This window comes from Lactuca virosa, chromosome 1 (assembly GCF_052849685.1).
Source record: "Lactuca virosa cultivar CGN04683 chromosome 1, Lactuca_virosa_CGN04683_v6, whole genome shotgun sequence".
In the NCBI taxonomy this organism is placed as follows: domain Eukaryota; kingdom Viridiplantae; phylum Streptophyta; class Magnoliopsida; order Asterales; family Asteraceae; genus Lactuca; species Lactuca virosa.
Genome location: NC_136426.1, coordinates 239,862,777 through 239,934,865, shown reverse-complemented (window position 1 = coordinate 239,934,865; position 72,089 = coordinate 239,862,777). Strand labels below are relative to the sequence as shown.

General features: G+C 36.7%; 2 protein-coding genes across 2 annotated transcripts; both read right to left on the bottom strand.

Annotated features, from left to right (window-relative positions):
- Positions 1 to 46,840: 46,840 nt before the first annotated feature.
- Positions 46,841 to 47,182, bottom strand: LOC145128446 (uncharacterized). The gene has a single exon (XM_079063240.1). The coding sequence runs from the start codon at positions 47,180 to 47,182 to the stop codon at positions 46,841 to 46,843; it is 342 nt and encodes a 113-aa protein (XP_078919366.1).
- A 12,655-nt stretch (positions 47,183 to 59,837) lies between these two features.
- Positions 59,838 to 61,633, bottom strand: LOC145165551 (CBL-interacting serine/threonine-protein kinase 12-like). The gene has a single exon (XM_079084299.1). The coding sequence runs from the start codon at positions 61,333 to 61,335 to the stop codon at positions 59,899 to 59,901; it is 1,437 nt and encodes a 478-aa protein (XP_078940425.1). The 5' UTR covers positions 61,336 to 61,633; the 3' UTR covers positions 59,838 to 59,898.
- Positions 61,634 to 72,089: the final 10,456 nt, after the last annotated feature.

Here is a 72,089-nt window from a genome sequence, read left to right as displayed (position 1 = left end):
TATCCTTCATACGGGTAGTGATCATGGAGGAGATTATTTCATACCACTCTTGACGAGCACTCTGATGGTACCTTTCCATCAGATCCTGATGCATCTCAAAAGGGTAATAGTCCTCATAGGACTTTTGGAGTTCAGCTGTCATGGTGGCCATCATGATGCATGCCACCTTGGTGGCATCTCTTTCATGTGCCTGATACACAACGACCTCCTCAGGAGTAGCAGTGGACTCATCAAGCTCCTTTAGCTCCTTATCGAGGACATAATCCTTGTCCTCGTAACGAGTAACCATCCTGATGTTCCGGATCCAATCCATGAAGTTGGAACCATCAAAGATGACCCTCCCACAAAGGTTCATGAGGGAAAGGAGCCAGTAGGGTTAGAGCCCGAAGCTTTGTTGTTGGAAGACATCTGAAAAGAAGAAAACAAGTTTAGATTAGGTATATGTCGAATCCTTAATAATACACCCAAATGTAATATTAAGGCTAGGATCCAACACAATATATTATAACTTAGAAGAGGGATGCCGTAATCTAAGCTATAACATATTTGAAGGTAGGTGAATGACGATTCACCAATTTCCACCATGAAAACGAAATGAATTATTAGGTTTAATTGGTTTTTGAAATTCCTAGATTCTTTTGAGATTCATTGAACTTTTCAATGGCATGTTTCAATCTCGATTGTGCCCTTCAAGTTTTGTGACTGGGATGCCGAGGATCACAAAACAAGGTGTGAATAACCATGCAAATTCACTTGGTACCCTTAATATTATCACCTAATCAATGTGCCGGTTAACCACACATGCTCCACCGATCTATGATAAACATTAAGTCACCCTTCGTGATCCTTACTAGTCCAAGTTAGTGTGTCGGTTAACCACACACGCTCCACCAACGACTTTGTAAGGTACAAAGTGTGAATTTCATGGGTTAGCACCATATTCACATTTTCCTAAAGTAACTAAGATTGGGAATTTATAAAAGGTTTAGTTACTTTATAATATTCATCATACCTTTAATGAGAATTTATAAGTCCTTGTCCTACCCGTTCGGCTAACGACCCTCCACCAGTCAAGCAAGCGGTGGGTGAGAGTGGACACCCATTAAGTTGCCATTTTATAGGCAACAACCTTATACCCACCTTATAGACTGGCTTCGTGAATGAGGCGTACTAGCGGTAAGACGGCTTTGAACTTATACATATATATAATAATTAACCATTAATGTTATAAATAGTATAAGGGTTGAATTTTAACTTTTAAAACTCTAAGGGTTTGGAATTAAAGTATATTAAAATGTGTGTAACTTTACAAATTCCAAAACTTGAGGACAAGTTTTGAAATTTTTCAAAACTTTTCATTTCATAAGTTATGAATTAAAGGTTCATAAAAATGAAGACTCTTCATTTCCATGTAACTTATGTGTTTTAAGTGTGTGTTTAAAAGAACTGACCTTTGGATATCCATAACTTGAGGAAAAATTATGGACTCCATTAAAACACATAAATGATCAAGAATTAATCCTAAACAATTCAGCAAATAATTCCTATCATCTTCTAAATTCATAAGAACATGAACATGATCATCAAAGTTTCAAGAATTATATGAACACATACAAAGCATGAAATTTTGATATAAGCTATTGTAAATGGATTAGAACAACCATTACACCAACTAAAACAAGTTTTAAAACACCAAAACAGTTTAGGGTAATGTTTCTACTCCATTTCCAGCAGCAAAAGTCGAAAATCTGCATTCTGAGGCTCCTACTCGCCGAGTGCACGAACCTACTCGCCGAGTAGGATGAGTTTACACATGAACTCGGCGAGTCCCCCCATGGACTCGGCGAGTTCATCAGGCAGACAGCAAAAATTCGACTTTTTTCACTATTTTGCATCAAGTATCAAACAAACAAGCCTAGGCTCTGATACCACTGTTGGGTTTTGAGCATTCTAACACTTCCTAAGTGTACATGCAACCCTATTAAACCTTGGATCTATGTTTGTCTAAGATACATGCAAAATATTATTTTCCAAGGTTTATAACCTATCTAGCATGGCATGGGGTACTTTTAACCATAAAGGAACTAGATGAATTACATACCTTTTGTTGATTGTTGATTCCTTGGAGTTTGAGAGCCAAGCACCAATAATGTGAATGCCTCAAATGGAAATCACAAATCACCACAAACTTGGAAAATATATGAGAGAGTATGCTAACTCTTGATTTTGGCCACCACACTTACACACACATTAGTGTCTTTTTCATGCAACATAAGCTTGTTTATATAGTGTACATGGTTAGGGTGAAACCCTAATAACCCATGTCTTTTCCTCTTCCAAGGATCCATGGGTAAAAGCTCCATGGATCATCCATGGACTTCCATATAAGCTTAGCCCATTCCAAATGAGTGTTAGCCCACACCATATAAATATAATAGCCCATGATTTAATTAGTCTTCCTTTTAATCACTAAATTAATTCATAATTAATTCCAGATTAAAACTAATTAAGTAACATGACTTTATATTAATATATTATAACTTATAATATATTAATAAATCGTAAGTATACAACTCTCATAAAATTATCCACAGCTAGTTCGGGTGAAGTGCAACCCAAATGGACCATGTCGGGTCGGGTCAAGTATATACCAAATAAGTTATGGACTTAGACACCTTATCCAACAGACTCCCACTTGGATAAGTCTAATAACTGTATTTGCCTATATTACTTCAGGAACCAACCGGCAATCGTAGCTCTCGAAAACTCTTGTGAACTATGAAGCGCCATTTTAGATAAGTGATCATATAATCCTCTGCTCTCATGATATCAGCCGGACAAATACATGGAACAATGTATTACTTATTGTCTAGCAGTTGTTTCTCGATTTCCGATTTGTTTGACAAAGAACTTAACTGAACACATCAATTTAGTTCTGACCGGGCCCGGTACATGGGTCAACACAAAATCATCGAGGGGCCCACATATCGCTTCTATTTCTAGAAGGAACAGATAAACTTCGACTCATATGCTTGTTCTACTACTTATTGAATTGCACACAAAGGCACGTTTTATAACATCAAGTTACTGATGCGTTTACGTGCAATCAATGCACAACCAACTCATAGGTAACAACTCATATCTCTAGGTTTGAAGACTTATATGATATTACCGTCTCACGATCACTCGAGATAAATTCCATGAAGTGATACAAGTGAGCGTGGGTTTATTCCAATACTCATAACGTATGAGTACTCATGAACGTTGTAGCAACCATTGCTATGGCTAAACACCTTTAGTCATCTACAATCCCAATTCATGACAATCTTGATTCATACCTACTTCCGACGTATGACCGATTGTGGAGGTTTGAATAAATTAATTATTCTGGAAGTCAAAACATGCAAAACTGAAACAATAGTAAATAATTGACAATGATAGTAACACTTTACTCATAAATAAATCACACATTTTATTCATCATCAAACGTCGATTACATTTTACAAGTTTCAGAAAAAGGCTATCTAATCTGTAAAACTAATATCGTCCTACTACTCTCAAGTCATCACTCCCACCAAGGGTAAGGATCCAATCCTTAGTCCTCCGCAGGTACTTGAGAATATTCTTTACCGCAGTCCAATGAGCCTTGCCAGGGTTCCCCTGATATCTGCTGACCATGCTCAAAGCGAAGGCCACATCAGGACGGGTACAAGTCATAGCATACATGATCGAACCAACAGCGGAAGCATAAGGTAATCGACTCATCTCAGCTATCTCATCTGCTGTACTCGGGCTCTGAGCCTTGCTCAGTTTGGCATTGCTTTGGATCGGTAATTCTCCTTTCTTGGAATTCTGCATGTTGAACCTTTTCAACACCTTATCCAAGTAGATACTCTGACTAAGTCCAATTAGTCTTTTACTCCTTTATCTTAATATCCTTATCCCTAGGATATAGGTAGCTTCTCCAAGGTCCTTCATAGCAAAGCACTTCCCAAGCCAGGACTTAACCTCCTACAAGGTTGGGATGTCATTTCCTATGAGTAGTATGTCATCCACATACAGTACCAAAAAACTAACTATACTCCCACTAGCTCTGACATACACGCAGGACTCATCTTCACTTCTTGAGAAACCAAACTCTTTGACCTTCTCATCGAAACAAAGATTCCAACTTCGAGATGCTTGTTTCAATCCATAAATGGATTTCTCAAGCTTGCACACTCTATTGGGGTACTCTGCACTTACAAAACCTTCTGGCTGATTCATGTAAACATCCTCAGCCAACTTTCCGTTAAGGAAAGCGGTTTTGACATCCATTTGCCATATTTCATAATCATGAAATGCAGCAATGGCTAGCATAACCCTAATAGACTTAATCTTTGCTACTGGTGAAAAGGTTTCATCATAATCAATACCCTGAGTCTGAGTAAACCCCTTCGCAACCAGTCGAGCCTTATAAGTGTGCACCTTCCCATCCATGTCGGTCTTCTTCTTGAAGATCCATTTGCACCCGACTGTCTCACGGCCTGATACATTGTCAACCAAGTTCCAAACTTGATTGTCATACATGGACTGTATCTCGCTGTCCATAGCCTCCTTCCATTTAGCAGACTCTGGGCCTACCATGGCTTCCTTAACACTGTTAGGTTCATCCAGATTTACCAGTGTACTGTCACTGATAAATGTATCACCTTCCGTAGTAATATGAACTCCATAATAAAACTCAGGTGTGTTCCTAACCCTTGTGGAACGCCTCAGAAGTATAGACTCGTCAGCTAGATCAACAGGAACTTCCTCCTCAGGTTGATTGCTAATGTCTGAGGTTCCTTCACCAATTGAGTCTTGAATTTCTTAAAGGTCAATTTGCCTCCCACTGTCTCCTTGGCTTATAAATTCTCTCTCTCGAAAGACCCCTCTCCTAGCCACAAAGACCACATTCTTATTGGGTCTGTAGAAGAGGTAACCAAAGGATTTTTGTGGGTAGCCGATGAAAATACACATTTCACTTCGAGGTTCGAGCTTGTCATGAGTCTCGCGCCTCACGAAAGCCTCGCAACCCCAAATCTTGATATGGTCCAAATTGGGAACTTTCCCAGTCCACATTTCATGAGGTGTTTTGGCAACCTTCTTTGTAGGGACTAGATTAAGGATGTGGGAGGCAGTCTCTAAGGCATACCCCCAAAAAGAGATTGGTAGAGAAGCTCGACTCATCATAGAGCGAACCATGTCCAACAAAGTTCGATTACGCCTCTCAGCTACACCATTCAGATGTGGTGTCGTGGGAGGTGTCATTTGTGAGACAATCCCACACTCCTTAAGATAGTCGAGGAACTCAGTACTAAGAAACTCACCACCTCTATCGGATCGAAGCATCTTAATGTTCCTGCCCAATTGATTTTCTACTTCCTGTTTAAACTCTTTAAACTTTTCAAAAGTTTCTGACTTATGTTTGATTAAGTAGACATAACCATATCTACTAAAATCATCAATAAAAGTCACATAATAGCGATTAGCATCCCTTGTGGCGGTTTTGAATGGTCCACATACATCAGTATGTATAAGGTCCAACAAACCCTCACCCCTTGCACATGTACCAGTGAAGGGTGATTTTTTCATTTTTCCAAGTAGACAAGACTCACAACTATCATCCGACTTGAGGTCGAACGACTCCAAGACTCCATCCTTTTGGAGCTGGCCTATGCGTTTCCTGCTTACATGTCCAAGACGACAATGCCAAAAAGATGCTTTATCCAAGCTAGTAGAAGAATCAATACATAATACATTATTTCCTAAATTATCTACAACCGATACAGCTTCATACACACCATAACAAGGTAATGCTTTAAAATAAAGAACATTATTAAAGAAAGCATTAATACTACCAACTTCATTATCAAAAGAAAAGGTAAAACCTTGTTTGTACAAAGCGTGAAAAGAAATAATATTCCTCGCCATTTCAGACGAGTACATACATTTATTCAAATCTAACTTTAACCCACTATCTTGCAACAAAGTATAAACTCCAATCTTAGTAACAGGTGTAACCTTCTTGTTCCCCATGATTAAGTTTATCTTTTCGTGCTCCACATCCTCACTTCTTCTTAGGCCCTACAAGTCACAACAGATGTGAATACCACAACCTGTATCAAGAACCCAAGAATTAGAATATGGTGAGTTATTAGACAATATAGTGTAAATACCTGCATGGGATGGTTTCACTTTCCCATCCTTGACATCCTGCAAGTACTTTGGGCAGTTTCGCTTCCAGTGCCCCTTATTTTGACAGTAGAAGCATTCAGCATCCTTAGGGATGGCAGAAGGAGTGATAGAACCACCTTTGGTTCAAGATGAGGATCCTTCAAGGGAGTAGCAACCGACTTATTTTTAAGACCACTTTCGGCAGTCTTCAGAAGTCCTTGAAGCTTACTGAGTGTGACTTCCTCCTTGTTCATGTGGTATGTCATACGAAATTGATCATAACACGAGGCCAAGGAGTGCAAAATGATATCAATTACCAACTCCTCAAGGAAGTTCACATTTAGTTTCATTAGACGGTCCACATACCTTTGCATTTTCTGCATATGTGGCTCGTGATTGGTTCGCTATCCTTCATACGGGTAGTGATCATGGAGGAGATTATTTCATACCGCTCTTGACGAGCACTCAAAAGGGTAATAGTCCTCATAGGACTTTTGGAGTTCAGCTGTCATGGTGGCCATCATGATGCATGCCACCTTGGTGGCATCTCTTTCATGTGCCTGATACTCAGCGACCTCCTGAGGAGTTGCAGTGGACTCATCAAGCTCCTTTAGCTCCTTATCGAGGACATATTCCTTGTCCTCGTAACGAGTGACCATCCTGATGTTCCGGATCCAATCCATGAAGTTGGAACCATCAAAGATGACCCTCCCACAAAGGTTCATGAGGGAAAAAGAGAAAGTAGGGTTAGAGCCCGAAGCATTGTTGTTGGAAGACATCTGAAAAGAATAAAACAAGTTTAGATTAGATATATCGAATCCTTAATAATACACCCAAATGTAATATTAAGGCTAGGATCCAACACAATATATTATAACTTAGAAGAGGGATGTCGTAATCTAAGCTATAACATATTTGAAGGTAGGTGAATGACGATTCACCAATTTCCACCATGAAAACGAAATGAATTATTAGGTTTAGTTGGTTTTGAAATTCCTAGATTCTCTTGAGATTCATTGAACTTTTCAATGGCATGTTTCAATCTCGAATGTGCCCTTCAAGTTTTGTGACTGGGATGCCGAGGATCACAAAACAAGGTGTGAATAACCATGCAAATTCACTTGGTACCCTTAATATTATCACCTAATCAATGTGTCGGTTAACCACACACGCTCCACCGATCTATGATAAACATTAAGTCACCCTTCGTGATCCTTACTAGTCCAAGTTAGTGTGCCGGTTAACCACACACGCTCCACCAACGACTTGGTAAGGTACAAAGCGCGAATTTCATGGGTTAGCACCATATTCACATTTTCCTAAAGTAACTAAGATTGGGAATTTATAAAAGGTTTAGTTACTTTATAATATTCATTATACTTTTAATGAGAATTTAAAGTCATTGTCCTACCCGTTCGGCTAACGACCCTCCACCGATCAAGGAAGCGGTGGGTGAGAATGGACACCCATTAAGTTGCCATTTTATAGGCAACAACCTTATACCCCCCTTATAGACCGGTTTCATGAATGAGGCCTACTAACGGTAAAACGACTTAATCTTATACATATATATAACAATTAACCATTAATGTTATAAATAGTATAAGGGTTGAATTTTAACTTTTAAAACTCTAAGGGTTTGGAATTAAAGTATATTTACAAATTCCAAAACTTGAGGACAAGTTTTGAAACTATTCAAAACTTTTCATTTCATAACTTATGAATTAAAGGTTCATAAAAATGAAGACTCTTCATTTTCATGTAACTTATGTGTTTTAAGTGTGCATAAATGAAAGTGACCTTTGGAAATCCATAACTTGAGGACAAATTATGGACTCCATTAAAACACATAAATGATCAAGAATTATCAATAAACAATTCAGCAAATAATTCCTATGATCTAACAATAATTCATAAGAACATGAATATCAAATCAAAAATTCCAAGAACATATGAACGCATATAATCATGCAATTTTGATATAAGCCATTGTAAATGGATTAGCATAAACATTACACCATCTAAAACAGGTTTTAAAACACCAAAACAGTTTAGGGTAATGTTTCTAGTCCATTTCCAGCAGCAAAAGTCGAAAATCTGTTGTCAGTTCATTCTACTCGTCGAGTGCACGAACCTACTCGACGAGTAGGAGGAATTTTCACTTGGACTCGTCGATTCCCCCCATGGACTCGGCGAGTCCACTGTTCAGACAGCAAACAATTTCGATTTTTAACACAATTCTGCATCAAGTATCAACAAACAAGCCTAGGCTCTGATACCACTGTTGGATTTTGAGCAAACTAACACTCCTAAGGTGTTCATGCAACCCTAGAAACTTTGGATCTATGTTTGTCTAAAATACATGCAAAATAATTTCCAAGTTTCATAACCTATCTAGCATACATGGGGTACTTTTAAACATAAAAGATACTAGAAGAATTACATACCTTTGTTAGTGAGTTGATTCCTTGAGAGTTTAAGAGCCAAGCATCAATAATGTGAATGCCTCAAATGGAAATCACAAATCACCACAAACTTGGAAAACTTATGAGAGAGCACTCTAATACTCTAGAAATCGGCCACACCTTATGCACATACACATAGTGTCTTTTCAAGCACCATAAGCCTCTTTATATAGTGTAGATGATTAGGGTTATGAACCATGCAAACCCTAATAACCCATGTCTTTTCCTATTCCAAGGATCCATGGGTTAAAAGCTCCATGGATCATCCATGGACTCCCATTTAAGCTTAGCCCATTTCCCAATGAGTGTTAGCCCACACTATATAAGTACAATAACCCATTATTTAATTAGTCACCTTATGATCACTAAATTAATTCATAATTAATTTAAGATCAATACTAATTAAATAATACAATTTCATATTAATATATTATAACTTATAATATATTAGTAGGCCGCAAATATACTCTTCTCATAATGTTATCCATATAAATAGTTCGGGTGAAGTGCAACCCAAATGGGCCATGCCGGGTCGGGTCAAGTATATACCAAATAAGTTATGGACTTAGACACCTTATCCAACAGTAGTATGGACTTGATTAATCTTCCTTGATATCTTACAAATAAAAAGAGTAAGTGAGTTTTCAAAGGAGAAAACATACATGAATGAAAATCTTTCCAAATTTAAGCCTACATCTCAAAGTTTGAATCTTCTTTCTTATAAGTTAATTGCATAGTATGATTTAATTATAAATCAAGATGACTCTTGTGTTTTTCTACAAAGCTAGTGGGAGCGCAGTAACATTCATAGTCTTATATGTAGTCGACATACTAATTCTTGGAATAGAGATCTATAGAGATAGATTATGGCAACTTAAAATATTAAGTAAAATTGCGTTAATTGTCAAGGATCTTAAAGAGCTTAAGATAAACGACTCTGAGATAGTTATCTTGTCAAATACCACATGACATGAATTTGATCACTCCTCAAAATCTCAGTATAATGTTTTGAACAAGATAATATGATTGTATTACATATGCTGTTGCAATAGGATTAATCATATATGTCATGATTATGCATGAAAGCAAGATAATTCGTATGCTTAAGGCATATTGAATAATACCAGTATAATCCAAGAATAAGTCATGGTGTGACTTAAAGGAATATTCTAAAGTACTTACGAGAACAAAAGAAATATTCCAAATCTGCGAAGTATTTGAAAGGAAGCTATGTTTAAGCTGTTACACATATGCTAAACTTACAAATAAATTGAGGCGTTTCTCAATCGAGTGTGTCCTCATTATGAATGAAGAGAAATTACATGGATAGTAGTTCAAGTGTATATTTTAACTACAATTACACATGAGAGTTAGACAACATTGTTTTTTGGAAAACCACATACTAAGATGCTTAATGTATTGTTCATTATGACTACGAGTAATCCCATTACGCTAGTATTGGTATCTAAGTTATTTTTAAGCATCTAATATATTCTTAATAGTTTTCTCTATATATGAGTTATATATATATATATATATATATATATATATATATATATATATATATATATATATATATATATATATATTACTAAAAATGTTTGTATTCACAAGGTTTATACAAATCAAGTTTGTCGAATCTAATTAACAAATCTCATTCATTAGTTAAAGCATGAAAGTCAAGCTGGTGCTATAGGGCCTTGTTCGTATAAGTAGATGTATTTGACTGAAATTTAGTATTTTGCATATCAGAACAGTACAAGCAACATATTTTGTAATGCGTTGATATCTTGGATATAGCCTTTCGTTAAATAATTGGTGTGTTCTATATTAGCAAGTTTAATCCTTGAATAACTAGGTTACTCTAAATGTCCATTGTCGTCCATAGTTATGGGATCACTTATGAGGTAAGATTAATATTAGTGGATTGGTTGATTTTTATGGAGATGAAAATTGCAAGAGTTGTTATCAACTTCATAGGTACTTGATTAGGAGAATAAGTATTGGACCTGACCCGTATCAAAATCATTTTATAGATCATAGTCATGAGTGATGTTTTGATCATGGTTGTATCTTTGTATTCCTAGATCTAAGATACATATTTGGGACTTGAACTATAGGAATTGTTGTGCTTTGACATGGTTTAACGTTGTTCTATAAAAGGCAGTCATAAGGGTCATTGTTGGGTATGACATGAACTACATGATGGGCGTATGCAGTCAAGATGTGATTTGTTCCTCTTATTCATTGAGAGTTAGACATCTAAGGCCTTACCACATGATATTTATTGTGATGCATATCTCATGTTCAACATGATGTCTGAGACAAAGGAATAACTTATACCACACCTTTAGTAACAATTGCAGCTTAGAACTCCTGGAGTTGGTTGATGATAATATGCCATCCTTCATATGTTGTTAGGAGCAGTAGCCCGTTGCTCGACGCCAACTATTTTCTATGTCAGTCTATAATGAATCTTGTGCAAATAGGATATTGTTGGACCTATATGCTTAAGAATCATTATTGAGTTATATTGCAAATAAGATATGATCCTATAGGGTCACACCTTTATCAAGTTGCTACTTATTGAATATTTATTAATTATTTGATTATTAATATATAAATTCAACTCTTGTACTTAATTGGAGAATTATTATTGTTTTATGAAGATAATAATAAAATATACAACAAACTAGTTATCATATCATATGGTATGATAAAACGAGTCATGTACAAAGTTTTGGACACTTTGGTTAACCATGATTAAGTTAGTAAGTTAGTATACCATGGTTCAATAAACTAGGAAACTCTTTTGTCTAACTCTAGGCCTCATGGACGAAAGTTTAAGAGAAGGATGGAGGTTACTTGTCAACTTCCATAATTTGTCTCCATGCTTTGTCTCCTTTGCTTTATGCTTTTAGAATACTTTATAGTATGATAGGGATTGGCTTTACTTACAATGGGATATATAAAAATGCTTCTTGCATGAGAGTTACTAGTTTTTTGGTCGTCATTTTCTCCACACAAAAGTCGTAGCTTTTGGCTTGCTTTCTTCCTATAATCTTTTGAAGTCAAGTGTGAATAATTGGTGCTCACTTTGTGTCTTCCTTTAGTGCTTATTTTTATAAGTACTTAAAGGCTTAGAGAACAAAGTTTTACAAGAGGAAACTAGCATTTCTTGGTTCCTTAATCTTGATGGTGGATACTCGTAGAGAATATCATTTTCTTTGATCTTTCTATGTTCATCAACACTCCAAAACCAAGTAGGTTCAAAGGCTCCAAAGGCTGCCATTCTAAAAAACTCTATTGTTGTTTTTAATATAATTCCAACCTCTATAAATGGATCCTAGATGGTTTGGTTTTATATAAACTCATAAATAAACTTGTTATTTTTAAAGCTTTCGTTGCTGGTTTTTATAAGAAACTAACTTATAGTTTGTATCAAAACCCATCAATACATTCTAACATGTACCAGCAAGGTTTAAGGAATTTATGAAACCTTATCGTGTCCCTCCAACCCATAAGTCATCGTTTGACCATTTCCTTACTTAGGTATTCCACATTGCCTAAGTATATCCTTTCGTGCTTAAGCACGCCACTATTATTTCCTTTTTTTCTAATCCCATTAGTAAGTCATTACCAAGACTTAGCTTCCGATATATCTTTTCATCTTGCCCTTTTCATCGTTAACTTGGCCTGAACGACTCCCAAAACACAATTTTCATGGTTAAATATTCTTTGCCCTTCTAGCATTAATGGCTAATCACGGTATCAAACCATTTCCATTTCGATACTTAGGGTCTATCTCTAATAAAGGAACCACTCCCAAGTCTAGAAAATAGTGTAAAGAATAAAATCAGTCCATCAAGGCATTATTTGCATATGGATTTTGACTTCGTAAAGAGAAGGTGTTATCCTAGTAGATTCCTCTAGCCCTATTATGAAGCATAATAGTCCAGACTATACTATATGAAAACTACTTTTGATATTTTTTCCAGATTATATGCAATGTATATATGTGGTACAAAAAGTTTGAGGATTTATTTAAACTATTTGCTATTTATTTCTAATCTCCTAAGATTAAACATCCATAAATCTTAAAATCGGACTCCACCATTTGAAAATCACTTTTGATATTTTTCCCAGTTTATATACATTTTATAACAGTTGTCTAAAATATTGATAATTTTTATTAAATGTTTACTATTTTTCCATGAATTTATGAATATTAAAGTGGTTAAATATGGGAAAAATAGTCATACATATCTAAAATTCATAAAACATTTTCTGGAAATCTTTGACTGCAATTGGAACACAAATAAAAAGCTTTGTGATTTTTAATTACTATTTGCTATTTAATTAGATTTTCTTGGTGTAAAACACAATTAATTTACAAAAACCAGGTTTTATTGATCTAAAGTAACATTTAATAATTTTCCCAGCTTAGGGATACTTTGAAACAATTACACAAAAATTCTATGAATTTTTCATAATCATTTAGTATTTTTCCATGATTTTTTGATTATTCAAGGAATTAAAATGGTGAAAAATAGTTAGACAAATAAAAATTCAAGAAAAATGATCTTAAGGTCTTTGACTTAAGTTAAAATTGAAATAAAAAGTTTAGGAAATTTTATAACTAATTTTATTTAGTTTTGAATATTTAATCATTTGAAACACCTTCCAAAATGTTATAGTTACACTACAATTGACATTGCCAAAAATGGGATTTTTCACTTGAATTTGTTATATAATAAATTGATTCATAGAAATCCAAATTTCACAGAATTTTTTTTTTGTAACTTATCAATATTAAAATTTTGACACAATATTGGCATAATTCTTTTGTAGTAGTAAGCATACTAGTATTAGATTTCGATTAAAGATTCATTAGTGTGTAACATCGTTGTAGGAATCGATAGTGGTACGAGTGGAGCGTAGTTCAAGGCACCATTTGCATTATCTCAAAGCATTGAGAGTATTCACATCTCCCCCTATTTTCGGTTTTTTAAATGTTTTGGGGTGGAAAAACATGTCATAACTATTTATGTTTCATGTATCTATATTGAATTGTATCAAACTTCATTGCTATATTTTGTAATATTTTGCTATGTTTTTGTATGCAACTTCAAACATGAGGCCTTATCGTCTTAAGTCCCTTACACTTTACTCCAACCATTAACTCTCTGAGCCAATGGTCATTATAAATAGCGCTATTAGGAATTAACAACTCCTCACTCGCCCGATTGCTTGAGTGTATTTTACCATGTTCATCTATGGAACGATAAGCATAGATCTTGATAGGGCATCAGTCATAGGCTTGGTTGTGAACTTATTGTTGATTGTTACACGCATACAAAGATTATTACATACATACAAACTTATTTACTCATTACAACAATGAAACTTGTTTACTCATTTTAGCAACGAAACTTGTTTACTCGTTTTGGCAACGTACTTTATTTCTCATGATGACAATGAACTTTGTTTATGCAAACTTATTTACTCATTTTAGCAATGTACTTTTATTTATGTAAACTTTTATCAAAAATTTGATTACGATTCATGAAACCAATATTTTTGTAAACTTGTGAACTCACCAACTATTTTTATAGTTGAAGCTCGTTTTACATGCTTTTTAAGGAATCATCTAGTAAGAGGCACCTAAAGACACGTCACTTTTAGGACCATTCTGATGTGTTGTCTTTCAAATACATTGTAATTCTTTTAAAAAGTTGCTCAAACTCATTTTAAATTGTAATGCTTTTAATTCTATGGTTGGTGTTGTCTTTTAACTTTTGTTATGAGACTCTTTGTACTGTCACATCATGTGTTTCCACTTTAGCGGGGTGTGACAACTAATCTACCAAAAATGCTTAAAAATAAGATTCACAAACTTCTACGATCCAATAAATGAAAGATCGAGTATGCTCAAGAATCATATTAAAGTAATATTGCTAATTAAGATATGATACTAAAAGGATCACACTAACAACAACTTGATAGAATTGATTATTTATTAGAAATTGATTTTAATAAATATTCATTAAACTTATAATTAAATTGGAAATTGTTTATTTATAGGAAATAATAATTTTCATTAGCAAGTAACATTATATATAATTCATATGGTATGAATTAATAAGTCATGCACGACATTTTGGACTAGATAAATTCTTTTGTCTTTTACCAAAAAGTTAAAGTTTATATTTTATAAACTTAGTTTATAAAATATAAAAGGGTTTTGTCTTCTTTTGACTTTATAATAATCCAAACTTGGCTAGACAAAAGAGATTATGGGCTCTTCATTTGTTTAATGAAAAGAAGACTCCTCTAAACAAGGCAAGCATGGACAATATGATTAAAATAAGGAGTGATGGTCTTTTGATTAATTTGCTCAAAAGAAAGGCATAGATTGAAGCATGGGGAACACATAGGCTTTAGGGGCATGGGTTCTTAAAGTGTTAAGAACTTATCGACCAAATATTTTCTATATAAAGTGAGGCTTTAATATCTCTTTCACTGCTCATGCAAAAAAATCATAACTATGTATGTACGTGTGTTTCTCTCTAGTTTTAGTTAAAGACTTGAAGATCACACTTTTGATTATGCTCTCTTTATGTTCTTATTTTGATAAGAACATAAAGCTTAAGATTCTTAAGTGTTTTATACAAAAGAACTAGCATTCTACATCAAGTTGATTCATTGTTGGTGTCTACATTCTTCATCAACTTCAAAGCCTCCAAAGAGGATCCAAAGAACTACAAAGGTTGTGATTTTCTCCATCTTCTTCTTTGGTGCTTGTTTTCTTTCCAAACTTGTTAGAAGAAGATCCTTGGTAAGTTATAAACTTGTTTTATGTTATTCAAATTATCAAGTCTTCCATTGCCTAAATATTATTTTTTAAAACTAGTTTTTGAATAAAAATTCAACATATGGTATCAGAGCCACCTTGCAAGTTTAGTTAGATTTTTTGATTTTAGGAAATCTTAGTTTTTAGAGAATATGGATAACTTGATTTTGTATAAAAACAAGTTCATACATATTTTCTATGACAACTTTATAATTATTATTTTATGTTACAAAAGTTTTCATGCATCATTTGTCATTTAAAGTTGTCTTAAAAAAATCAAGGTTGTTTAATGTGTATGTTGATATGTATGATGTGCAAAAACTTGCCAATGACCATTGTGTTTATTGGTTTGTTGTGTTGGTTGTTTTTATTATAAAAATGGTTGTAATAATTTATTTATTCATATGGTATGTAATAAATTAAATATGTTAGTTTTCTTGGTTTATTTTTGTAAATAATAGATTAGTTGTTAGAAATAATTTATTTGTACAAAAATGTAACAATAAATGAAGTTGGAGCCATTTTTTGAAGATAAGAAGGCAATTTTCGAGTATTTGAGGTGTATAGGGACAAAGACAACCTTTTCAGTAATCTGTTGCAAAAGTTGTTTTTGTTGACAGCTTCCCTTGGAGCCGTTGAACCTAATGCAACCTTTTATGCAACCTTTTTCTGAAAAGTGTTGCATATTGCTGAAATATTGCTTTAAAGAAGTTATTTCTATCTTTTTCAAGCAAGGGGTGTTTTCTCAAGTGGGAGCTTCTACAACAACATTACAAGAAGATGTGTTTGGTCTCTTAATATGTCCCTTTAGGAATGGACTTGGCATTTTTTGTGTTGGCTCACAAAGAATGTCACTAGTTGGTTTTCTTTATGCACATATAATTTTATGCATGTTTGTGTTGTTTATTTTATGCAATTATTATGTGTGATTGATAAATTAGTTTTTTCACATGCTAAATTTTTTTTGGATAAAATAAACATCACATGGAGTTTGGTTTTAAAAATTTATAATGTGGACATAAGATATAACAAGTTATTGTTTTAAAAATAAAATCTGGTTTTATAAAAATGTTAATAACGTTAAATTTTGAAATACTCAAATATAAGTTTTAAAATGGTGATTTTTATAACTTATGCAAACTCCAAATATATGAGTAATAAAAGAAATTTTAAAGATACAAAAGGTTCAATTGCATTCTAACTTAATACTGGATATTAAAATTGAATTGCATTAAATTATATAAAAACTAGCTTTTATATAGAACCTATAAAAGTGATGTTGTTTTAAAAATTGGTACCATGGTTTATTATATGCATTTAATAACCATGATATCATATGTTTTTAAAACTAGAATTATAAAACATATAAAAGACCCTTTTGCAAACCTCAAATCTATGCAATCAAACTTGAAGAACACTCGCACATCTATTGTATGTACTAGTGGGATAAAGGATACCTAACAGCTTAGTGTTATCTTTTGATGGACGGGGTGTATACGTGATTTATATAACCAAGTTATAGGCCGAAAACATAAGTTTTTCAAATTAGAAGATTTGATCGTAAATCTTTTGTGATAAAGGATACCTAAGCAAGAGAATTCTGAGGCATAGATGGGATCTAACATGTCTAATTAAATTTGTTATTAGTGATCCCATAAATCTAGGAATTATATAGTAAGATATAATTAATAATCGATATCTACCGGGTTGAATTCAAATAGATGGGATAAAGGATACCTAACCATTTATTTGCTTTGCAACTTGGATCGTAGACTTTGATAATTAATGTTTTTGGAAACCAAAAGGATATTAATTATTAAAGAGTTTAAATATTAAAAATACTAAATGAATTTTGGTAAAATGTTGTAGTTAAATAATTCATTCTCATTACCATGAAATTGTCATTTTCTTTAATGACTTAATGAAACAATAACATTCAATAGATACAACTTCAATGAATGGGTTCATGTCTTAAGAGAAAATCTCGTGAGAGATATGAAATTGTATACACTTAAAGGTACTAGTCCTAAACTATTTGTTTTGAGCAATAACCATGAACATGATACAAAGGCATCACTGTGATGCTAAAGATGTTTCTAACATCAAACTAGGAATAGTTCAAGGCCCAAAAGAGTTACCTTGTGTGATCTAGGAAGCCTAAGTTTTATGGACTGAACACCTTTAAGCCCAAGAAATCCAATAAGGGCCACATAGATGGATCTTGTTTCTTTTGTGGAAAAACTGGACATTGGAAGAGGAACTGCTCCTCTTATCTGGAAAGAAAGTCTGGGAGAGACTAGTACTTCAGGAATCTACTAGATAGAACTATACTTTTCATATAAAACTTAAGTACTTGGTACTTAAAGGTTAATCTAATATGTGTAAATGGCTCATGGATATCTACAAAAGAGTAACCAACTGAGCACAATCAAGTTGGAACTACACTCGCGGAGTCTATTTTATTATGCTTGGAACATAATGTACTTGTAATATAAAACAATGTTTGTTTTGGAACAATGTATGTTTTAATTTAGCTTGCCTAAATATATGTCTTAGTTAATTTACGAATGATTGACTATTTACTTAAATCGTTTTTCGTAACGATCACCATCATGTTCGGAAATGATTAAAATTCTTTTTATGAGATTAGATCTCCTAATAAGAATTATAAAGTGAATATCAATATTTTATAAATAACAAGTTCTATATGCAAAAACTTTTGACTTAAACTTGTTTCAAATCAAACTCATCTTTGACATTGTTATCTTTATTATATAAATGGCATTCACATATTCCAACTTCAAGAAAGGGGTCCTCGAAGGCAATTAATGTAGTTTATTTGACATATGTAAATCTTATTTATAGATAAAAGATTGCTAATAATATTTCCACTAAGTAGAAGAGAAAATAATTATTAAAAAACTATACACTATAGTGTATGACTTCCTTTCTAGTGAATGTATAAGATTTATCATAAGATACCAAATCAACTTTATTAACAACTATAGTAGTTATAAATTATATTTTATATGGTTAAACATAATTGTGAAATCTTTTTTGAAGGTTTCAAATATAAATTTAAGATACAAACCGGTAAAGACTATCTAAATCCTTAATGATAAGAAATGATGAATTAAATAAATCTTACTTAGAATGATTTACTTTCTAATCGGTAGAAATGTTCTCCTTTCATTTAATTGGGATAACCCTTAGAACACTATCAATTATACCTTGAGTACAAACACCAACTAACTAGTAGATATGAAATATTCTTCATAAGATTTTATATGGATGGGCTTTATCCCTATCTTATTAAATGTTTTATGGATTTAAAGTCTATGTTGGACTAAAGCTTTTCAACCAAAAATCTACTAGATACATATTTGTATAATAATTTAAATTTGGCTTGGATTATTATATGCAAACCCACCACGAATAAGTTTTTCATATCACTGATAGTTGAGTTAGCAGAAAGCAAGCTTCTAATGACAAAGTAAGTACGAGGTACATGGAACTTGAAGTAGCTCAAGAACCATTACCTGATGTAGTAATAGTTCGCACTAGTTTTAACAAGGGATTGTTAAACTTGAATAATAGCTATTCACAAACACAAATTGTTCTCTTTAGTGGTAGAAATCATCTACGACTTGAGAAATGTGGAATCTCTAATTGATGAGCTTTTCTTGATGGTTTCTAGAAAATCCATCAAATACCAAGATGCTATGTCAGATCTCAAATCTGATTAATGACTTAGAGTCATGAACATGAGATGTAATTCAAGTATGATAATTAAGTATGGTCTTGATTGAACTTTCTCTTTATAGAAAGGCTAGAAGTAGAAAGTGATTCTTCTAGAAAGAATATGTTACATGGGTGACGTACACATTTAAAGCAAGACTTGTTATAAAAGGATTTTCTCATACTCATGTCATTGACTATAGTCCTTATCATACACATGACATTGATTATGATCAAACCTTTTTCACAAGTAGATATGATTGGATCAACAAGGATATTGTTTACTATAGATTCATATTCTCAATATGAAATATAGCAAATAGATTTCAAGAAAGACCGTTGTTAACACGCTGTCGCGCGCGTATTAAACAAGTAATTTATCACTGCTGGTTGCACTAAAAATATAGCACAGGTAATCATGGTCGAATCCTCAGGGATACAGCCTAATGGTCAATGCCTTTTTGCATCAGGAACATCTAGTCAAAATAGAAATATAAATAGGGGTATTTTGAATTAAACTAAAAACTAAAATTGCACTGATATTAAATTAAATGAAAATCAATATTAAAAACGATTTCAGCTATGTTCCGACTTTCCTAATCATGCAACAGATCTGATTATTTGAGATACGTTCTATCTAAGCCGGTGCTTAGAAAAACTAACAAGCTCTAGTATAATCTCTTTTACCTAAACTAGTTAATCAAAACAAGCTCTTCAATTAACCCTAATATTTTACTATTCAATTAAACAAGCTCTTAATTAAATCAGAAAAATTGCATTAGTTCTATGTAAAATTCCCAAAAATATCCAATACTTCTCACAAGCTCAGAAGCATAAAGGTATGGTTTTTACAGTTTATACCAGAGTTAAATCCCAAAACAGAACCAATCTGATACTTGTTACTTTTTACCAGTTGACAAGAACAATTATGGATTCTATTAACTGATTAAGTGGAATGATAAAACCCTAGCTAGATGATCAGACTAACAAGAATTTAAAACCAAACATTTATTAAGCTCAAAACTGAAAAATCTAGATAGAAACACAAAACAAAAATCATATATGAAAACTAATCACATCAGAAGTACTAGTCTATGCAGAACTGAAAACTAAAGTTTATCCAGACATGGCCAAAAACAAAATCAAACTAAACAAAAGCAACATTTACAGATTAATCTAGATAAACTAAACGGATGAGATGATCCGCAGTCTTCAAATCTTCAAAAGTCGCTGAAAGAATTCGAAAATTCTCATTTGAAGTGGTTTTCTTCGTCTGAAATCGTCCAACCCTTACAACTGATTATGAGGGTTGTATTTATACTCAAGGTGGAAGCTTCCGGAACAAGAATATGCAAACACGCGATCACATGTTTTGAGGTTGTGATCGCAGGTTTTGAAGATAATGTGTCTCGGGCCTTTTTAATGAAGTTGGATGCTTTTTCAAAACTTTTTGGCAAAGTTATGATCGCGTATAGGGAAGTTGCGATCACATGTTTATAGATTGCTATCTCAATTTTTGAGTTTTCACTTCCAGATGAATTTTTGGCACTAAGATACCTAGAAGACAAGTCGCGAGCAAAGTTGCGATCGCATAAAGGCTCCATGAGATCACATAGACAAGAGTTGTGATCGCATGTTTTTCCTAAGATGTCCGAAATTTATTCTATTTTTCATAACAATTTGAATCGTGTCAATCAGAGCTACGGTTCATGAGATGTGGTCAAAATACTAACAAACGGTCAAAGCTGCCAGCAACATCCTTTAACTTTAGATTGCAGATTCTATCTTTGTGTGATCAATTCGATCGTATGTTTCTTGACCAAAACATCTTCCAATCATTCCATATAATCCTTCGCAAGTTCCAAGCTCCATTTTAAGCTCCAAACACGCATCCAACTGCTCCCAAAGCACTGCTCCACTCGAACTTTCAGAAATTTACCTAAAAACATGAGCAGTACGGGAATTCTAAAGAAAGACATGAGTTGAACATTATTTAAATAAATGACATGCAAATGTACAAAATATGATGCTAAAATGATAATAAAAACTACCCAAAAATATGCACAAAATGACATCTAACAACCGCTCTTCTTAATAGACATCTACTAGAAGATATCTATATAGATTATCCTGGAGGTTTTTCTTAATCCATTTTATCCTAACAAAATGTGTAAAGCTTGAGATCCATTTGTGGATATAAAGCAAACATATCAATGTTGCAATCATTATTTTAATATGAAACCACAAGGTATGATTTTATATCAAAATGAATAGAACATCTATGTTTACTAAGAACTAGTGGGGCCATAGTGCAATTTCTAATCTTGTATAAATGAGACATACTTAATCATTAGAACTTACATTTTGACCATGCCAAGGGTTTTCACCTTAACTCAGAATGTATTTCTAAAATGAAAGACTTAGGAAGGACAAGATACATTCTTGGAATGTAAAATCTACAGAGGTAGATAAAATAAATGTTAAAAGTTTTATATCATTTTGCATATACTGACAATATCTTGAAAGAGATCAAGATAGAAGATTCATTTGGAGGAACCTTTACATTGTCACATGGCACTAATTTTGAGCCATCCTCTAAAGGACCTAGCTCATAGGTTTAAACTAGTTGAAATTATTTATATCTGATTTGCTTGGAAAATGAATCCATCATTTATGTCATATTATGCATAAGACCTGGTGTATGATCATGCTATGAGAATATCATAATATACCAATTGAATACATGGTTAAGTCACCAGATGACTATAGAAACATTCTAAGAGTACTTTGGAAGAACTAAGAGAATGTATATGACATATATTTTAGAACAAAATCTTCATGTAAAGAGTTACATAAGATTCTGATTCTAAACAAATGTGTATAATTATGAGTTATAATTGGATTATGACTTCATTGAGGGATGAAGAATAAGTTTAGTTAGAATAAAGACTAAGCAAAACAAAATGACACAATATACTACAAAATAAGAATACATTACTTTAGAAGTTAAAATTTAATATGATTAGATGAATGAGTTCATTGGAAAACTATGTTGATCTCTGCCATTCAAGGATCACATAGAAATCTTTGTGAATTCAAGAGTATACTTAATCGAGCTAAGAGACTCTATATCACAAAAGAACACCAATCATATACTCCAAGATACTTAACTATACCTAGAGTAAATTCAAATATGGAGATGATAGTATTCGTAAAATTCACACATATTAAGTTTAGTCGAACCCATTAATAAAGTCCTTCTTTTAAGCTAAGTATGAATGGTCACACTTCAACTATAAGAATTTATTGTTCTAGAAATGGGATTTTGATTTGGATTTAGTATTTGGATATTGGAACATTATAACAACAACTATTATATAATGTTTTGATATACTGGGATATGATTATAACATCAATACTTGTTGTGTTGTATATTTCACTAGATTAAGGTAGGCAATGGGTTGTAACCAAGTTTCATAGGTACTTGTCAGAGAACTGGTATTGAACTGACCCACATCAAGATCATCTCATGGATCGCTATCATGAATGATACTTGATTAAAAGGTACTATCTTTCTATCCTTAACACTTGAGATACATAGTGGCACTTAAATGTAGGGAGTGTTGTGCTTAGATATGGTCAAATGTTGGTCCTTAACCGGACAGTTATAAAACCCATTTCAGGTATGGTATGAACTATGCAAGAGGCTTATGTAGTCAGGATGGGATTTGTTCTTCTTATGTGTTGAGAGTTAGACATCCAAGGCGCATTACCAAAGGTTGAACACCTAATGAGATTGACCGCAATCTGCATCTCATGTTTCACATGATGTCTGTGACAAAGGGGCAACTGATAAACTTACCATATACACCAATTATAGCTTGGCGCCTTTTGGGAATTAGGCATTGATAGAATGGTACAAAATCGTATGTTGATGGGGGCAGTGAAATGTTGCTAGATATTCACAACTGTCTATGTCATTCTAATATGGACCTTGCGCAAGTGGGAGATTGAAAGATCGACTATCCTCAAGAATCATATTAAAGTGATATTGTTGATTAACATATGATACTAAAGGGTTACACTAACAACAACTTGATGTAATTGATTATTATTAGAAATTGATTTTAATAAATATTCAATAAACTCTTATAACTAAATTGGAATTTATTTATTTCTAGGAAATAATAATTTTAATTAGCAAGTAACATTATATATAATTCATATGTTATGAATTAATAAGTCATGCATAGCATTTTGGACTAGATAACTTCTTTTATCCTTTACCAAAAAGTTAAAGTTTATATTTTTGAAACTTGGTTTATAAAATATAAAAGGATTTTGTCTTCTTTTGACTTTATAATAATCAAAATTTGGCTAGACAAAAGAGAGTATGTGCTCTTCATTTGTTAATGAAAAGAACACTCCTCTAAAAAAGACAAGCATGAACAATATGATTAAAATAAGGAGTGATGGTCATTTGATTAATTTATTCAAAAGAAAAGCATGGCTTGAAGCATGGGGAACACATAGGCTTTAGGGGCATGGGTTCTTAAAGTGTTAAGAACTTGTTGATGTGTTTTATGCAAAACAAACAAACTTAAACTCTTAAGTGTGCATGCAACCCTAATAAAGATGTATATTATCACTATTGAATCTATAAGTATGAACATCAAAAGGAAACCCTAAGAACACTAGGTTATTTTCGAAAATACCAAATTAGGGTTAAGTATTACATACCTTGATTGTTGTTGTAGCAAATAACAAAGAACACCTTCTTGTTGATCTCTTGGAAGCAAGAACCACAATTGTCGTGCCTCTAATGGGATCACACCCAAGATAGCAAGAGGATAAATATAGAGAGAGAGGAGAAGGGATAGCCAAATTTGTACAAGGCTTCTTGAGGGAAGGAGTGCACAAAAAGGTGAACGGATAGGTCCTTTATATAGCTAAGGTAGCTTGGTGCCAAAGCTAGGGTTTAAGGGAGAAACCCTAATTCCCATAGCTTGGTGACCAAGCAGCCCATTCCCCTCATTCAAGGGGCTTGGACGAAAACTCTTGGGCTTGCCCAAGTGATTTTCGTCCACCTCATCCAATGAGGTACTTGGGCCTTCTTACTTCAACTTTCAATAAATAACCAAACAGTCCCTGCACCTTTAATTAATCCAATTAATCCCAAAATTAATTCCAATTAATTTCTGACTAATTATTAATTAAACAATATGATTACTAATTAATATATTATTTTCATAATATATTAATAAATCATATATTTCAATTTACTACTCAAATAACAAATCAACCTCTCTTTCTCTAAAATCATCATGTTCAGTTGCTAGGCTTCAGGGTAACCCAAAAGGACTGTGTTGCTATCAATTCAAGTTTATACCAATTACATTTATGGTCTTAGACACCTAATCCAACAGTCTCTTACTTGGATAAGTCTAATAACTATAATTGTTAGTATAACTTCTAAACTGATTAGCAAAATGAAGCTTCCAAAAGCCGTTGTCGAACTTTGACCCAGTCAGTTACGTGTCCTAAGATAAGCGATCATATAATCTTCCGGTTTGCAAGATATCATTCGGATATAAGACATGGAACATAATCAATCTCATTATCCAAGACTTTGTTTCCTGATTTCTAATTTGTAATGACATAGAACTTCTAATCGAACACATCAATTTAGTCCTGGGCGAGCCCAACACTATAAGTCAACACCAAATCACCGAGGGGCCTAAAGATATCGCTTTTCACGTTAGGGAAAAAGGAACGAATAAAATTTGACTTATATTCTTGCACCATTTGCTCATCAGATCATGGACAACAATATGTTTTATTACATCAAGTTACCGATGTGTTTACGTATCATCAATGGACAACTGACTTGTAAACCACAACTCATATATCTTCTTTTTAAGATTATAAGATATTATCGTCCCAGAATTACTCGTGATGAATTCCATGAACTAATTCTTTGAGCGTGGGCTAATCCAATACTTAAATCTCTATTTCAAAGTACTCATGAACATTATAGCAATTCCAATGCTATGTATAAAACTATTTAGACAATCTACAATCTAATTCATGACAGTCTTAATTCACTACTTACTTCCAAAAGTACGATTGACTGTGGACTTTTGAATAATCGAATTATTCGGGAAGTAAAACATGCAAATTGAAACACAATAATTAATAATTGACAAAAGGTTGTAGACAAACTCATAAATAATTCTCTATTATTTAATCACCAAAATTCAACTACATTTACTTTGTTACAAGTTTCAAACTAACTATCTAACTACTAAAACCAATATCATCTCTCAGAACAATGCTCCTAGCATGTTGAACGTGTTTGACCCTACTCAAACCCTTTGTGAGGGGATCTGCATGATTCTCTTCTAATGATACCCTCTTCACTACGAGGTGACCTTCTTCTACTCTATGTCTGATGAAATGGTATTTTCTGTCAATATGTCTTGATCTCCCATGATCTCTTGGTTCCTTTATCAAGACAACTGCTCCTTCGTTATCACATAAAATTTTCATTGTCTCCTTAATGGCTGGAACAACTCCAAGGTCTCTGATGAAGTTCTTCAACCAAATTGCCTTCTTTGATGCTTTGCTCACTGTTATGTACTCTGATTCACAGGTTGAATAAGTCAATGTCTTTTGTTTGGAACATTTCCAGGTTACCTCTCCTCCATTTAAGGTAAACACCCAGCCAGATTGACAACGGAAGTTGTCTCTGTCTATTTGAAAGTTGGCGTCACTATACCCAGTTACTCTCAATGTATCACTACCACCAAGTACTAGGACCAAGTCCCTAGTCCTTCGCAGATACTTGAAAATATTTTTAACTGCTATCCAATAACCTTTACCTGGATTTCCCTGATAACGAGTGACCATGCTCAAAGAAAAAGCCCCATCAGGGCGAGTACATGTCATAGCATTCATGATAGATCCAACGGCGGAAGCATTTGGAACTCTACTTATTTTCTGCTATCTCTGCATCGGTTCTCGGGCTCTGAGTCTTACTCAGTTTTGTATTACTCTATATAGGCAGCTCTCCTTTCATGGAATTTTCCATACTAAAACGTTTTAGTACCTTTTCCAAGTATGTACTTTATCCTGTCTCTTAAAATTCTTAACCCTAGAATATAAGCGATCTCTCCCAGATCCTTCATAGTGAAACACTTTCCAAGCAAAGACTTAACCTCTTGCAAAGTTGGAATGTTGTTTCCTATAAGAAGTATGTCATCAACATACAATACTAGGAAGGTTACTATACTCCCACTAGATTTTACATATACACAGGACTCATCTTTACTTCTTGAGAAGCCATATTCCTTGACCTTCTCGTCAAAGCAATGATTCCATCTACGAGATGCTTGTTTTAATCCATAGCTTGATTTCTTAATCTTACACGCTCTATTGGGAAACTTTGCATGAACAAAACCCTCTGGTTGACTCATGTAAACATCTTTAGCCAACTTTCCATTAAGGAAAGCGGTTTTGACATCCATCTTCCAAATTTCATAGTCACGAAATGCAGCTATGGCGAGCATTATTCTAATAGATTTTCTTTTAGCCAGTAGTGAGAACGTCTCATCATAGTCAACCCCTGGGGTTAGAGTAAAGTCGGTCTTCTTCTTGAAGATCCATTTGCACCCAACTGTCTTATGACCTGCTATATTATCAACCAATTTCTAAACTTGGTTGTCATACATGGACTTGATCTTGCTGTCCATTGCCTCTTGCCATTTGGCTGCCTCAGGGCCTACCATTGCTTCCTTGTTGTTAGTCGGTTCATCCAAATTTACCAGTGTACTGTCACTGATAAACATGTCACCATCTGTAGTAATATGGAAACCATATAGCTCAAGCTGCATTCTAACTTTAGTGGAACGCCTAAGAGGTAATGACACGTCAACTGGTTCAACTGGAATTTCTTCCTCTCGTTAAACCCCAGCATCTTCAGAGGTTCCTTCATCATTCGATTCTTGAATCTTTTCAAGATCAATGGTACTCCTGTTTTCCTCTTTGCATATGAGTTCTCTCTCTCTCTCTCTCTCTCTCTTTCTCTCTTTCTCTCTCTCAAGACTCCCCTTCGTGCTACAAAGATCACGTTCTCACTAGGTCTGTAGAACAAATATCCAAAGGAAATCTGTGGATAGTTGATGAAAATACATCTCTCACTTCGAGGTTCAATTTTGCCATGAGTCTCTCAGCTAACGAAAGCTTCACAGCCCCAAACCTTGATATGTGATAACGACAGAACCTTCCCTGTCCACATCTCGTGAGGTATTTTGGCAACCTTTTTAGTTGGGAAAAGATTAAGAATGTAGGCGCCAGTCTCTATGCCATACCCCCAGAACAAAATTGGAAGAGAAGCTCGACTCATCATGGAACGAACCATGTCCAACAAGGTTTAATTGTGCCTGTCAGGCACACCATTAAGTTGTGGTGTCCTACGAAGTGTCAATTATGAAACTATTCCACATTCCTTGAGATAGTCATGGAACTCGATACTAAGATACTCTCTGCTTCTATCTGATCAGAACATCTTTATCTTCCTGTCCAATTGATTCTCAACTTCATGTTTAAACTCTTTGACCTTTTCAAAGGTTTCGGACTTATGCTTGATTAAGTAAATATAACCATATCTGCTATAATCATCAGTAAAAGTCACATAGAATCGATTAGCATCCCTTATGGTGGATCTGAAGGGCCCACACACATATGTGTGTATAAGTTCCAACAAACATTCACCTCTTTCATAAGATCCATTGAAATGTGACTTTTTCATCTTACCCAAAAGACAAGATTCGAATTCATCATCTGACCTTAGGTCAAATGATTCCAACACTCCATTCTTTTGGAGTCGGGCGATACGTTTCTTGTTCATGTGTCCAAGACGAAAATGCCACAAGCACTCTTTGTCTATACCATTATATGAATCAATTTGAAATACACTATTACATATATTGTCTACACGCATCACAGTTTCATACACACCATCACAAGGTAAAGCTTAAAAATAAAAAAATACCATTTTTATAAGCAGAAATAGAACCATTTTCATCATTAAAAGAATATCTAAAACCTTTTTTAAACAATGCATGAAAGGAAACAATGTTTCGTGTCATTTCTGACGTGTAGCAACTATTCAATAAATCTAAACCAACTCCATTACTAAGCACTAGACTATAAACTCTAATCTTGGTGACAAGTGAAGATCGCCTATTCCCCATGATCAAGTTTATTCTACCATGCCCCATATCCTCACTTCTTCTTAGCCTCTGCAAATCAGAACAAATGTGAATACAACATCCTGTATCAAGGACCCAAGAACAAGAAGATGATGAGTTATTAGATAAGATAGTGTGTATACCTACAGAAGTCGACATCACTTTTCCATCTTTAATGTCTTGCAGATATTTTAGGCAGCTTCATTTCCAATTCCCATTGTCATTGCAATAGAAGCAAGTGGCCTCATTAGGATCAAAGACAGGGGGATCATCAGAACTGGATTTTCCTTTGGGTATATTGCTTGATGACCCAGCTTGAGACTTTCCCTTCAAGTTTTGCTTAGGAGGACCTTTCCTCTTTTTCCCTTTTCCTTTGACCAATGGCCAGAACGGGAGCACTAGCAGGAGTGGAGGCAACACTTTTTCTCTTCATCCCTGCTTCAGTTGTTTGTAGGAGGTTATGCAGTTGAGACAATGTGGTCTCATTGTTGTTCAAATGATAAGTTAATATGAACTGATCATAACAACTTGGCAAGGAGTTCAAGACTATGTCGATAGCCAACTCCTCATCAAAATTCACATTCAGCTTGACAAGCCGATCCACGTAGTGTTGCATTCTTTGCACGTGGTTGCTAACAGATTCTCTCTTTTTCATCTTGCTTGCTATGAGGGACTTTATCACCTCGTACTTTTCCTTACGAGCTCACTTATGGTACTTCTCCATAAGGTCCTTGTTCATCTCGTACGACCAGTAATCCTCTGCAATCCAGGAGTCATTGTGGCCACCATGATGCAAGCAACTTTTGTTGCATCATTGTAGTGTTTCTTGTATGCGACCATTTCTTCATGAGTGGCCTTCTCTTAGTCAATCTCATCTAATGGTTTCTCAAGGACATACTCCTTGTCCTCGAAACGAAAGGTCATTTTTATGTTGCGCCTCTAGTCATTGTAGTTGGTGCCATCGAATGTCACCTTGGAGCAGATGTTCAACAGGAAAAAGTTATGGTTGGAGGAGGAGGAGGAACCAGAAGCATCATTTGGAGCAGACATATGTAAAAGAAAGGTAGTTTTAGTTAGATAAGAACAATCCTTAATATAACAACCCAAAATGAAATATTAAGGCTAGGATCCAACTAAAAAAATTCATAACTTAGAAAATGGATGCCGTAATCTAATTGTCAATTTTATAAAGGTAGGTAAATAACGATTTACCAATTTCACCATCGAAGAACGAAATTTGAAGGAAATTAAGGTAAGTGAAATTCCTAGATCTTTTGAGGTTCGTTTAAACTATTCAATGGCATGTTTAATCTTAGATTATGCTCTTCCATTTGTGACTGGGATACCGAGGATCACAAACAAGATGTGAATAACCATGCAAATTAGCTTTTCACGATCGATGTCATTTATCATCTCATTTTAATGTGCCGGTTAACCATGCACGCTCCATTAATCAACGATAATTTTTTAGATGACCATTATTACTCTTTATAGTCACTATTAGTGTGCCGGTCAACTACACACGCTCCACTAACTGCTATAAAGTATAATGTGCAATTTCATGGGTTAGCATACAAATTCACATGTTTTTGAAAGTAACTAAGATTGGGATTTAAATAAAATATTTTAGTTACTTTTTAATCGCATTATACTTATTAATGAGAATTAATTGTCCTATCAAACCCGTTCGGCCAACGACCCTCCACTAATCAAGGAAGCAGTGGGTGAGAGTGGACACACATTCAACTACCATTTTATAGGCAGTTTCCTTATACCCCCTTATAGACTAGCTTCGTGAATAAGTCGTACTAGCGGTTTGACTGACTTAGTCTTCTACATGTAATAATAATTAAACTTTTAATTTTACATATAGTATAAGGTGTATTTTAAAAAAATTTCCAAATACTAGGTTTATATTTAGATTTTGAAAATTAAATAATTAATTTAAATTTAAAAATAAACCAAATAATTATCTATTAGTTAAACATTTAATTAATCATGTAAGGATTATCTAATTAAACTAATCAAATAATTTAATTTAATCCTCACCCCAAATTTTCAAAAAAATGGGTGTAGGATTTATCTAATTTTAATTAAGATAATTACCAAAATTAGGAAACTCTAACCACATCTACCATTTTCGAAAATGACTTGCTTGGGAAGGAAGGTAAGGGTTTTAACCACTTACCTAAAGGTTGAAATCCTTAGGGAGGAAGGTTACGGTTTCAAAACCTTAACCCTAATTTCAAAACTTAGGGGCAAGATTAGGGTTTCAAAACGCTAACCCTAAAATCGAAATTTAGGCCTTTTAGGGTTTAATTTCCATAAACCCTAATTTGATAAATTCAACCATTATAGTATATTCAATTGAAAACAAGCCAAGCTCTGATACCACTAATGGGTTTTATGCAAAACAAACAAACTTAAACTCTTAAGTATGCATGCAGCCCTAATAAAGATCTATGTTTTCACTATTCAATCTATAACTATGAACATCAAAAGGAAACCCTAAGAACACTAGGCTATTTTCAAAAATACCAAATTAAGGTTAAGGATTACATACCTTGATTGTTATTATAGCAAATAAAAAAGAACACCTTCTTGTTAATCTCTTGGAAGCAAGCACCACAATTGTTGTGCCTCTAATAGGATCACACCCAAGCTAGCAAGAGGATGAATATAGAGAGAGGAGAATAGATAGCCAAATTTGTCCAAGGCTTCTTGAGGGAAGGAGTGCATGAAGATGTGAAGGGCTAGGTCCTTTATATAGCTGAGGTAGCTTGGTGCCAAAGCTAGGGTTTAAGGGAGAAACCCTAATTCCCTTAGCTTGGTGACCAAGTAGCCCATTCCCCTCATTCAAGGGGCTTGGACGAAACCTCTTAGGCTTCCCCAAGTGATTTTATTCCACCTCATCCAATGAGGTCCTTAGCCCTTCTTACTTCAACTTTCAATAAATAACCAAACAGTCCCTGCACTTTTAGTTAATCCAATTTTTCCCAAAATTAATTCCAATTAATTTCTTATTAATTATTAATTAAACAATATGATTTTTAATTAATATATTATTTTCATAATATATTAATAAATTTGTTATTTCAATTTATTACTCAAATAATAAATCAACCTCTCTTTCTCCAAAATCATCTTGTCTAGTTGCTAGGCTTGAGGGCAACCCAAAAGGACTGTGCTGCTATCAATTCAAGTTTATACCAATTATAGTTAGGGGCTTAGACACCTAATCCAACACTTATGGACCAATGATTTTCTATATAAAGGTAGGCTTTCATATCTCTTTCACTACTCATGCAAAAAATCATAACTATGTCTATATGTGTGTTTCTCTCTAGTTGTAGTTAAAGACTTGAAGATTATACTCTTACTAATGCTCTCTTTATGTTCTTATTTTGATAAGAACATAAAGCTTAAGAGTCTTAAGAGCTTTATACAAAAGAACTAGCATTCTACATCATGTTGATTCATTGATGGTTCTCTAAAGTTCAACATTCCTCATCAACTTCCAAGCCTCCCAAGAGGATCCAAAGAACTACAAAGGTTGTAATTTTCTCCATCTTCTTCTTTGGTACTTTTTTTCTTTCCAAACATTGCAAGAAGATCCTTGGTGGGTTATAAACTTGTTTTATGTTATTCAAATTATCAAGTCTTCCATTGCCTAAATATTATGTTTTTGAAACTAGTTTTTGAATAAAAATCCAACAACAAAGACATATTTGCAAGGACACCCGCAGATGTAACACTTGTTCCAGGTATCATTTAATTTTCTAAATTTTAGGGTTTTGTGCTAGGACTCAACGAGTTGGGGAGCTCCAACTCGTCGAGTAGAGATCATTTATGAGGACGTGGGACTTCGGATCTACTCGACGAGTTGGAAGGCCCCAACTCGTCGAGTAGACACTATAAAGAGAAACCCTAATTTTCAGGGATTTATACCCTATTTAAAGAACTTATGGCTCATTTGCAGCCTCTTCCATCGCTCTTACAGGCCAAAGAAACCCTAGTTCGAGCCTTGCACCTTCTTGAGTGAGAGAGAGAGAGTGTGTGTGTAAGCTTTTGAGAGTGATTTTGGAGTGGTTCTGAAGGATTTTGGAGCTTAAAGAATAAGGAGCAAAGAAAGAAGCAGTAGATCCGACATCTACTTTGTATTGGCGACCATCTTGAGGTATAAAGTCACTATCTTGACCTTTAGTTGCTTAGATCTCATTTCATGGAAGTAAATGGTCACCTTTGATGCATAATGGTGTCACTTTTGGATTGGACCTTGTTATGAGAATAGAGTTCAGATCTGGACATCCCTAGACCTCTAGGGACATAAAGTTGCTCACTTTATCCAGCCTTAGCCTTTCTCCATGCCCTAAGCTTGGTATAAACCTTAGTTTTGAGTGTTTAATCCTCTTAAGGCCTTGCATGCACATAAAGTTGGCAACTTTATGTGGTAACTACACTAGAAGGAGTTGGATCTGAAGTTTGGAGCCTTGGATTCCACTGGAAAGGAATGAACACAAAAAGAGCTGAAGGAACTCGACGAGTTGCTTAGCCAACTCGACGAGTCGGGTAGGGTTTACCCGTTTTCGGGAATATGAGTGATTTCAGTGAGGGATTAGGGTTTTTGGTCTGCATGAGTTTTCGGTCTTCTGGACATTGAAGGAACTCGACGAGTTACTCAGGTGACTCGGCGAGTTGACTCGGGATTTCGGTTGTATGGACCATGTGGGTGAGCCTATGGCTTTTCAAGTAAAGACCATGGGAGGAGCCCATGGCACTTAGATGTAAGACCATGTAGGGGAGACCATGGATTTCCAGCTAAAGAACATGGGGGATCCCTTGGTACTTAGGTGTAAGACCATGTGGGGGAGCCCATGGCATCCTGGAGTAAGACCTTGGGAGGAGCCCACAGCGTCCTTATATGTTTGTATGCATGGATTATGTGGTTTATGTAGCTTTTATAGCTAATATGATTATGTGATTATGTGGATTGTATGGGGTATGCTCTGGCTAACTCACTAAGCATTAGCTTACAGTTTGTGGATTTGTTTCAGGTACATCTGAGCCTAAGGGCAAGGGCAAGGCTTAATGACGCGGCATGCATTCTCTCTCAAGCGTTTTCATAGGACACTTTGATGATTGGAATAATATTGTTATTGTTATGAATTTGAAAACAAATGTATTTGAGATTTTATGGTTTATGGAAAATGTTTTTGACTATTTAAAATTGAAAATTTCTTTTGAAAATTGGGTCGTTACAAGTTGGTATCAGATCCTTGGTTTGAGGGATTCGGGCACACTCTCGAGTGTGTCAGGACTCAAACTAAGGAAATGGTAAAAATGTTTTCGAAAAAAAAATTCAAAATTTCTTAAACAGGAAAAGAGGAGAGTGCAACACGTTTGATCGGCCGAGCCAAGTAAGTAGTTCCCTAATATGTTAGCCATGTAATACTGATATTTGAGTTATGATAATCGTATGGATCTTGCTAAGTGTATGCTTTTAAAATTATATACGGTTAGAAGCTTATAGCCTTAGAATGATTGATTTGGCCTTATTTCTTGTTCCTTGTCTGGTTGTGGTCCTAGGGTAGAATCTATAATTCGAAAGTCTATTTGATCCTTTTCTGTGTATAATTTGCATGCATAAAGGCAACTTGCTATGATTGAGATCTGGTTTGATATGTATGGAGGAAATCTTAGGTTAGCCTAGGATTTGAGCTATGCGGTAGCCTGTGAGATATGATTTGTTTTTGGACGAATTAGAGTTACCAAGTAGAGCCTTGGGGAAGGTACAGGTAGGTGTGGAAGGTAGTATTGGGCTCGTACTACTGAAAGCACAGGACCTGTACCCGAACCGATGTTAGATCTGGAAGCTCTAAGGAGGACCAGTGTGGGAGGATCCCCTATATAGACATCCTGATAATTATGTTTTGTGGTATTATAGTACAGTATGGTGGTGACACGGTTTGGAGCGGGGGGATCAGGATCAGGGGCTGGGTCGGGTGACACTATCGAGCCCATTTACGAGAGGCTGTGCGAGCTTATTGCAACCGAGGTGACGAGGGGCATCCTTGACGCTACCCCAGTGATTTTTGGGATGGTCAAGGAGGGTATGATGGAGATCATGGAGGAGAGGCTCAGGGCATTCAGAGCCAAGATTGATGCGGGCCAGGTCGGGGTCCGAACTCCCTCGTTCTAGGAGTTCAAGGTGTGCGGGGCGCCAGAGTTTTTCGGGGTCAGGGACCCACCCCATTCTTAGACAACGTTGGGTGGTGGACACAGAGAACGCCCAGCACACGAGTTCTTTCCCTGATGCGGCAAAGGTGGGTTTTGCCTCATGTATGTTGAGAGATCGAGCCCGAGACTGGTGGGGAGAGGTGACTAGCCAGGTGGGGGCAGCCGGTTTAGCTGAGATGACATGGGCCGAGTTTGTCAGGCGATTTGATATGTATTTTGCACCACCTATTAAAGTGTAACGGTTAGAGAGGGAGTTTCAGGAGCTTCAGCAGACCACCGAGATTGTAGCGGAGATCACCGCCAAGTTTCGGGAACGAGCACTATTGATCCCGCAGTATGTTGCGGATGAGGATATGAGGAGGACGAGGTATCATTCCATGCTGAGGGATGATATCCGTGAGTTTGTGAGCTTTACAGGGTGCAAGACCCTGAACGAGATGGTGGAGAAGGCCCGTAAGCAGGAGATGGAGTTGGAGTTCCGCACCAAGCGGAAACCCGAGCAGGCACAGACAGCAGTAGGTCAGGCTAAAAAGCCTAAGACCTCAGATTCTTCTAGTAGGGGCCAGCAGGGCCGTGGCCGGTGTGCCAATTGCGGTAAACCTCATAGTAGAGCTTGTTGGATAGGGGGCTCAGGATGTTATGCATGTGGCCAGTCCGGTCACATGAGCAGGGATTGCCCCAAGAAGGGCTTGATTTGTTTTCACTACAACCAGACCGGCCATAAGCGGGCCAACTGTCCAAGATTGCAAGGAGGGGGAGGAGCAGTGGCGGTGCTTGCGCCGGCCACACTGAGGATCACACATGGCCGCCCTGCTAAGGCGGATGCTCCTGCGGTGAAGAGCCGTGCAATTTAGTTGACCACCGAGGAGGCTCGAGCAGTGCCAAACGTTGTGGTTGGTACGCATTTTATCTTCCTGCTCTATATTTATTTGCATTACTTATGTGTATATTGTGCTTATGTATAGGGACCTTTTTGGTCAATGGTATGTCGGCTCACGTTTTATTCGATTCGGGAGCTACCCGATCGTTTTTATCTCTTGCACTTAGCAAGAAGTTCCGGGATGCACTGGGGATTTTGGATTCCCCGCTTGAGGTTGAGATTGCGGACGATCGTATCGTGAGTGCTGCTAGGGTGTATCGGGACTGTTTCCTGAATGTGCTTGGGGAGAGGTTTCGTGTTGATCTAGTCCCAATACTATTGCGAGGGCTGAAGGTGATTGTCGAGATGGACTGGTTAGGGGCCAATGGGCCATGATAGATTGTGAGCGCCAGTTGGTGAGATTTCGAACCCCAAGTGGGGGAGAACTGGTTATTCATGGAGATAGGGCCTCGCAGGGGCCAACCCTCTATTCAGCTGCGAGGGCTAGGAGATTTCTGCAGCAGGGTTGTACGGGATTTCTGCCATATATCTCGGATACGAGGGTTGAGACCCCAATGGATTTGGGCAGTGTACCAGTTGTACCGGAGTTTCGGGATGTCTTTCCTTAGGAGTTACATGGAGTGCCTCCGGAGAGGCAAGTGGAGTTTTGCATTGATTTGGTGTCGGGTGCCACTCCGATAGACAAGGCACCATATCGGCTAGCTCCGCCCGAGATGCAGGAGCTGTCTACGCAGCTCTAGGCACTGCTAAATCGAGGGTTTATCCTTCCGAGCAGTTCCCCGTGGGGAGCTCCGATCATGTTCATGAAAAATAAGGACGGATCACACAGGAGTTGTATTGATTATAGAGAGCTTAACAAACTAACGGTGAAAAACCATTATCCGTTACCGAGGATCGACGATTTGTTCGATCAGCTGCACGGTGCGTCTTGGTTTTCCAAGATTGATCTTCGATCGGGGTACCATCAGATGAGTATTCGGGATGAGGATATACAGAAGACAACTTTCAGGACTCGGTATGGGAACTATGAGTTTGTGGTGATGCCATTCAGGCTCACCAATTACCCAGCAGCGTTCATGGATCTCATGAATAGGGTGTGCAGACTGATGCCGGATCAGTTGGTGATCATTTTTATTGATGATATCCTGGTCTATTCTAAGACCAAGGAGCAACATGAGCAGCATCTGAGGGAGGTATTGGAGACACTGAGAACGGAAAGGCTTTATGCCAAGTTCTCCAAGTGTGATTTCTGGCTGCGAGAGGTGCAGTTTTTGGGACACATCATCAACCAGGAGGGTATTTCGGTGGATCAAGCCAAGGTTGAGGTAGTGATACGGTGGGAAGTATCGAAGAACGCATCCAAGATTCGTATCTTCTTGTGTTTAGCAGGCTATTATCGAAGATTTATCCAGGATTTCTCAAAGATCGTTGTGCCTTGACCCGTTTGACCAAGAAGAATGTGACTTTCCGGTGGGGCCCGGACCAGCAGTTGGCTTTCGAGTCCCTGAGGAAGAAGTTATGCGAGGCACCGATTCTAGTGCTACCGGAGGGGTTGGATGATTTGGTAGTGTATTGTGATGCATCAATCTCAGGGTTAGGGGCGGTACTGATGTAGAGCGGGCATGTGATTGCTTACGCCTCGAGGCAGTTAAAGCCTCATGAGGCGAATTACCCCACTCACGACCTGGAATTGGGGGCAGTGGTGTTTGCCCTCAAAATTTAGAGACACTGCTTGTATGGAGTACGGTGCACTATTTATACTGATCATAAGAGTTTGAAGTATTTGATGGACCATCAGAACCTCAACATGCGACAGAGGAGGTGGTTGGATATGCTGAAAGATTATGACTGTGATATCTTATACCATCCAGGGACGACCAACGTGGTGGTCTATGCTTTGAGCCGCAAGACGGCAGGTTCCCCGATTGGAAATGTTTGCTTGAGGATGACGGTGATCTCTCCATTGTTAGATATGATCAAAAAAACTTACGTCGAGGGTGTGAAGAAAGAGAATTGGAAGATAGAGCTGCTTCGGGGTCAGTATCCCTTGTTTGTTCGAGATAGCCGAGGTCTTCAGGCACAGTGTGGTCGGGTGTGAGTACCGGTGACTGGGGGAGTGATACAGAAGATATTGGAGGAGGCACAAAAGTCCAAGTTCTCTTTACATATGGGGGCTACAAAAATGTATAGAGACCTGAGACTGAGCTATTGGTGGCCCTGCATGAAGCGGGAGATCGCTTGGTTCGTGGAGCGGTGCTTGACCTGCAGGAAGGTCAAGGCCGAACATCAACGGCCACATGGAAAGATTCAGCCGCTACCCATTCCTATGTGGAAGTGGAAAGAGATCACTATGGACTTCATCACAAAGTTACCAAGGACAACGACGGGTGTGGATGCCATATGGGTGATTGTGGACAGGTTGATGAAGAGTGCCCATTTTATTCCAATCTCTGAGAGTATATCCGCTGAGAAATTGATGGATATTTATGTGCGAGAGGTGCTGGCTAGACACGGGGTACCATACTGCCAATGTCGGTAGTCTCCGACAGAGATGTTCGATTTACATCTAGATTCTGGAAGAAGTTCCACGAGGAACTGGGCACTCAGGTGCATTTCAGCACGGCATACCACCCCCAGACACATGGCCAGAGTGAGAGGACGATCCAAACACTTGAGGATATGCTTCGGGCATGCATGTTGGATTTTCGAGGGATTTGGGATACATAACTCCCACTAGCAGAGTTTTCATATAACAATAGTTACCATGCCAGTATCGACCGACCTCCTTTGGAGATGTTATATGGTTGGCGATGTAGGACCCCGGTTTGTTGAGGCGAGGTTGGACACCGGGTCATGGGGAGCACCGAATTAGTGCTCAAGACTATCAGATTGATTCAGCAGGTGCACGGCCGGCTGCAAGTCACACAGAGCCGTCAGAAAAGCTATGCTGACCAGCGGCGATCGGATCTTGAGTTCCAGGTGTGGAACTTTGTGTTACTAAAAGTGTCACCATGGAAGGGAGTCATCAGGTTTCAGAAGAGATGTAAGTTGGGGCCGCGATATATTGGCCCGTTCAGGATTTCGGCCCGAGGGGGCAAGGTGGCTTACCGCTTGGATCTGTCGGACAAGCTTAGCCAGATACAAAACACATTCCATGTGTCACAACTTCGGAAGTGTGTCACCAACGAGGCCGCGGTCGTTTCTATGGACGATATTCAGGTGGATGAGAGCCTGAACTACATTGAGAGGCCCGTGGAAATTTTGGATATGAAGAACAAGGTCCTACGAAACAAGGAGGTGAAGTTATTAAAGGTGCAATGGCAGCACCGAAGGGGCTCTGAATGGACATGGGAGCCGGAGGATGAGATGCGAGATCACTATCCAGGCTTATTTGCATCAGCAGACTTCGAGGATGAAGTCTAGTTCAAGTGGGAGAGATTTTTAACACCTGTTCCACGTATCATTTAATTTTCTAAATTTTAGGGTTTTGTGCTAGGACTCGACGAGTTGGGGAGCTCCAACTCGTCGAGTAGAGATAATTTATGAGGACGCCGTACTTCGGATCTACTCGGCGAGTTGGAAGGCCCCAACTTAATGAGTAGACACTGTAAGAGAAACCCAAATTGTCATGGATTTGTACCCTATTTAAAGAACTTATGGCTCATTTGCAGCCTCTTTCATCGTTCTTACAGCCCAAAGAAACCCTAGTTCGAGCCTTGCACCTTCTTGAGTGAGAGAGAGAGAGAGAGAGAGAGCTTTTAAGAGTGATTTTGGTGTGGTTGTGAAGGATTTTGGAGCTTGAAGAAGAAGAAGCAAATAGAGAAGCAGTAGACCCGACATCTACTCTGTATTGGCGACCATCTTGAGGTATAAAGCCACTATCTTGACCTTTAGTTTCTTAGATCTCATTTCATGGAAGTAAATGGTCACGTTTGATGCATAATGGTGTCACTTTTGGATTGGACCTTGTTATGAGAATAGAGTACATAAAGTTGCTCACTTTATCCAGCCTTAGCCTTTCTCCATGCCCTAAGCTTGGTATAAACCTTAGTTTTGAGTGTTTTAGCCTCTTAAGGCATTGCATGCACGTAAAGTTGGCAACTTTACGTGGTAACTACACTAGAAGGAGTTAGATCTGAAGTTTGGAGCCTTCGATTCCACTGGAAAGGAATGAACACAAAAAGAGTTGAAGGGACTTGACGAGTTGCATAGCCAACTCGACGAGTCGGGTAGGGTTTACCTGTTTTTCGGGAATATGAGTGATTTCGGTGAGGGATTAGGGTTTTTGGTCTGCATGAGTTTTCGGTCTTCTGGACATTGAAGGAAATCGACGAGTTACTCAGGTATCTCGGCGAGTTGACTCGAGATTTCGGTTGTATGGACTTTGAAGGAACTCGACGATTTGCTGGATGCACTCGACGAGTTGAGGTCGACATGGACTGTTGACCTTGACTTTAACCAGGGTTGACCTTGAGGGTATTTATGGTACTTTGGGATTGTAACAAGTTAATCGCATGATGATTATAGGCAGTTGAATTGGAGCTGTGCATTGGGATTTATCTGATCTTATCTTGTCATTTCAGCATTCACGAGAGGTGAGTCTCCTCACCATACCAATGGGTCGAAGGCACCAAGGCCGACCCATTATGTGATATGTGGTACACTCGTTGTTGTAGAGATACGTGGTATGATAGTCAGTTATGCTAGTTATATATGTGATACTTGGATGTAAGACCATGTGGGGGAGCCCATGGCTTTTCAAGTAAAGACCATGGGAAGAGCCCATGGCACTTGGATGTAAGACCATATGGGGGAGCCCATGGCACTTAGGTGTAAGACCATGTGGGGGAGCCCATGGCATCTTGGAGTAAGACCTTGGGAGGAGCCCACGGCGTCCATATATGTTTGTATGCATGGATTATGTGGTTTATGTAGCTTTTATAGCTAATATGATTATGTGATTATGTGGATTGTGTGGGGTATGCTCTGGGGAACTCGCTAAGCATTAGCTTACAGTTTGTAGATTTGTTTCAGGTTCATCTGAGCCTAAGGGCAAGGGCAAGGCTCGATGACGCGGCATGCACTCTCTCTCAGGCGTTTTTATGGGACACTCTGATGATTGGAATAATATTGTTATTGTTATGAATTTGAAAACAAATGTATTTGAGATATTATGGTTTATGGAAAATGTTTTTGACTATTTAAAAATGAAAATTTTCTTTTGAAAATTGGGTCGTTACAGTAGATATGACTGGTATCCAAATTAATTGATGCACAGATCCTTAAAGTAGTTTTATGTCCTAGGTGGGTCTCTAACCCTATAATGGTAAAAAGACAGATAGAACATGGTGAATGTGCATTGACTTTACGAACCTCAACAAGGCTTACCCTCAGCATGGCTATATGTTACCTGAAATAGACCAGAAAATAGAGTCCTTAGAAGGTTTCAAGCTAAAATGTATAGTGGACGCATACAAAGGTTACCATCAGATATGCATGGCCAAAGAAGATAAAGAAAAGACTTCGTTCCACACCAAGCAAGGAACATTCTACTACGAAAAAATGCCGTTCAGACTAAAGAATGTTGGATCAACGTACCTACAACTAATGGATAACATGTTAGCAAGTCAACTTGGGAGAAACATTGAAGTGTATGTCGATGATATTGTGATAAAAAGAAAAAACAAGGGCAGCTTAATATCAAACATTTCCGACATGTTTGACATGCTCCATAAATCGAACATGAAACCCAACTCAAAAAAGTGCACATTCGAGGTAGAAACTGGGAAATTTCTAGGATACATGATAACTAACAAAGTTGTGAATCCAGAAAAAGTCGAAGCCATAATACACATGGCCTCTCCAAAAACCCTACCTGAAATTCAAGCACTAAATGAAAAACTCACAACACTCGAACACTTTTTAGCAAATTCGGCAAAAAGGTCATTAACATTCTTCAAAACACTTAAAGTTTGCCTAAAAAAAGATTTCTAGTGGAGTACTAGAGCAGAGGAAGCTTTCCAAGAACTAAAGAACCATCTTCAGTCTCTACCAGCCCTAACAATACCAAAGCCAGGATAGACACTTATCCTCTATCTATCGGTAGCTACTTAAGCCATATGTGTATTTTACCTAACAGAAAGAGGAAACATGCAAAAACCAATATAATTCGTAAGTCGAGCATTGCAAGGATCAGAAGTCAAATACCCCAACCTCGATAAAGTAGCTCTCGCCCTAATACATGTGGCCAGGCGGTTGCGTCTCTACTTTCAAACGCACACAATATGTGTCATAACTGATCAACCAATCAGACAAGTCCTTATGAAACATGAAAACTCGATACGTTTAGCCAAATGGGCCATCGACCTGGGAGAGCATGAGATAATAAATAAGTCTCGTTTAGTGGTTAAAGAACAAATTCTTACAAACTTCCTGGAAGAATCTCCTACGATCGACAACTCTTTTATGGGAAAAGTCGCCAATATGTTAGGTAACAGAAGCGCTCCAACAGGGACCCTATTCACTGACGGTGTCACACCCCCAAACCGGAACGATGGAAACGTTCGGGGGCGGAGGACGTCATCTACAGTACCACAACAATTGAATAATAGTGATCAAAGTAACAACAACCATTGCATTGATAATATAGTGTTTACATTGTGTTTGTAACATTGTTTTTATAACACCAAAAATGTATAACAAAAACTATAGACTTAACACCATGGATGCTCCGTCTTCTCAAAAACATGTAGCGTACCTGTCTATCGATTCCCTGAGAATACAAGCGATTTTGAAAGTGTATCAACATTTAAGTTGGTGAGTTCATAAGTATGTTTTTTTGATGGAAAGCTTGTCATTGTTCTTAAAAAAACGTTAGTATGTTCCTCCAGAAAATCCAATATTTTCTATAATGAATGAAGTGTTGTCATCGGCCTTAAGACCAAAATGTATGTTTCTTACTGTACTCTGTAATAGTATAATGTAGTCTTATTAATAAATAAAACATATCATGAATGTTTCTCTATGGTGTATGTTGTACTAGTGTGCTCTGTACTAGAAAGGTAGTGTATCATAGTAGTGTTTGTATGAAAACCTTTTGTATAAGTGCCTGGAATCCACCAGCTGTAGTGTAAAATAGTGTACTGTAGTTTCATTATTTAAAATAAAACTCTTGAAGGTGTGTTAATCCCATAAACAATGTTTTAGTTGATACAATTGTGATTTTCATATAACCATGCTAATCTGACTAGTGGCCTCTACGACGCTCTTCAGGTGTCAGAATGTTATGACATTTGTGACCCCAGGTGTGCCGACCTAGCTGTTGCAAGCAGTTCAGGTACGGGATTGTCAGTCCTGTATAGATCTATACACAAATTCATGCTCTCCCTCCAGAAGATTCTGATTATAATTTGTAGGACTTGAACCTGTACCTTGATGGGTACAATGAAGTAGTGCCTCACAACCCTGTATTAACTAGATTACGTGTAGTAGTATAGTATTCTTTTGTACTTGAAACTGTATGTATTACCTTGTAATAGTGTACTTTGTGATGTAAAATAATTATACTTAAATAATTATTTTAGTAGTGTATCTCTGAATTAGTGAAATAGAGTAGTGTTCCATAAACTATACCTATTATAGTTTATATACTTGTTTCTGTATAGTGTTCTGGAGTTTGTAAGATAGTGTAGTGTTTCTCAAACTATACTTATTATAGTTTAAAAGTATGTCCTTGTATTGTTTCTTGAACTTAGTAAAATAGTGTAGTGAATTCACAAACTATACATATTATAGTTTAGATGTATGCTCTGTAATGAACGGAAAACCTTTGTAATTTAACAGTGTGTATAAAGCGGTAATAAGAGATTTGTGAAAAATTCCCTTTTATGTACATGTTACAAAAGGGCTATGAATATAATGAAATATATTTTATATTCATATATATTCACAGCACATATAATTAAGAGTGAAAAGACAGTCAAATAAGTAATTCTATCCTAAACCCATAACCAGACAAGGAACATGATTTAGGGCGGAATTGCCAATTCTAAGTCTGTTGAACCTTATTTATATTTATAAATATTTATAAATATATTCTGATAAGATGTAGCAATAAATCAGTTTGAAACAATTGCAAATAACTTGAAACGGTTTGAAATCGTTTGAACATTAACACAAGAGTCCTTGTGTTTTACTTGTATCCCCCCCCCCCTAAAAACATTGAAAAATAGTGAAAACGTAGGGGTATGAACTCACCTCAAATGTAAGTTCGTGTTTGGATGTGAAGTGGTAGCGATGATCCTCGGGTTAGAACCCGCGTGCGTAGTCGTGTCCTAATAATAATTATACACGATATCGTATTTAAATTAATAATAGATTAAATAATGATTTAAATAATAATTAAAGTGTTAGACAACACTTTAATTATGTAAGGAATACTTACAAAATTATTTGGAATTATTTGGAGTGTTCTTGACGTTTTCGGTGGGTTTGGGGGGTTTTCGGTGTGTTCTTAGGTGGAAGCTTGAAGATTTGAAGATTGTTCTTGTGTTCTTGGTGTTCTTGGTGGTCTTGGTGGAATTATGAAGATTTGGGCAATATTTAATGAAGATATGGAGGTTTTTGGATGATACTTGAGAGAAAATTGAAGGAGTTTACGGTTTGAAAAGTGAGAAATAAATTGAGTTTATGGTTGAAAGCATATATATATAAGAGGTTTTCGGCCTTAATTGCCCTTAAACCTTTTGTTTTCGGTCAAAGTAGTCCAAAAGGAAGTGATTTTGGTCCTCTATGACCGAAATCCCTTTTGATTTCGTTCTTAAAATCAACTTGCAAAGGGGGTTTGCGGTCTAGAGTCAACAAAGAAGGGGTTTTCGGTTCTAGCTTTTTCAATTAAGGTGTTTTCAGTTTGCTTTATTCCAAAAGGGAGGTGTTTTCGGTTTGCTTTAGGGATAAGATTCCCTATACCGAAAACTCTATATACACAATGAATTATCATATTTTAAGGTAAGTGTAATCCCTTTATTTGAACTAGTGTAAGCTTGGTTTGATCTAGTGTGATTTTATGTTAAGTATTTGGCTTATACTAGCCTACTTCAACATGGTTTTCCACATATACTTGCATATAAGTTAAATAAACATGCACTCTAGGCATTTAAAGTTCTTATATCAACAAGTTATGTTGTGAGTTTACTTGTACATGGTTGTGGTTTAGAATTTTATTGAACTAGTTTGACTTTTATTGACTTGAAAATGACGGGTTGTTACAGACGGTGCATCCAACATAGAGGGATCTGGCACAAGGATAATCTTAATTGACCCTGACGGCCGAGAAGTAACCTACACCCTCTGATTCAACTTTAGAACCTCTAATAACGAATTTGAGTATGAAGCCCTTATGTCAAGGATAGCCCTCGCAATTTAAATGGAAGCACAACAAATTGACGTATTATTGATTGTCAACCAAGTGAAAGGACTACATGAGGCTAGAGAAGAGCTAATGAAAATATATTTATCCAAAGCTCAGGAATTGCCAAAGCATTTTCGCAACTTCACAATAACACAGATCCCTCGCTTGAAGAATAAATGCACTGACACTTTAAGTAAATTAGCATTCTCATCATTCTCTCACTTAAGAAAGAGTGTTTGGGTCAAAATCGTTCCATACAGAAGTATAAACGAAAAAGTTGTCAACACAATCAAGGAGGTAGGACCAACATGGATGGACCCACTCATAAGTTACTTAACTAATGAGACCCTTCCAAACGACCCAACAAAAGCAAGGAAAATAAGAATTAAAGCACCACAATATTCTCTCCAACATAACATGCTTTACAGAAAAGGATATCTGACCCCATGGCTAAAAGGTGGTAGAACGGATTACAAAGTCCCTAAAGTATTTTTCTGTCCCAGGTGGGTCTCTAACCTTGTAATGGTAAAAAAATCCAGACGGAATATGGCGAATGTGCATTGACTTTACGAACCTCAACAAATCTTGCCCTAAGGATAGCTACCTGTTACCCGAAATAGACCAGCAAATAGAGTCCTTAGAAGGTTTCAAGCTAAAATGTTTCCTGGACGCATACAAAGGTTACCATCAGATATGCATTACCAAAGAAGATGAAGAAAAGACTTTGTTCCACACCGAGCAAGGAACATTCTGCTACGAAAAAATATCGTTCGGGCTAAAGAATGTTGGATCCACGTACCAACGGCTAATGGATAGCATGTTCCCAAGTTAACTTGGGAGAAACATTAAGGTGTATGTCGACGATATGGTGATAAAAAGTTGGGGTCAAATATCCTTTTACGTAAAGCACATTATGTTGGAGAGAATACTGTGGTGCTTTAAATCTTATTTTTCTTGCTTCTGTTGGGTCGTTCGGAAGGGTCTCATTGGTTAAGTAACTTATGATTGGGTCCATATATGTTGGTCCTACCTCCTTGATTCTGTTGAAACCTTTGACATCTATACTTCTACATGGGACAATTTTGACCAAAACACTTTTTGTTAAGTGAGAGAATGATAAGGATGCTAATTTACTTAAAGCGTCAGCGCGTTTATTCTTTGAGCGAGAGATATGTGTTATTGTGAAGTTGTGAAAATGCTTTTGTAATTCCTGAACTTTGGATAAATATCTTTTCATCAACTCTTCTCTAACCTTATATAGTCCTTTCACTTGGTTGACAATCAATAGAGAATCGGTGTATACATCAAGTTGTTGTGCTTCAATTTAAATTGCGAGTTCTAGCCTTGTAACAAGGGCTTCATACTCAGCTTCGTTATTAGAGGTACAAAGTTGAATCGAAGGGCGTAGGTTACTTCTCGGGCATCTGGGTTGGTTAAGATCAGCCTTACGCCAAATCCATGTATGTTGGATTCACCGTCAGTGAACAGGGTCCATGTTGGAGAGTTGTAGTTACTTGATATATTGGTGACTTTTTCCATAGAAGAGTTGTCGATCGTAGGAGACTCTGCCAGGAAGTCTACAAGAATTTATCCTTTAACCACCGAACGAGGCTTGTATATTATCTCTTGCTCTCCCAGCTCGATGGCCCATCTGGCTAGACATCCTGAGTTTTCAGGTTTCAGAAGGATTTGTATGATTGCTTGATCAATTATGACACATATTGTGTGCGCTTGAAAGTAGCGACGCAACCGTCGGGCCGCATGTACTAGGTCAAGAGCTACTTTCTCGAGGTCGGGGTAGTTGATTTCTCATCCTTGCAATGCTCGGCTTACGAAGTATATTGGTTTTTTCATGTTTCCTCTTTTTGTTAGGAGAACTGCATTTATAGCTATGGTAGTTGTTGATAGATAGAGGATAAGTGTCTCCTCTGGCATTGGTATTGTTAGGGCTGGTAGGTACTGAAGATGGTTCTTTACTTCTTGGAAAGTTGCCTCTGCTTCAGTGCTCCATTGGAAATCTTTTTTAGGGCAACCTTTTAGTGTTTTGAAGAATGTTAACGACCTTTCTATCGAGTTTGCTAAAAAACGTCTGAGTGCAACGAGTTTGCCGTTTAGTGATTGAATTTCACGTAGGGTTTTTGGAGAGGCCATGTTTATTATGGCTTGGACTTTTTATGGATTTACCTGGATTCCTTCGTTAGTTATCATGTATCCTACAAATTGCCCAGTTTGTACCTCGAATGTGCACATTTTTTAGTTGGGCTTCATGTTCGCTTTATGGAGTATGTCAAACGTTTCGGTAATGTCTGATATTAAGCTGCCCTCGTTTTTGCTTTTTATCACCATACCATCGACTGACACCTCAATGTTTCTCCCAAGTTGACTTGCAAACATGTTATCCATTAGCCGTTGGTACATGGATCCAATATTCTTTAGCCCGAAAGACATTTTTTTGTAGCAGAATGTTCCTTGTTCGGTGTGGAATGAAGTCTTTTCTTCATCTTCTTTGGCCATGCGTATCTGACGATAACCTTTGATACGCATCCAATATACATTTTAGCTTGAAACCATCTAAGGACTCTACTTTCTAGTCTATTTCGGGTGACAGGTAACTATCCTTAGGGAAAGCTTTGTTGAGGTTCGTAAAGTCAATGCACATTCGCCTTGTTCCGTCTGGCTTTTTTACCATTACAGGGTTAGAGACCTACATGGGAAAGAAAACTGCTTTAAGGATCCGTGCATCAACCAATATGGATACCTAAGTTGTAATTTCCTCACTTCGATCCTTTGACATGGCTCGCTTCTTCCGTCATACGGGGAACATTTGTGGGTGGATGTTAAGCTTGTGCTCTACCATCTCTCGCGAGATACTTGTCATATCTGCAGGTGTCCATGCAAATATGTCTTTGCTGGATCATAGAAGTTTATGAAGCTTATTTTTAAGCATTTTAGTATATTAGCTACAATTTCCAGTGTTTGCTCTGAGTGTTTATTGTTTATACATCTTCAGCTTTGTAGGTTTCTTCTGGATGTTCTCTCTTCCGAGATATCTGATTGTGGATTTTCAGTTGGAGTCTTTCACCTCTCATAATGGCAATACCTTTCTACATTTGGACTTCTTTAAATAATGCAAAGTGGAGGGGATTGCGTTGATTTTCCTCAATCCAGGACTTCCTAGGATGATATTATAAGGTGAAGGAGCTCGTGTGTGTTGGATTAGGTGTCTAAGCCCATAACTATAATTGGTATGCACTTGACCCGAGAGTAGCATGGTCCATTTGGGTTACATATCACCACGACAATTTGATAGGATGGACTTTTGAGAAGAGGTTATTTATGATTTATTAATATATTATAAGTTCTAATATATTAATATGAAATCATATGATTTAATTAGTATTGATCAAGATATAATTTGGAATTAGTTTTGTGATAAAAAAGAGACTAATTAAATTAATAGGGACTAATTATGTAAATTAGTTATATATTTATATATATATATATATATATATATATATATATATATATATATATATGGTTTGGGCTTATGATACATGATGGACTAAGTTTATGGATGAATCCATAAAGAGTTAGCCCACTTGAATCATGGATCATGGTAAATAAGCTCAAGCGTATGGATTCTGGTTTACCCATGACTCTTGGATCCCCACTATATATATATATATATATATATATATATATATATATATATATATATATATATATATATATATATATATATATATATATATATATGACACCCTATAGCCTAAAAGAGGTTCCACAAGAAAAGAGAATCGATCGCATGGTTCGGTGATCAGAATTTTGAGTTGTTGCTTAAGAGTTGTGATAGATTGCGTAGGAATAGATAACAACATAGTTTTCATTTGTAATTGCATTGCAAGGAAAAGTTTTTCCGCAGTTTTATAAATAATGAAAAGTTTTTTTTTATTTTATCTTATTTTAAGTTTCCTTACAATGGCATTTATGAAAATTGTTGTTTATATGATTCCATTAATAGCAATATTGGAAGATGGATTTGATTCTTTCGTTTGTGATAGCGTCAAATTTTACCAAATAAGGAAAGATTCTCATCACCCAAGTTTCAGTTGGATAGAAACTTGGAATCATGCAAGTTGTATTGTGTGATGAATGAGAATTTTCATCTTTGGGAAATAAGACTAATCCCTTGTTCACATGTATATGTGAGTCAAGTGAAAGACTAGGGGATTGAGTACACTTGGTTGTGCGCTGGTCAGGTCCACCACAAAGAGCGATAAGACTATTCGTTATAATTTACTAAAGTTTAGTAAATATGGTTATGCTTACAAGTTTAAGTGTAATTCTGAAACATTGGAATAGTTTCAATGTTTGGCAGAACGAATGAGAAGAATCAAATGAGGCAGAAAGATAAAAGTTTCTCCAATCTGAAAAGATGGAAGAATACTTTAGTATCGTGTTTTATGATCATCTTAATGATTATGGAAAACCATATCACAATTTATCCTCTAAGGATATCTTAGTGCATTTGTATGGCTAAGAAGAGGAATCGTGAATTGGTGAAATGGTTAAGTCAAGAAGATGAGTCATACTTCATTCCAAAAACAAGTCTTAGAGTCATACTGCAAGATTGTGCCTTTAGTGACATAATTTTTAAGAAAGGTTTATAACACTTATCAAATGTAGAGTCTAATGTTTTCTACTTTTGTACATTTGAAATTGTTAAGTTGTGATGTCTTGGATGAGACAAAGACCAACTAAGACCAATTGTGTGAAGTGTTTTTCTTGATAAGTAACCGCACTAACTCTTAAATATTTGATTGTCAAGGAATGATTCTTGACAAGAGAGTCTTATATGTCAAGAGTTCAGTGAGAGTCTTATAGATCTTGAAAAAAGATTCAACAACCAATCAAGAATAAACCTATTGTTAATCACTAGCACACGAATTGAGGTTTGTAACCCATCATGTTGACATATTCTCGTTTCTGTGCCCATTCCAGTTGAAGTTGATTATGCATGTGAGTTCTATGAGTTCTCAATTGTTTGCATAACAACCTAGAAGCAATGGTAGGCTTTGTGCTGCCAAGTGGCAAGAAATTAAGATTGAACAAGCCCAGTCCATATGAGTTTGGATTTGTCACTAACCTTGTCTTGTGATTATGGTTATGACAAATTCACATGGATAGGAACACATACACCATAAAAATCTAAGTGTCATAAGGTTTCTCTCCAATTCATGAAAATGATTGTGAGGAAACTCTTTCACTAAGTAGATTTTAAATAGTTAGCAATTGTGATATTTGCATTCTCAAATTCGATTATGATTACGGCATCCCTCTTCATAGTTCGAATTGTGAGAAATGGAAAAGGTCTAAACATTTGAGACTTATTCATGTAAGTTCTAAAAAATTTTAGACACACATGTGAGCTATCTAAGGAAAGCTGTATGAGTTTGAGAACCCTAGATAAAGTCTTATCGAAGCATCTCGTATCAGAAATCTGAACTTTGGTAAGAAAGTCAATAAGTATTGCTTTCTAGAAGTCCAGCTGATTTCTGAGTACATGTCAAAGCTAGTGGGAGTATAAGTGTTATGCTAGTCAGATAATAATTATTATGCTAGTGGGAGCATAATTGTTATGGTAAGTGTTGCAAGTTAGCAATGTTAGTTATAGAAAAACAAAAAGGTTCAATTTGCAAAGTTGCAGAGTTTGAAAAGTTGTTTTGCTATAATTAAGAGAGAGGAATTTATACTTCATTTCAATTCTAAAAGCTTAGATTGAGATTTTAATCAAATTTAGTCAAGGATATATATGAATGCTATGTTAGAATGGTTCAACATAAGAAAATTATATATATATATATATATATACATATATATATATATATATATATATATATATGGAAATGTTAATTGCATTCTCAAATTCGATTATGATTACGGAATCCTTCTTTATAGTTTGAATAGTGAGAACATAGCAAATAGAGATATTATAGCAAAAGACTGATCAAGTATCAAGTCTTTATGTAAGACATTATGAATCGTGTCCCATATGCTTCGGGTATAGGATCGATTGCATATGATATAATATTCTCGTGTTATAATTTTTCCAAATGCCTAGGGCATTAAGAGAGAAAAAGGACTAGAACGAGATATTACTAAAATGGTTAAGCAATTGTCAAGGACAATCTGAGGTTCACCAAAGATGGGTTCCTTATGGACAATTGCAAGTATATTGTAAAGGACCATATTGACATACTCTAAGAAGAGGTAACTCTTGTTCAAGAGTGATAGTCAAAATGGGAATATGGAAATGTTTCCATAAGTGGAAGTTACTCTTTAAATTTGTGTAAGATTAGGAAACTTAATGCAAGAAGGATGTTCAAAGGAATGTACTTTGAATGTGAGACTTCGTTTCCATGGAATTGATCTCCTTTGGAATACTTTGTAATGTCTGTTGCCAAGTCTCTGTGACTTTTGTGCATAGTCATTACAAGAGGATCATTGCATATAAGTTTAGAATCTAACAGATTACAGTAAATGGCAAGAATTTGGTATTCTTACATTTACGGTAAGGATTTGGAATTGTGAAATGAGTATCATTGAAAATATTTTCAGTTGATCTATTTCACAAAATAAAAGACCATAGAAAACATATTGTGCATGCTTGGAGCATGGGACAACTATTGTTTTAATTCAAGTATTAAGTTGATTAATCGAAACATTATACAATGAATTATGCGTAATCAATATGGTGATTAAATAAAAGGTTTTTTATTTATATTCATAAGTTCTGAGACCATATTGGATTCAATTATTCTTGTGTTTCACTTTGCATGTTTTGACTTCCCGAATAACTAGGTTATTCAAACTTTCAACAGTCGATCATACTTTGGAAGTAGCTATTGAGGCAAGACTGTCATGAATATGACTGTAGATTGTCTAGGTGTTTTAGACATAGCACAAGTTTGCTGCAGTGTTCATGAGTACTCCTGGAATAAGATTCGCGTATTGGATTAAACCCACGCTCACCTGAATCACTTCATGGATTTTGTCACGAGTGATTGTGAGACGATAATATCTTATATTCTTGAAACCAAGACGTGTGAGTTGTAGTTTACAAGTCGGTTGCACATTGACATATGTAAACGCAGCAGTAACTTGGTGTTATAAAACATATTGTTGTGTGTGATTTAATGAGTAAGTACAAGCAAGCATTTGAGTCGAGGTTTATCCGTTCCTTTTACCCTATGTGGATAAAAACGATATCTGTGGGCCCCTAGATGATTTAGTGATGACACCCGAAGTGTTTGGCCAAGCCTGGACTGATTTGATTTGTTCAATTAGTCGGTCATCATAAATCGGAAATCGGGAAACAACAGATGGACAGGGAGAATGATTATAATCCATGTCTCATGTCCATACGATATCTAGAATGGAGGAATATGATCCATTATCTAATGGACGCGTCATTGACTAGGTCAGAGTTCGACAACGGCTTTTAAGAGTTACAATTGCTAGGCGGGTTGTGGATTCATACTTGCAATAATAGTTATTAGACTTATCCAACTGGGAGACTATTGGATTAGGTGTCTAATCCCATAACTATAATTGATATGTACTTGACCTGAGAGTAGCATGGTCCATTTGGGTTGCATATCACCACGACAATTTGATAGGATGGACTTTTGAGAAGATGTTATTTATGATTTATTAATATATTATAAGTTCTAATATATTAATATGAAATCATATGATTTAATTAGTATTGATCAAGAATTAATTTGGAATTAATTTTGTGATCAAAATAGACTAATTAAATTAATAAGGACTAATTATGTAAATTAGTTATATATATATATATATATATATATATATATATATATATATATATATATATATATATATATATATATATATATATATGGTTTAGGCTTATGATACATTATGGACTAATTTTATGGATGAATCCATAAAGAGTTAGCCCACTTGAATCATGGATCATGGATAATAAGCCCAAGTGTATGGATTAGGGTTTACCCATGACTCTTGGATTCCTACACTATATATATATATATATATATATATATATATATATATATATATATATATATATATATATATATATATATATATATATATATATATATATGACACCCTATAGCTTAAAAGAGGTTGTACAAGTTTTGCTAGAGTGTTCTTGGAGAGCCATAACCGATTTAAGTGTGCATAAACTCTCTCAAAAGTCATCCTTTGTCCAAGGAGTGTTGTGAACCATTTGAGGTGCAACATTTGGGGCACTAAGTTCTTAAAGGCTAAAACTACAAGCTACAACAAAGAGGTAATTCTATAACTTATTTCTATGTTGTTTATGTCAATTGTATGCCGGTTGTAGGCTTAATGCTTTGGAAACAATATTGCATGTATAATTAGAGAAAACATAGATCCAAAGCATTTAGGGTTGTATGTGCACCATAGGATGTTGTAGTCTACAAACACCCAAAAGTGTGATCATAAAGTCGACTACTATTGTCTGGCTGAGGTGACTACAGTAGTCATATATGGCGATTGGCAAGGTAATCAGTCCCAGAGGCCACAATATTTGTCCGGAAAATCCGACGAGTGGGGGTGTCGGTGGTAGCATTGCCTTCTTCTCTTCTAACGTGAGTTGTTCGAACAAATGCCCGTACATGATTTCAGCGGAGCTCCCTCAGTCTACGTAGATTATATGTACGTGAGTAGTTCCTACATCCGCCATGATAATTAATGGGTCATCACCATTGTAATTTTTCAGGATGGGTTCATCTTTATAGAACGTAATATTTCGGAGTGATACCCTTGATTTTTCTGCTTTTGCGTCCATAACTTAGACCATTTGTGTGACACCCTCGACCTAAAACGCCTAATCTATAAGAATTATTAATGTAATTTATTTATTAATGCGGAAAATATGCTCAAAATTTAAAACTTTTGTATCCCAGGTTAAATCAAATAAACACAATATAAATTTTATCTATTTATATAAAATGAAGAATACAATAATAACATCCTACAATCTAAATGTTGATTTTGTGCTCCTGTCTTCTCTTCCAGTACCATGTCTATTATTACTTTTACCTGCAAAAACACAGAAATCCCTACTACATCAGACACTAGGTCTGGTGAGTTATTCTCCTATCTTTTATTACTTTCTCACTCATAATTATTATTTCTCCTCTTAGTTACTTGTCCATCTCATCACATATTATGCACATATCTTGAATTTTTCTTTTACCCTTTATCCTCTCTATTCTATCTCTCATACTCTATTTAATTTCATTTGCACTCAGAATAATGTACTTTATTATATCTCATTTCTGTTAAGTCTCACTCACCTACATATCCTTTCTTGATCTTATTCGCTTCATATATATGTATATAATTCATCTCATATTCCCTCTCATATACTCTATATATCTCATCTTTATTTAATCTTGTATTCTATGTTGTATGTCATCTCTGATTCGTTATTAAAAGTTTTTATTACAAAGAAAATGGTATTGTACTTTCTCACATCGTGACTCATCTGTTTCACGTCGTGAATACTGCAAATTCAGCAACGTCTTTAATTTCCTGATATACCCTCACTCATCTTATCCCACTCTCACTACATTAAGTCATTCCCATTAAAAAATTATTTATACTCTAAGATTACATCAATATTTTATCAATATAAAAACTCTCATCAATTTGACCATTACGCAAATTAACCAAATACCCTCATTGGTCTAATCATTTATTTTGACATTTTTATCTATCTTTAATACATATACTTACATAAAAGTCATCTTTATTTATATAATCAAAGATTTCAATATTAACTTTGATATTATACTCATTTCTCAGTTTTATCCTCGAAGGGAGTATATTCATATTTCAATATTGTTCCCGAAGGAAACATACTCTCATCTCATCATCTATCCCGAAGGAAAGATACCCATATCTCATCATCAATCCCGAAGGAAAGATACCCATATCTCATCATCAATCCCGACGGAAAGATACTCATATATCATCATCAATCCCGAAGGAAGTATCAAACTCATTCTCGAAGGAAGTATACTCTTCACATGCTCCGTTACATGTGAATATGTATATCTCATACATACATTTCAATCATATACACATGCTCAGATACATGATATCTATGAATAATAACGCCCTGTTTTTACCTCATCATTTGATGGCATTCACTTAGTGCCTCAAAGTTCTCATACATACATATATAAATATGAAATCAAACATGTAACAATCATAAAGAAAGAGTGAGAGTCATCACTCTCACTCTTTGGCTCCTGTTGTCAATTGATGCTTCTTGATCCATCTTTTGCTATTAGGCCTATTCATACACATTAATAAGCATCTTAATACTTGTCTTAGCCTATTAAGAGCTTGATTACTCTTAAGATCAAAATAACCACTCAATAGGTTAAACTCTATCTTTTCATTCTCTATCTCAAAATCTTAATCAATCAATGAATTAATCTCTCCATAATAACTAATTCATTATAATCTAACTCTAGAAGATCAATTTCCTAAATTCACAAATTAGGGTTTTAAACCCTAATTCTCATTGAATTGATTCCACTCATGGGGTTACATACAAAGCTTATTATTAGAATCTAAACACTCTTATTGATATCACTAACAAGCTTTCATAACATAATCCGCATTAATTTTCTCAAATCATTAAATTATCATTAAGCCCTAACTAGCTCAAAAATGGAGAAATGAATTACCTCATGTGTTTTTGATACTCAATTCAAGCCATAATTGCCCAAAATCGCCTTTTGGATCCTCCTCCATCGTTAAAATCGCCAAAGCTCAAGTATAGGGGTATTTGGGTGTATTATGCCGTAAACAGGAAGTTGATATCTTTAAATATGTTTGTTCTCACGTCATGAGAACATATTCTCATTTCGTGAGGTCTGGCAATCAACAAGTACGTTGCTGATATCATTCCAGCTTGAGGCAGTTTTTGTCCCAAATTCAAACGTGCATATATTCTTTTTTTCTTATCCGTTTTTGATGCTCTTTATATCCACACGAAGGTGGAAACATAATCTACATGTTTTTTAAGTCATGTATAATTTATTTAATACAGATCTTAATCTATTAAGTCACGAAGTTGGCCTAAAAAGCATAAAAATACCAATTTTACCCTTTTGGCCAAAAATGCATTTCTCATGCATTCTTTCTCTAGAACTCACTCATATAACCTATTATAGTGATTTAAAATTTTTTTAACCATCTCCATGAAGTTACAACTTCATATTCCCATCTTTTTCTCATAAATGACCAAATTGCCCTTTTGGTCAACATTTGACTAAAAGTCAATCTTTCTAAATTTTGGGTTGTTACAATTTGTATCTCATTTCTCAGTCTCGAATCAATGTCCGTCTTTCTACTCCACTTCTTCTGGGCGTCTTTGGATCCTAACAGTCGATTGCCTTGGTTATTGTTGTTATTTTTTGCTCCTTTTGTCAAGTGGGCCATGTGTCCTTTCTGAATACAAAATTCGATTTCTTTTCGAAGATCTATGCAATCGTTGGTATCGTAGCCATGATCTTCATAGAATTCACAATGCTTTGTCCTGTCCTTTTTGTTAGAGGGATCAAACATTTTTGGTGGTGGGCGAAGCATAGCTTTCCCGTCAGTGGTGACTAGTATTTCAGCAGGAGACTTAATTAAAGCAATGAAGGTGTGTATTTCCTTGTGCTTCTCTGCATGTCTAGTGGCTAACCTGGAAAAGTGCTTGTCTGTTTGCCTTCGCGAGAGGTCCTTATAAGCCAGTTGTTGCTTTGCTTCTCAGCGTGGCTCCCGAAGGCGATTCTCGTTGTTCGCATCTTCGGCTTGTATAAAGTTGTGGGTTTGTGTGAACAGACCTTCCAACGATGTTGGCGGTTTTGCAATTAAGTATTTAAACAGGCGTCCGGGACGCAGTCCGTTAATGAAGGCTCCTGATACCATGACGTCGAATCGATCAACTATATGTGGGGTTTCTTTATTGAATCGGGCTATATAGTCTTTTAGTGATTCATCACGTCTTTGTCGTATACCGAGGATATCTACCTGGGTCTTCTAGAATCTTCGTTGTTGCAAAAAGTTTGCCCTGAATTAGTCCCTTAATTGGTGGAAACCATCTATGCTTCCTGGTGCGAGGTTGTCGTAACAGAATCTTACCGCTCCACACAGTGTGATGTGAAAAACTACACCATGTAGGTTCTGGCAGTTTGTGCACGTCCATTGTTCCCATAAATATGGTCAGGTGGTCATCCGGATCTGTCGTACATTCGTATGCACGTAAATTTGTAGGGGCTTTGATTCCATCTGGCATGTCATAGTCTCAGATCCGTTTGGTAAACAGGGAAGCTACCAAATCATGTACGCCCATGTCTGATTCCTTGAATATGAAGGGCTCATGGTAGAAATCATTACTCGTCGTCGATCTCCTTTTAATCGTATTGGTGAGAGGTGTTGCTCCAACCGTAACTCGATTTTTAAAGGGGTCGTTGTTGCCGCTTTCAACAAAAGCGTTCTCTTTGTCTTTTCCTGGTTATACCTCGTCCGATTCTGAGATCCACGGTTCTATAACTGAAGAGTATGCATTTGTAGGCATTTTGCTGTGGTGACATGTATTTAAGCTTTCGAGTGAAGGCCTTGTACATGGCATTCATTCGATCAAAATTATGAACCATGAATTGCATGATTGGGTCGTCCAGATCTGAGATAATGTTGCTAGGTCATCCTGTGTCTTGGGTGATGGGTGTGGGTTTGACGATCGGTTCGCCAAGATTATCCATTGTTCTTTGATTTGTAATTTGAAGAGGATCGTCTCCACTCATGGCTATGTTTCGTCTTTGCTATCTGGGTAGCGTTACGTGCTATTTTAGATTCTTTTCGAAGAGTATTGTCTAGGTCCCACGGATGGCGACAAACTGATGATACATAAAATCACGTATCTTGTTTACGGGTTCAAATCGTTTCGACCCTACCCGTAAACATGTGTAGTGATTTCGCCATCATTCCGGAGGTTTATTAAATTACAAGAAAATTCGTATGTGTTAAGAATATAATGGCGAAGGGTGTAAAGTGTTTACCAATAATTTCTCGGATGGTGATTCCCCTTAGGCAACTTCATATTATATATGTAGTTTTATGCCACATTTTCGAGATGTGATTGGGTTGCTTCGTTGGGAAAGGTGATGGCTCTCTTTCGATGTTGTTTTTTCTCATTTTCTTCTCTCCTTTATTTATACACCTCCTGAACATATTATATGAGTTGTGATACATTGACTGAGAATCTTAATTATGACCTTATCCTCCTAGGAAATATATTCATTTTCCTTTCAATGTATCTGTTCCTTTATCAATTTCTTTCTCGGACTTTTAATCTGTATATTTTATTTATATGTTAATTATGCTTAAAATATTAAATGTTTTTTTTATTTTAAGGTATAGCTTATTACTTCGAATCATAAAGTGTTTTGTCAAAAGCTAGAAGGTAGAATTTAGAAGCTCCCAAACGCTCTGTGCCAAACACACCCATTAGTAGAGTCTACTATTTTATAATTCACCGGTAGAAATGAATGAAGTTGTTGGCAAGGTTAATTCATATATACATGACACAGTTTAAACATTTAAAAACAATAACACCTGACTTATTTTTCCTTAAACAACTATAGAGTAAAATTTTATATCAACTATTGATAATATGAAAAGGGTTGTAATATTGATAATAGGAAAAGGGTATCAATTACAGTGGACTTTTCATATGGATTATTAACTTGTAATTAACTTTGTAAATTGTAATGTTACTATGATACACCACATGACCACGGTGAATTCAATTTTTTGACAGTTGTCAAATTTTAACATAAACACAAATGAATGCCAAAATGCCATTTTTAGCAAAAGGGAAAATGGTCAAACCAACAACAAAGAGAGACAAATTTAGGGAAAAGAAATGAGAAGGGTTTAAACGTCACATACTCATTAAATACCAAGTTCCATTGGCAAGTCACCACCCACCATATTAGGTATGAAAACCTACCTATCATTTCCTTTCTTTGACTTCAAATAAACAAAGTATGTACCTAATTAGGACCAAATCTGGTAAACTACATGATTTCATCATCGGTTTCTCATGGCACCTGGACAAACATTTTAAGGCAATTTTCCATGAAAAGGGTGTTCATGTCTTTTGATCGAGAGTGAATTTGTGCCTACCTTTTTACCTAGGATAAAAAATAGAAATTTTGACCTATTGACTTGACTTGAAGTCTCGGTTTGTTTCATGTCAGACACAGTCCAAGACTCTCGTGCGTAACAAACAAAGCCTAAATGCTTTATGTTAGTATCCTACACATACACTGCTTCTACAGAATGGAGGATTCCGTTCAAAACACCAACACACATGAGGGTTGTCCTAAATTAAGAAATCCAAAATATTTAACGAAAACCAACCCCACCATGTACAACAAAAGGAGTGCTTTACAATCTGGAATGGATTCAAATGCAGTTTTTCTAACAATCTTACTACCATTGATATGCAAATCAAGAACACCACTGTTTACCCAATCAATTGAAGTTTATAGATCATTTACAGTATACAATGATTCAGTAATCACTATCGTCACTAACCAAATGTACAACTGTGTATTCAATATTTCCATGGATTCCTATCGAGTAACAGCTTCATATCTTCTTCAAGCAATTACTCAATTAGCACTTATAATAAAAAACCATATAAACAATGAACACAAGATAAACAAGATGGATATATCATACAAACAAAATCATTACAAAGAGTGTGTATGAATATGGAATTAAACAGTACCCGTTTGATCATCTTTCTTAAATAATTCATTATCAGAAGGCAAATGTGATGAGGGTTCACCAGAACGACCAGTCACCGTGAGTGACTGAAATCTTGGCCTAAGTTCTTTGTTACAAAAATCATCGTATTCTCCTTTATCTCCAGCTTTCTTTTTAACTTCAACCACACTCAATAGAGGCGTTAATTCGAAGATCTCAACTGCAATCGTTAATGGACCTTTAACTCCTTCCCTAGATCCTTCCAAACTCACCCTGCAATCCTTCTTCCTCACTGTAAACTTCACTAGTTTTGCAATCTCTTCGAGCTTCGAAATAATGGTGGAAACTGGTTCCCGTGTCAGAAAGCGTGATTCCTCCACACCATCTTCGAATAAACCCGACAAACTAAACCCACGAGAGAATGAAATCAGATCGAAAGCGTTTAAACTTGCAGGTCTTGGCAAGCTTGTGAGCCGCCGTTTAGTCTCGGTTTCACTTTCCGATTCGGAATATGAAGATTGATCGGAGGAATAATCGATGTCGTCTTCGATTTCGCTGTGTTTCACACTACATAACTTATCGTCGTCGAAATAGAATTTAATATGCCGAAACCCCTTTTTGAACCACTTGTTTTCCATAATCTCGGGGATTGTGATTCGGGTTTCGGGATTTATGTCGAGAAGTCGTCTGAGTAACCGTGTTAGCTCCGGCGAGAACCATCTGGGACACCGGAAATCTCCTTTGTAAATCTTCTTATACATGACCATTATGTTCTGATCATGAAATGGTAAGTAACCAGCCATTAAGACGAATAAGATAATTCCACAGGACCAGATGTCGACTTTTGCCGCTTCGTAGCCTTTCCGGCCTAATACCTCCGGCGCGACATACGCCGGAGTACCGCAAAAGGTATGGAACAAACCGTCGCCTCTGATTTGCTCGGAGATTGCACTGAGACCAAAATCGGAGACCTTCAAATCACCATCTTCGTCTAATAATATGTTTTCGGGTTTTAAATCTCGATGGAAAACACCACGAGCGTGACAAAACCCTACTGCGGAAATCAGTTGTTGGAAATACTTTCTGGCGACTTCTTCTTTTAATCGACCTTTAGCGACTTTATTGAACAATTCACCACCTTTAACGTATTCCATAACGAAGAAGATCTTACTCTTTGTTGCCATTACCTCGAACAGCTGAACGATGTTTGGATGTCGTACACGGCGGAGGATGGAGATCTCGCGTTTGATGTGGGCGATTAAACCGCCTTTCATGATTTTCTCTTTGTCGATGACTTTAATGGCGACGGATTCATTGGTTTTGACGTTGCGAGCAAGGTAGACTTTAGCGAAACTGCCATGACCGAGGAGTTTTCCGATCTCGAACCGACCAAGGAGGAGGCCATGGCCTTCTTTTCTTGTGGTGGTGGTGGATGATTTTGTTGCCATGGAAGGATGAATTTGGGAATCAGAGTTTGAAATTGGGAATTGGGATTTTGGTAAACATTTGAAATGTTTTGTTGATTTTGATTTTCGATTACTTAAACAGAAGATGTTTGCGAGGTGTCTTATAACAACCGCGTTCCACCCATGGAAAGGAAAACAGAGTGTCAATATCACGCCTGCATCATCCCACCACCACCACCGTGTATTAATACAGATTTATTCTTGAGTTTTTATTTTTCTTTTTAGTGTGGGATATTAAGATTCGAAAAGGAACAGGGAATTTGATCCTGTATGTATTCGTTGATGTCAATTATCATTTGTCAACAACAAGGGGTCGCGGAGGATTTGAGGCTCGAGTCAAAGCATATAAAAAAAAATCTAATGGGTTTGGATCTAAGTTGATTTGACTCATCGATATTTTATATATATATATATATATATATATATATATATATATATATATATAATATTTAATAATTTAATAAGTAATAATGTAATATATTCAAATTTTAAATTATTTAAATAATTAATATATACTCCATATACCTGTATAAATGTAAAATGTTTACTGACTGTAATTTGGTGTAATCTTTTCTTTCATGCAAATATTTTTTTAACTTTTAGCGTGTTGAAAAAAGCTTGTTATTATTCCGTTCAACTTTGGAATTAAGGGTAATAATTTTTGTTTTTACAAAATACCATTTTTTTTCTAAGATTTATTACAAAATAACCACAAAAATGGCTTTGGATTTAGTTGATTATACCAAATAGCTACAAAAATAAAATTACCCGAATACTATCATTTTTGCGGATGATCATCTACAAAAATGTATATCATCTGTAATTTTTTTAATGAAAGACGTCTTTTAGCAGCAGCGTTAACTGGGAAAATACGGATGTTGACGGCATAATTTTCATAGCTTTTTGTAGCTATGACTTACGAAAATCTTGTTTTCTTTCTAACTTTGAACTTTTAAAACTTTTTATACAAAGTCGTTCGGTTTTTTTTTTCATTGGCTAAATTGTAACAAAAGACAAAATTACAAAAATGATTTATGTGGTTTGCCAAAAATCACAAAGTCAGTCCTATTATTTTCTTTTTCATGAACATGGCCCATGTGGTTTCTAAAACTTGTATGAATGGACCTTTTGTTGACCTTTTGTTACTGTTCATCCGTTAGTGTAAGGGTATTTTGGTCTTTTCAAGTAGTAGGGTCTGAGTTTGTGACTATGGGTAAACCACAATGACCATTTATGTAATTTTTCCTATATTTTATGTTTATAACTTTGTGTGTTTTTCACCTCTTTATTTTTTAAAATATCACTTTGAACCCTTCACTTTGAACTTTGAAAAATGTTACTTTGTCCTCTCTATTTTCTAAATTTTCGTGTTTAACCTCGTATTATATATAATTTGATTTTTATTAATAACTTTCGTTCGTTCACCTAAAAAACTATTTTTATGTGTTTATTTTTATATATTTGTTGGTATAATTTAAGGTGATCAACGTTTCGACTTTAATTTAGAACTTTCTTTCATTATTTTTTTTAAAAAGTTATATGTTTTTTTTTTATAAATTTTTTTTTGGAATGGCGGAATATAATTAAGCCTAGCAAGACGCTAGAAAAAGAATTACATCAAAATAGTAGTTGAAATATGATTATGAAGCCAAGAGGACCAACTAAACTTGGCTTTAATACACCTACTAGAAATCCAAATAAAAGATTTATGAACAACATCATCAAAAATCATAGATTTCTTTGGCGTATCCGTTCTAAAAATCAAACCGTTCCTGAAATTCCAAATGCACCAAAAGGTAGTCAAGATCACTGCATCAAAAGCTTTGCACTGACCGATTCTCCATGAGGTTGTAGCAGCCCAATTGATAAGAGAGTCCACAGTCAACTGAGAAGGACAATTAATGCCCCACCAAATAGCAATACGGGACCATAAAACAATCAAATCAGAGCATTCTGCAAAAATATGGTCAACAGTTGTGACAACCGTCAAATTTCGGTCAATTCAAAGTCAACAAGTCAAACCGGTCAACTCCAATAACCCTTGTATGCTAGGGTTTACGTTATGTAATCACTATACAATTCGCTATTTTAATGAGAAATCCTCATTTGGAAAGTTCATGTGTTTGATTTTCCTTAGCCTTAACAGTGCTAAACAACGAACCAAAGCGATAAAACACTATTGCACAGTCATCGGGATTGTGTACGACACTAAAACACGGTTTAATGGGGTTTACGAACCTTGCGTTGTGAAGCCGGACACTCAAATTAATCACCAACGAAACCTCTCTAAATCGTTTTCACTCTATCTCTTTCTAATTGAAATCTCTCCCAAATCTCTCCCAAATCTCTCTCAAAAGTTACTTTAACTTTTTGTAATCATTTGGGTCATCTCGACCCTTAACCGGGTCAAAAATCGCTTGAAACGGGATAAAAACGAGTAAAATAGCTTTAAGGATCCGAAACCGAAACCTCTGGTCCGAAGTGTCCGAAGTGTCCGAAGGGTCCGAAGTGTCCGAAGTCCGAAGTGTCCGAAGTGTCCGAAGGGTCCGAAGTGTCCGAAGTCCGAAGTCCGAAGTGAAGTCCGTCCGAAGTGAGGTCCGTCCGAAGTGAGGTTCGTCCGAAGCGAGGTCCGAAGTCAGGCCCTTTTTACCGGTTTTTCGACTACGACTTCATTTTAACTCCGTTTTTCATTATTTTAACGTGGGATTTTCACCCAAAACTTTATTTTATAAACTAAGGCCCCAAAATATATAAATCTCCAGGGTTTTTATAAAATATATTAAAAGAATTGGTGATTGAACTAATTATTGAGGGAATATTTGCTTTTCCTTAATTTATGGCAAAAGCAACCCACTACCACCTCACTCTATGATCAGCCACTCTTTCCCACTACCCCTTGTCTCCTTAGTGGACCTTTACAGCCAATCTCCAGCTCTTCCCACGTTCTAAGAGCTGGAGGATTGATCCTCTCTCCTCATTCTCCATAAAAACTCTTTCATTCTACACTTAGCAACCAAGAACACTCTCCAAAGTTCTCTCATCTTTTCTCTCAACTTCAAGAACTTCAAGGCCCTCTCCAGGGATTTCTTTCTTCAATTAGTAAGTATCTTCATCATTCACATAATTATTAAACTCCATTCTACTCAAATCATTGATATCTTACACAAGTTCCATCTTATTCGGTGTTAGATTCTCGAATCATCAAGACATCTTCTTAGTGTTCTTGAGTTGAACACTTCCTCTCTCTCACTTTCATCTACTGAAACCACATAAGGTGAGTTCATACCCATACATTCACATGTTTTTCTTAAGTTTTAAAGGGGTAATACAAGTAAAATCATCAAGAACACAATTAAACTTTTTCTAACAGATTGCATCAGAAAAGATGGACGTTAATCACGGACTGTTTTGGTCAACTTAAAAATTTTAGTTTTCAAAACTGTTTCAGGTGCAAGTAGTTCAAACTCTTAGCTTTAAAATGACTACTTGCACATCTCCAAATGATTTTTCTACAATTAATGGTGATTTTTACAAAACTGCCTGTCATTTTAGAGGCAAACCCCGACCAGTCTGTGATTATGAACATTTTCACCTCTGTTAGAGATCACTAAAAATCATGATAAAATTTACGAACAAACTAGACTCATATTCCAAACTCTCAAAATTTGCGGATTTGGATTTAGAGCTGTGATGATTTTTCTATAAATTTTCTAAGAACGGTAACAGAAACTGTTTTTAACGAAAAGTTGCTGTTAATTTCATTTCACCTTGTAACATGTTGAGCAAGGTGTATATCTTTATGTGACTATATGTTACTGCAATATATGACATTTTATCTTAATATTTAGACACACATCAGTTTACAAATGGATTTGGTCATATAAAATATAAAGAATAACAAGTGATTATAATCAAAGTACAATCGATACATTCAAACATTAAATAAACTATTTTGAATATAGTTTGCATACATTACCACGTACTACCCTTGGTTGATAAACTATAATAGGTATAGTTTATAATACATTACATAACACATACATTTAAAAAGGGTACATTTATACAAAGGATATTTTCATTAAGCAAGGTACGGCCATACGGTACCAAGTTTTCATAACACGAAATTCCGTTAATGACTTTGTGAGACAATTACTTCAAATTACCATTAAGTCCTGTATTGTAACCAGAGTCTCCTTGAGGGAGAGCGTGATACTTGTGTATAGATCTATATTGGGTTTGACAAACCCACACCTAAACTGCATGCAACAGTTAGACCGATAGGTCTGGGGTGACAAATGTCATAACATTTCCGACGCCTGAAGAACGTCGTTTTAGGCAACCTTGGTCATAGTATGGTTATAATAAACTCACATAAAGTATTAACAAACATTGGAATTTACGGGAACTTCATTAAAATTTAACGAGTTTATGTCGATTTAAACTTGCATTGTTTTACTATAAATATGACAAATTACTTGTACATTTCGATCTTTGGGTTTTAAGACTACATTTACACATTAAGGAAAATATTGGATTTTTCTAACACAAATACTACTTTTACAAACGAAAAGTTTATGAACTCACCAACCTTTGTGTTGACATTTTTTTTAAACAACTTGTATTCTCAGGAAACAATTAAACAGGTAATCAAGTGCTTTTGAGGATGGGACGCTAAGGCGTCTACTATTTCATATTTTATCAATATATTGTAATTGATTCGTAAACATGTAATTCATACAATGATGTAATTTTTTTTCAATTATATATATGTTGGTTGTGTTTGCTTGAATTACTATTACAATTGCTGTTATGATACTATACATGAAGTCCTCCACCCCCGGACGTTTCCGCCATCCTTGGTTTGGGGGTGTGACAGATTGGTATCAGAGCGCAGTTTATAGTGAATTAAGTATATCAAACCACATAAGATATACAAACTATAAACACAATTGGGACTAATAGTCTCTGATTTGTGCATTTTTCAAATAAATATACTTTTAGAAAATAAATGATTCTTTTTATTAAAAAGTATAAATACATGCATACATGCTCACATAGTGTCATAACTAGAAGAACCTAAAATAAAAGAAGAGGAGTTGTACATTATGGGTATGCCTTGGTATATGTAAATCAAGTCTGGGAAGGATATAGCCTGATCAACTATATCTGTCCGGGAATTGACTTGCATATACCGGGGGATGGTCAGGATGGACAACAAATCTAACAAACTCGTCTTACCGCTAGTACGCCTCATTCACGAAGCCGGTCTATAAGGGGGGTATAAGGTTGTTGCCTATAAAATGGCAACTTAATGGGTGTCCACTCTCACCCACCGCTTCCTTGATCGGTGGAGGGTCGTTAGCCGAACGGGTAAGACAAGGACTTATAAATTCTCATTAAAAGTATGATGAATATTATAAAGTAACTAAATGCTTTAAGAACTCAAAACTAAACATTTACAAATACTATAGGAGTATTTTGTGTTACTATAATAAAAATATTTTATACTTTCATTTTACCTCATAACCCAATGTATTGGGTCAATAAAAAGTATAAAATCGTATGTATCGTAAACATACCGGAAAATAACGTAATAATATACTTTATGTATAAAAGACTTCTCTCCCTATAAATACACTTTTACTAAAAGTACATTGGTTTACGACTTATGACAGAACCATGCCGCCAAGAAGAAAACCAAGACCTTCCAGCAACACAGCAACACCTCCTCCGCCGCCGCCTCCACAGTTTGATCCCGCGATGTTCCAGGCTGCAGTAACAGCAGCCGTAGCGGCCGCAATGTCACATATAGGGACCAACGGAGCTGGTGGTTCGGGATCGGGAGCTACACACTCTATCCACGGAGACAGTACGTGGCGTGCAAAAGAGTGTTCATACAAGGACTTCACAAATGGCAAACCCGACAACTTCAATGGAAGCGGGGGAGTCATCACGTTGATGCAATGGTTTGAAAAGACCGAAGTAGTCTTTCAGGTGTGCTCCTGCCCCGAAGCGAGCAAAGTTAAGTTCGCAACCTTAACCTTCACCGGCCGGGCCCTTACTTGGTGGAACTGCCGGGTTAAGTCACTTACTCTCGAAGTGGCTAGCTCCATAACCTGGGCAGAACTAAAAACGTTGATGATGAAGGAGTACTGCCCGAGAGGTGAAATTCAAAAGTTGGAACAAGAACTCTGGAACCTCAGGATGACGGGCTCTGACCTTGAAACCTACACCACCCGATTCAATGAATTGGCTCTCCTCTGCCCAACAATGGTTAATCCGGAGGAGAAAAAGGTGGAGCGATACCTTTGGGGACTGTCTCTCAACGTGCAAAGTAGTGTCCTAGCTTCAAGGCCAACTACTTTTGACAGTGCCAGGGAGCTGGCACAACAACTTGTTGACCACCGAGCCGGTCATAATACTACAACCACCACCACTGATAAATCAAAAGGGGGAAACAACAAAAGGAAGTTCTGGAACGAAAAGAAGAGCCAACCAGCACAGGACCCCGCTAAGAAGCAACAAATTGTTGCTGTCCATGCTGCCACTAATGCTGCCACTACTGCTACCACTCCAGCACCACCGAAGCCATATGCGGGAAAACTACCTAAGTGCAACAAGTGCGACTTTCACCACAATGGTGCTTGTAGGGAGATGCACTGTAACAACTGCGACAGGAAGGGGCACACTGCTCGTTTCTGTAAAGCGCCGGCTCAACCAATCAACCAAGTCGCCAGTACGGGGGCAACCCGGACCTGCTACAACTGTGGAGACGCAGGTCACTTCAAAAGAGACTGCCCCAAAGCACAAGCCCCTAATGCTGGTGGAGTAGGAAGAGTCCTGGCAATAGGACATGGGGAAGCAGTCGAGGATCCCACGGTGGTTACCGGTACGTTTCTCCTCAATAACTCTTATGCATGCGTACTATTCGATAGTGGATCGGAGAGGAGTTTCGTGAGCCACCAATATAAACATTTACTTGAACAAAATCCCCAATCACTAAAGGATACTTACGTAGTAGAAATGGCAAATGGGAAAGTAGAACGCACTAGCGATATATACTCAGAATGTACTCTCACTCTAGACAACCATACATTTAAAATTGACCTGATGCCAGTCACCATAAAAAGCTTCGACGTAATCATCGGGATGGATTGGTTAGTTCCTCACCGTGCCGACATTCTATGTTACGAAAGGGCCGTTCGCCTCAACCTACCAAATGACGAAACCCTTCTCATCTATGGTGACAAACCTAGTGCGAATTTACAAATCATCTCATGCATCAAAGCCCAAAAGTATCTCCGGAAGGAGTACCATGCCTTCTTAGCCCATATAGTAGACAAGAAACAAGACGTGAAAGACATCAAAGACATCCCCGAAGTGTGTAACTTCCCGGATGTGTTCCCAGAAGATCTTCCTGGTGTACCACTCGCACGACAAGTCGATTTCAGAATTGACTTAATACCCGGAGCTACCCGTAGCCAGAGCTGCATACCGCCTCGCACCATCAGAAATGCAGGAGTTGTCCAGTCAGTTGACCGAGCTTTTGAACAAAGGGTTCATCAGACCAAGCTTCTCACCTTGGGGAGCACCAGTCCTTTTTGTAAAGAAGAAGGACGGATCATTTCGCATGTGCATCGACTATCGGGAACTAAACAAGCTCACCATCAAAAACCGATATCCTCTGCCCCGAATCGACGACCTTTTCGACCAACTCCAAGGATCAAATTTCTTCTCAAAGATCGACCTAAGGTCAGGCTACCATCAGCTACGAGTTCAAGAAGAAGATATTCCCAAAACTGCATTCAGAACTCGCTATGGGCACTACGAGTTTGTGGTGATGTCCTTCGGTTTAACAAACGCACCTGCGGTATTCATGGACCTAATGAATAGAGTGTGTCGACCCTACCTAGACAAGTTTGTAATCGTATTCATCGACGATATCTTGATCTACTCGCGAAGCGAAGAAGAGCATCGCCTACATCTACGCCAAGTGCTAGAGACGCTAAGAGCGGAGAAGCTTTATGCTAAGTTCTCTAAGTGTGAATTCTGGGTTAGAGAAGTGGATTTCCTTGGACATGTGGTAAGTGAGAAAGGCATACATGTGGACCCCTCCAAGATCAAGGCAATCGAGAATTGGTCAGCACCCAAGACGCCAACCAAAATTCGACAATTCCTTGGGCTTGCTGGCTACTATCGAAGATTTATACAAAACTTCTCCAAGATTGCGAAACCACTCACCACCTTGACGCAGAAAGGTGTGATATTCAAGTGGGAAAATAAACAAGAAACTGCTTTCCAAACGTTAAAACAAGCCCTATGCAGCGCACCGATCTTGTCTCTCCCAGAGGGAACCGAGGACTTCGTAGTGTACTGTGATGCTTCGAATCAAGGCCTCGGATGTGTGCTCATGCAGAGAGGGAAGGTTATCGCGTATGAATCAAGACAGCTTAAGACGCACGAGGTTAATTATACTACGCACGACCTGGAATTAGGAGCAGTGGTTTTCGCTTTGAAGATCTGGAGACACTACCTCTACGGCACGAAATGCACTATCTTCACTGATCACAAAAGTCTTCAGCATATCCTCAATCAGAAAGAGCTCAACATGCGACAGAGGAGATGGGTGGAGTTGCTGAATGACTACGAGTGCGAAATTCGTTATCATCCGGGCAAGGCCAATGTAGTGGCCGATGCTCTAAGCAGGAAGGAGTACTCGGGCCGCCGAGTAAAATCCTTAACAATGACAATCCATTCCCACCTGACCATACAAATCAAGGAAGCTCAACTGGAAGCTTTGAAACCAGAAAAGGTGGCAGGAGAGACATTAAGGGGAATGGATAAAAACTTAGAAGTCAAGGAGGATGGAGCACGTTATATCATGAACCGGATTTGGACACCGAAGTTCGGTGGACTCCGAGATGTTGTCATGAATGAAGCACACAAGACTCGATACTCCATCCATCCCGGGTCGGATAAGATGTATCTAGACCTCAAGAAATTATACTGGTGGCCGAACATGAAAGCTGAGATTGCTACCTATGTGAGCAAGTGCCTGACTTGCGCTAAGGTCAAAACAGAATACCAGAAACCATCCGGGCTATTACAACAGCCGGATATACCTGAGTGGAAGTGGGAACGAATAACCATGGACTTCATAACCAAGCTGCCTAAGGCATCAGGCAGGCTTGACACAATATGGGTAATTGTAGACAAATTGACCAAATCAGCACACTTCCTACCAATAAAAGAAACCGACAAGATGGAGAAGCTGACTAGAACGTACATCAGAGAGATTGTACGACTCCATGGTGTGCCGATATCCATTATCTCTGATAGAGATAGTAGATTTACCTCACGGTTTTGGCAGTCTCTACAAAAATCATTGGGAACTAGGCTTGACATGAGTACGGCCTACCACCCACAAACCGACGGACAGAGCGAGCGAACCATTCAAACGTTGGAAGACATGTTAAGAGCTTGTGTGATAGACTTCGGTAAAGCATGGGATACCCATCTACCGCTTATCGAATTCTCCTACAATAACAGCTATCATACTAGCATCAAAGTCGCTCCATTCGAAGCTCTTTACGGTCGCAAATGCAGATCACCCCTATGTTGGGCTGAGGTGGGGGATACACAGCTAGCTAGAGGGCAAGTCTCTAATAGCACTCTCACGGTCCAGAAATCATCCGCGAAACCACCGAAAAGATCGTACAAATCCGAGCACGACTTAAAGCCTCAAGAGACCGACAGAAAAGCTACGCAGACAAGCGGAGGAAACCCTTGGAATTCCAGGTGGGAGACCGAGTCCTTTTGAAAGTCTCACCCTGGAAAGGCTTGATACGCTTCGGAAAGCGTGGGAAGCTGAATCCAAGATACATAGGGCCTTTTGAGATTCTCGCTAGAATCGGCCCCGTAGCTTACAAACTCAATCTACCCCGCGAACTTAGTAATGTGCATCCTACCTTCCACGTCTCGAACTTGAAAAAGTGCCTATCCGATGAGACTCTCATTATTCCACTCGAGGAAATCGAGATCAATGAGAGCCTCAACTTCGTGGAAGAACCTGTGGAGATCATGGACCGGGAAATCAAATGAACGAAACAAAGTCGTATTCCCATCGTGAAGGTACGTTGGAACGCTAAACTAGGACCCGAATTCACCTGGGAACGCGAGGATCAGATGAAACAAAAGTATCCACATCTCTTCCCAAACTCTTGAAATCCCAGTCGAAATGAAAATTTCGGGACGAAATTCCTTCTAACGGGGGGATGATGTGACAACCGTCAAATTTCGGTCAATTCAAAGTCAACAAGTCAAACCGGTCAACTCCAATAACCCTTGTATGCTAGGGTTTACGTTATGTAATCACTATACAATTCGCTATTTTAATGAGAAATCCTCATTTGGAAAGTTCATGTGTTTGATTTTCCTTAGCCTTAACAGTGCTAAACAACGAACCAAAGCGATAAAACACTATTGCACAGTCATCGGGATTGTGTACGACACTAAAACACGGTTTAATGGGGTTTACGAACCTTGCGTTGTGAAGCCGGACACTCAAATTAATCACCAACGAAACCTCTCTAAATCGTTTTCACTCTATCTCTTTCTAATTGAAATCTCTCCCAAATCTCTCCCAAATCTCTCTCAAAAGTTACTTTAACTTTTTGTAATCATTTGGGTCATCTCGACCCTTAACCGGGTCAAAAATCGCTTGAAACGGGATAAAA

Bases quoted from the DNA above. Each gene is read 5' to 3' on its own strand.
- LOC145128446 (XM_079063240.1), bottom strand. From the start codon at position 47,182: ATGGCCTCTCCAAAAACCCTACGTGAAATTCAATCACTAAACGGCAAA.
- LOC145165551 (XM_079084299.1), bottom strand. From the start codon at position 61,335: ATGGCAACAAAATCATCCACCACCACCACAAGAAAAGAAGGCCATGGC.